Consider the following 72,089-nt stretch of genomic DNA (forward strand, 5'->3'; position numbering starts at 1 on the left):
TAAAGGGAATACTCTAGTCATTGTTAGCGAAGAGGATTATGTTTCTAAAACTTTACAATTTTTTAACGCTAATGGAATAACTGAGGTTAATAAAGACCCGACTTCAAGATTTCAAACAAAAATTAGAAAACTGATTGATGATAATGACTCTTTACTTTCACCTAAAGATAAAATAACACTTAAAGTTATGAACCCCACTTTACCTAAGTTGAGATCGCAAATCAAATTACACAAACAAAACTTACCAATTCGTCCAATTGTTAATAATACCAACTGTCCCTCTTATAACTTAAACAAAAAGCTCAATCAAATCTTAAAATCCTTCTATGTTTATGAAGAAAATTATAGTATTAAAAACAGTTTCGAATTAACTAAGTTAATTTATGATGTGGATATTCCAAAAAACGCAAGGTTTGCATCGTTAGACATCACAAATCTTTACACAAATATACCTATTCAAGAGACTATCTCTATTATTAATGATAACCTAACGCATCACAAAATCATGAGCCCCAAAGAAATAGTAGAATTCATTGAACTGTTAAGAATTACTCTAGATTTTAATTATTTTTCATTTAATAATAAAATATACATACAAGAAGATGGACTTGCAATGGGAAATTCCCTGGCTAGCACTATAGCAGATATCTTCGTCAACTATGTTGAAATCCAATTTTTCAAAAATAATCCAGAAATAACAAATAAAATTATATACTACAAAAGATATGTTGACGACACACTGCTATTATATAACGGCTCTAAGGAAGAAATTGATGCTTTCGCTAACAACTTAAATAATTTACATCCAAAACTTGTATTTACAGTAGAACATGAAAGTAAAAATAGTATTAATTTCCTTGACCTCACAATTACAAAACAGAATGGAAGACATAATATTTCTATTTATAGAAAACCCACATCAACCGACGTAATAATAAATGCTACATCATGCCATCCATTAAGATACAAAATGGCATTTTTTAAAACTATGATACATAGGATACTGAAATTACCTCTCCAACATGATGCTATCCAAAAGGAAATTGATACATTAAAACAGATAGCAGTTGCTAACAATTATAATTCCCATCAGGTTGATCTGTTATATAAAAAATTACAAGAAAAAAATGATGCCGTTATAAATTCCAAGAAGAGATTTACACAAATGACGTACATGGGACCTATCTCAGATAAAATAAATAAATTATTTAAGAACACAAGCGTGGCAATAGCATTTAAAACTAATAACCCCCTACAGATGAAACTGAAACACACAATTGGAGACTCAAATAGATACCAAAAGTCAGGTGTTTATAAAATAATATGTAATGACTGTGAGAAACAGTATATTGGCCAAACTGGCCGAAACTTTTTAACACGTTTCAGAGAACATACTATTGGTGCTGCACGTATCAAATCAATATTCGGTCAACATCTTGATGAATACAATCATTCTGAGGGTTGCATTTCTAGGAATTTGAAAATATTACATACTGTGCCAAAAGGACCACTGCTAAATACCTTAGAAGAAATTGAAATTTTTTCACTTCACAAAAGTAATCCATTATCTGTTTTAAACGAACAACTTCAGTTCAAAGACAAACATTTCTTTGAGCTTTTCGATGATCTGCTTTAGAATGTCTACTCTTCTGTATTTGTTTTAAAAAAAAAAAAAAAAAAAAAAAAAAAAAAAAGGTCTTTCTAATTATTAAGACTTTTAGCAAATAATTTTATCTTTACATTGTAATTGTATTTTACCAAACATTATTTTATGATTGACTACCTGTTTTAGAATTATTGCTTTTATGCTTTTAGACTGCTAATTCACATCGTTTTATTTTATTATTGACAATGGCTCATAATTTAATAATTTTATAATTTTAAATTCTTTCAATTTTATTTGCTTATATGACTGGTATGTAACTTGAAGAATACAATGCCTTATAAAAAAAATGGCACTGGTAATCTACATACTAACTTCATAGATAATATTTTATATATACAGTCAACTACTTCATAGCGTATTTGTGCAGCATGAGTTATATATATATCAGCTACAGATTATTGTAGCTTACTCTTTTCGTTTCAATAAAGACAAGTTGCTGCTCAATAATACATCGTCTGACGCCACAACTTCATTGGAAAGAAGCCTGCTGCCACATCTTTGCATTGGCGTTTGTCCTCACCATGGCAACCACTAGTTCAACTATCGACTCTACAACAACTTCAGTGGAAAAAGCTTGCTCCTTCATCTTTGTAACGGCGTCTAACTTCACCATAGCAACCAGTGGTTTCAAATGGTTCACTGACAGGCCACGAGAGGGCAACCCATGTACTGCCAAACTGAAGTTCATTTTCCTACATTTTTAAATATTTTTAACGCTTTTTAATTGACAATAGCTGTTAAATAAGCAAAGTTTAATGTATATTTATTTCTAATTCTTGACAATGTTCTTTTAACTAAGAAATTTTAAATTGTAATTCGACTTATAACTCATTGGTTAATAATGACATCATGCAGTCAGAAGTGGGTGGAGCCTCCATTATATAAAGTAAGACGTGCACTGGTTTCTCCAGTTGTGATTCTCCAACAGAAAGGGGTTTCCACTCAATGGTAATTCAACATTTTATAGCCGTATAACTCTATGTATTTTCATTAATGCATGTAGCCCTCTAATTAATGCTTTGTATACATCTTGTAGGTCTGAAGATGACCACAGCAGTGGTCGAAACCGGTCACCTTATAAAATAAATTGTGATCAAGACTGTTTTTAATAGTAATTATTTACAATTTTATTGATCACTGCTGTTCCCATAATGCATTCAAAAGTAATACAATTATTGCCTAGTCAGGTATTGGGAGATTACAAGAAGTTTAGAGGGTTACGCACTAAAATTATGAAACTTAATACCAAAATATCTTTTAACAAACAATGCCTGATGAATAATGTGATTCCTAATTATGTAAAAATTAGTTTTAATACCAGATCAAATATAGAAAAGTTTCTACGACAGAAGAGTAGCATTCTGTGGATCAGATCTGAAATTAGAGATGCATATAAAGAAAAAGATACATTAAATCTTGAAATGTACAATTTACATTTAAAAATTAGCAGTCAGTTGTCACCATTAATATTTTCACAGCTACTTAACTTTACAGATGAGAAAATTAATGCAGTGCGAGAAACTATTTTTAATAAGCATAATAAAAAAATTGCAGCCCTTGTTAGTCATCAAAATATGTGTTCACAAGATGTTTCACCAAATGTACATCACTTTCATTCAAGAGTAACCAATTTAACCAAAATTTCTTTTACTCCTGCCGAGACAACACTTTTAAACAAAGGCCTAAAATATAATTTAGCTCCACAATTGAGCAATGCAAATATTAAACGTGTGATTGCTGATGTAAAGATTGCTGCAAAACATGCACAATTTAGTAGGTCTGAAATATGTGACATTGCACGTAAAACTAAGAATGTTATTACTAATGAAAAAGATAAAAATAAATATAATAATGAATTAAAACTTGTAAAGCAAATCAACCAGAAGTTAATAACTAATAAAGCTATTGCAATCAAGGCAGATAAAGGGAATACTCTAGTCATTGTTAGCGAAGAGGATTATGTTTCTAAAACTTTACAATTTTTTAACGCTAATGGAATAACTGAGGTTAATAAAGACCCGACTTCAAGATTTCAAACAAAAATTAGAAAACTGATTGATGATAATGACTCTTTACTTTCACCTAAAGATAAAATAACACTTAAAGTTATGAACCCCACTTTACCTAAGTTGAGATCGCAAATCAAATTACACAAACAAAACTTACCAATTCGTCCAATTGTTAATAATACCAACTGTCCCTCTTATAACTTAAACAAAAAGCTCAATCAAATCTTAAAATCCTTCTATGTTTATGAAGAAAATTATAGTATTAAAAACAGTTTCGAATTAACTAAGTTAATTTATGATGTGGATATTCCAAAAAACGCAAGGTTTGCATCGTTAGACATCACAAATCTTTACACAAATATACCTATTCAAGAGACTATCTCTATTATTAATGATAACCTAACGCATCACAAAATCATGAGCCCCAAAGAAATAGTAGAATTCATTGAACTGTTAAGAATTACTCTAGATTTTAATTATTTTTCATTTAATAATAAAATATACATACAAGAAGATGGACTTGCAATGGGAAATTCCCTGGCTAGCACTATAGCAGATATCTTCGTCAACTATGTTGAAATCCAATTTTTCAAAAATAATCCAGAAATAACAAATAAAATTATATACTACAAAAGATATGTTGACGACACACTGCTATTATATAACGGCTCTAAGGAAGAAATTGATGCTTTCGCTAACAACTTAAATAATTTACATCCAAAACTTGTATTTACAGTAGAACATGAAAGTAAAAATAGTATTAATTTCCTTGACCTCACAATTACAAAACAGAATGGAAGACATAATATTTCTATTTATAGAAAACCCACATCAACCGACGTAATAATAAATGCTACATCATGCCATCCATTAAGATACAAAATGGCATTTTTTAAAACTATGATACATAGGATACTGAAATTACCTCTCCAACATGATGCTATCCAAAAGGAAATTGATACATTAAAACAGATAGCAGTTGCTAACAATTATAATTCCCATCAGGTTGATCTGTTATATAAAAAATTACAAGAAAAAAAAATGATGCCGTTATAAATTCCAAGAAGAGATTTACACAAATGACGTACATGGGACCTATCTCAGATAAAATAAATAAATTATTTAAGAACACAAGCGTGGCAATAGCATTTAAAACTAATAACCCCCTACAGATGAAACTGAAACACACAATTGGAGACTCAAATAGATACCAAAAGTCAGGTGTTTATAAAATAATATGTAATGACTGTGAGAAACAGTATATTGGCCAAACTGGCCGAAACTTTTTAACACGTTTCAGAGAACATACTATTGGTGCTGCACGTATCAAATCAATATTCGGTCAACATCTTGATGAATACAATCATTCTGAGGGTTGCATTTCTAGGAATTTGAAAATATTACATACTGTGCCAAAAGGACCACTGCTAAATACCTTAGAAGAAATTGAAATTTTTTCACTTCACAAAAGTAATCCATTATCTGTTTTAAACGAACAACTTCAGTTCAAAGACAAACATTTCTTTGAGCTTTTCGATGATCTGCTTTAGAATGTCTACTCTTCTGTATTTGTTTTAAAAAAAAAAAAAAAAAAAAAAAAAAAAAAAAAAAAAAAAAAGGTCTTTCTAATTATTAAGACTTTTAGCAAATAATTTTATCTTTACATTGTAATTGTATTTTACCAAACATTATTTTATGATTGACTACCTGTTTTAGAATTATTGCTTTTATGCTTTTAGACTGCTAATTCACATCGTTTTATTTTATTATTGACAATGGCTCATAATTTAATAATTTTATAATTTTAAATTCTTTCAATTTTATTTGCTTATATGACTGGTATGTAACTTGAAGAATACAATGCCTTATAAAAAAAATGGCACTGGTAATCTACATACTAACTTCATAGATAATATTTTATATATACAGTCAACTACTTCATAGCGTATTTGTGCAGCATGAGTTATATATATCAGCTACAGATTATTGTAGCTTACTCTTTTCGTTTCAATAAAGACAAGTTGCTGCTCAATAATACATCGTCTGACGCCACAACTTCATTGGAAAGAAGCCTGCTGCCACATCTTTGCATTGGCGTTTGTCCTCACCATGGCAACCACTAGTTCAACTATCGACTCTACAACAACTTCAGTGGAAAAAGCTTGCTCCTTCATCTTTGTAACGGCGTCTAACTTCACCATAGCAACCAGTGGTTTCAAATGGTTCACTGACAGGCCACGAGAGGGCAACCCATGTACTGCCAAACTGAAGTTCATTTTCCTACATTTTTAAATATTTTTAACGCTTTTTAATTGACAATAGCTGTTAAATAAGCAAAGTTTAATGTATATTTATTTCTAATTCTTGACAATGTTCTTTTAACTAAGAAATTTTAAATTGTAATTCGACTTATAACTCATTGGTTAATAATGACATCATGCAGTCAGAAGTGGGTGGAGCCTCCATTATATAAAGTAAGACGTGCACTGGTTTCTCCAGTTGTGATTCTCCAACAGAAAGGGGTTTCCACTCAATGGTAATTCAACATTTTATAGCCGTATAACTCTATGTATTTTCATTAATGCATGTAGCCCTCTAATTAATGCTTTGTATACATCTTGTAGGTCTGAAGATGACCACAGCAGTGGTCGAAACCGGTCACCTTATAAAATAAATTGTGATCAAGACTGTTTTTAATAGTAATTATTTACAATTTTATTGATCACTGCTGTTCCCATAATGCATTCAAAAGTAATATCTGTATTGAATGTTTCCGTCAGGTGGTCCCCAATTTTCACTCGGTTGAGCCACATGGTTAGCCCAACTGTCGGCATTATTTCGACTAACTTTAGGCTGTTGGAAGTTGGGATTGTTGTGTCCCTTGACGTCTCCGCGTCTCTTCCTGTTATTTTCTTGCTGATTATTGAGTTGTACGCCGCATTCTGTTATGGTTGCTTATGACCGGCTGCACCGTCTTTTTCTCTGCAAAAAATGTTCGAAAGTGCCTGTGTTTTATGAGGCTTTCTTGCGTTCTCGCTTCCCGCGCCCGGGTTCCCGGGTTCGATTCCCGGCGGGATCAGGGATTTTCTCTGCCTCGTGATGACTGGGTGCTGTGTGATGTCCTTAGGTTAGTTAGGTTTAAGTAGTTCTAAGTTCTAGAGGACTGATGACCATAGCTGTTAAGTCCCATAGTGCTCAGAGCCAATCTCAACGTAGCTCGGCTTTTGTTTGTCAGCTATCGCTGCTATCCTCCCTGGAGCAAGTTTGTAAACATTTCGTTCAGGGAAAGTTGTTGATTGATAACAACTTTTGTTTCCGTAACGCCTACGACCTTGAATCATATTTCGCTCGGTATGTTACAGACTAGAGTGACTACTTTCTAGCAGTGCAGTTCTGACGTATACTTGTCTTTGCAATTTCGGAAGTTCCTCTGCCAAGGTGTACTGAATCCGGCTTAGTTCGTTTCGCAATTCATTTGCGGGTTCGCCACTACGGTACCGAATCAATCTTCGTTTGTACCACATTTTGTAGCTCAATGGGCACTTGTTCCTTAATCTCTACATCCTTTTGCTCCAACCACTCAGTTATTTAGATTTCAGTCTTTTCCGATTGAGCCTTCAAGTGCTTTTCGACCTGCTCAGTTAATTCTAAAGGAAGCTAGTCTAATTTGTTTGTCACTTCTCTTACTTTAGCGTTCATCGCCTTTTGTGCATCCTGGCACTTCTTAAAATCATTAATAACCTTAGATACTGCTTCAAGTAAGCCACTATATACTTTCTTTGTATCAGTGATTTCGGTTTTAAGTGTTTCTAGCTGCTCGTCTAGGTTTGTTAACAGAGCTTCGTCACGCTTTCTTAGAATTTCATTTAAGTGCCGGTTGACGTCCTCATCTCGTACTTTCTCTTTGGCTTCTTGTCTCTCTTCACGTTCTTTCTCGTTGAGAGCTAACTGTTCTTCGCGTTCTCTTTCTTTGGTCTCAAAGTAGTTCATTAAACTGTTGGAGCATAGCTTTATCTCGTTCTTTCTCTTTGAGGTCTAACTGCTTTCGCGTTCTCTTTCTTTGTGAGGTAACTGTTCTTCGCGTTCTCTTTCTTTGGCCTCTGTAGAGGTCGATACTGCCGAATCGCTACCGTCAGCCAGCATATTCATATCGGATTCACTGGATATCAGTTGCTCTGATTCTGATCCGATAATAGTTTCTTGTGACAGGAGTTCGGCTAACTCACTACTTTCACCTAGCAGTGTATTATCAAGAGATTCGGAATCGGAGTATACTGATTCCTTTCTCGATTGTTGTCTAGTTAATGGGCGATGCATAGTATAAATAACTGCATTCTTTTCATGCTAGCTGTGGCTGGCGATTCGACAGTCAGTTGTGCCAGTTGTTATTTCGGCTGCGAGTGTTAGTCGCTACAAAACGCAGAAAATCTTGAACTAAAACTCCACACGAATACAGCCTCTTGCCGTAATATACACAACACATATACTAAACAATACCCAACTCACAATAATGAAATGTATCATGGCGTATCAAAGTGCTTTCCTGACCTATCAGCACAGTTACATTCAGCGATAGGTCCAGGTTGCATGTTATGTATCCTTGTCCAAGTATACAGGTTTTTTTCCACTGTGTGCAAACTCTACGGATTGATCGATGAGAGATACGGAACAAAAAATGTCTAGTGAAGTTATGGTTTCCATGCTTGAGATTATTTATTCAATCATACTTTATCATAGAGACTGCGGTCTAATACACGCTGTACCAATCAGCCGCAGTTGTACATCTACATCTACATCTACATGATTACTCTGCAATTCACATTTAAGTGCTTGGCAAAGGGTTCATCGCACCACAATCATACTATCTCTGTACCATTCCACTCCTGAACAGCGCGCGGGAAAAACGAACACCTAAACCTTTCTGTTCGAGCTCTGATTTCTCTTATTTTATTTTGATGATCATTCCTACCTATGTAGGTTGGGCTCAACAAAATATTTTCGCATTCAGAAGAGAAAGTTGGTGACTGAAATTTCGTAAATAGATCTAGCCGCGACGAAAAACGTCTTTGCTTTAATGACTTCCATCCCAACTCGAGTATGATATCTGCCACACTCTCTCCCCTATCACGTGATAATACAAAACGAGCTGCCCTCTTTTGCAACCTTTCGATGTCCTCCGTCAATCCCACCTGGTAAGGGTCCCACACCGCGCAGCAATATTCTAACAGAGGACGAACGAGTGTAGTGTAAGCTGTCTCTTTAGTGGACTTGTTGCATCTTCTAAGTGTCCTGCCAGTGAAACGCAACCTTTGGCACGCCTTCACCACAATATTATCTATGTGGTCTTTCCAACTGAAGTTGTTCATAATTTTAACACCCAGGTACTTAGTTGAATTGACAGCCATGAGAATTGTACTATTTATCGAGTAATCGAATTACAACGGATTTCTCTTGGAACTCTAGACGGTAAATTACAGCATCATCTGCGAACAACCTAAGAGAACTGCTCAGATTGTCACCCAGGTCATTTATATACACTCCTGGAAATTGAAATAAGAACACCGTGAATTCATTGTCCCAGGAAGGGGAAACTTTATTGACACATTCCTGGGGTCAGATACATCACATGATCACACTGACAGAACCACAGGCACATAGACACAGGCAACAGAGCATGCACAATGTCGGCACTAGTACAGTGTATATCCACCTTTCGCAGCAATGCAGGCTGCTATTCTCCCATGGAGACGATCGTAGAGATGCTGGATGTAGTCCTGTGGAACGGCTTGCCATGCCATTTCCACCTGGCGCCTCAGTTGGACCAGCGTTCGTGCTGGACGTGCAGACCGCGTGAGACGACGCTTCATCCAGTCCCAAACATGCTCAATGGGGGACAGATCCGGAGATCTTGCTGGCCAGGGTAGTTGACTTACACCTTCTAGAGCACGTTGGGTGGCACGGGATACATGCGGACGTGCATTGCCCTGTTGGAACAGCAAGTTCCCTTGCCGGTCTAGGAATGGTAGAACGATGGGTTCGATGACGGTTTGGATGTATCGTGCACTGTTCAGTGTCCCCTCGACGATCACCAGTGGTGTACGGCCAGTGTAGGAGATCGCTCCCCACACCATGATGCCAGGTGTTGGCCCTGTGTGCCTCGGTCGTATGCAGTCCTGATTGTGGCGCTCACCTGCACGGCGCCAAACACGCATACGACCATCATTGGCACCAAGGCAGAAGCGACTCTCATCGCTGAAGACGACACGTCTCCATTCGTCCCTTCATTCACGCCTGTCGCGACACCACTGGAGGCGGGCTGCACGATGTTGGGGCGTGAGCGGAAGACGGCCTAACGGTGTGCGGGACCGTAGCCCAGCTTCATGGAGACGGTTGCGAATGGTCCTCGCCGATACCCCAGGAGCAACAGCGTCCCTAATTTGCTGGGAAGTGGCGGTGCGGTCCCCTACGGCACTGCGTAGGATCCTACGGTCTTGGCGTGCATCCGTGCGTCGCTGCGGTCCGGTCCCAGGTCGACGGGCACCTGCACCTTCCGCCGACCACTGGCGACAACATCGATGTACTGTGGAGACCTCACGCCCCACGTGTTGAGCAATTCGGCGGTACGTCCACCCGGCCTCCCGCATGCCCACTATACGCCCTCTCTCAAAGTCCGTCAACTGCACATACGGTTCACGTCCACGCTGTCGCGGCATGCTACCAGTGTTAAAGACTGCGATGGAGCTCCGTATGCCACGGCAAACTGGCTGACACTGACGGCGGCGGTGCACAAATGCTGCGCAGCTAGCGCCATTCGACGGCCAACACCGCGGTTCCTGGTGTGTCCGCTGTGCCGTGCGTGTGATCATTGCTTGTACAGCCCTCTCGCAGTGTCCGGAGCAAGTATGGTGAGTCTGACACACCGGTGTCAATGTGTTCTTTTTTCCATTTCCAGGAGTGTAGATCAGGAACAGCAGAGGTCCCAGGACGCTTCCCTGGGGAACACCTGATATTACTTCAGTTTACTCGATGATTTGCCGTCTACTACTACGAACTGCGACCTTCCTGACAGGAAATCACGAATCCAGTCGCACAACTGAGACGATACCCCGTAGGCCCGCAGGTTGATTAGAAGTCGCTTGTGAGGAACGGCGAAAAAACCTTTCCGGAAATCTAGAAATACGGAATCAACTTGAGATCCCCCGTCGATAGCGGCCGTTACTTCGTGCGTTGCACAAGAACGATGTTTTCTGAAACCATGCTGATTACGTATCAATAGATCGTTCCCTTCGATGTGCTTCATAATGTCTGAATACAATATATGTCTAAAACCCTACTGCAAACCGACGTCATTGATGCAGGTCTGTAGTTCGACAGATTACTCCTACTACCCTTCTTAACCACTGGTGCGACCTGCGCAATTTTCCAATCTGTAGGTACAGATCTGTCGGTGAGCGTGCGGTTGTATGTGTTTGCTAAGTAGAGAGCTATTGTATCAGCGTAATCTGAAAGGAACCTAATCGGTATACAATCGACCTGAAGACTTGCCCGTATCAAGCGATTTGAGTTGCATCGCAACCCCTAAGGTATCTACTTCTAAGAAACTCATGCTAGCAGGTGTTCGTGTTTAAAATTCTGGAATATTCAATTCGTCTTCCCTGGTGAAGGAATTTCGGAAAACTGCGTTCAATAAATCCGCTTTAGAGGCAAAGTCGTCGGTAACAGTACCATCGGCACTGCGCAGCGAAGGTATTGACTGCGTCTTGCCGCTTGTGTACTTTACATACGACCAGAATTTCTTCGGATTTTCTACCAAATTTCGAGACAATGTTTCGTTGTGGAACCTATTAAAGGCATGTCGCATTGAAGTCCGTGCCAAATTTCGCGCGTCTGTAAATTTTAGCCAATCTTCGAGATTTCGCGTTCTTCTGAACTTCGCATGCTTTTTCCGTTGCCTCTCCAACAGCGTTCGGACCTGTTTTGTGTACCATGGGGGATTAGTTCCATCTCTTACCAATTTATGAGGTATGAATCTCTCAATTGCTGTTGCTACTATACCATTGAATTTAAGCCACATCTCGTCTACATTTGCGTAGTCAGTTCGGAAGGAATGGAGATTGTCTCTTAGGAAGGCTTCTATTGACACTTTATCCGCTTTTTTAAATAAAATTATTTTGCGTTTGTTTCTGATGGATTTGGAAGAAACGGTACTGAGCCTAGCTACAACGACCTTGTGATCACTAATCCCTGTATCAGTCATGATGCTCTCTATTAGCTCTGGATTGTTTGTGGCTAAGAGGTCAAGTGTGTTTTCGCAACCATTTACAATTCGCGTGGGTTCGTGGACTAACTGCTCGAAATAATTTTCGGAGAAAGCATTTAGGACAATCTCGGAAGATGTTTTCTGCCTACCACCGGTTTTGAACAAGTATTTTTGCCAACATATCGAGGGAAGGTTGAAGTTCCTACCAACTATAACCGTATGCTTTGTTACGAGACTCAAATTTTCTCTGAACTGTTCAGCAACTATATCATCGGAGTCTGGGGGTCGGTAGAAGGAGCCAATTATTAACTTAGTTCGGCTGTTAAGTATAACCCCCACCCATACCAATTCGCACGAAGTATCTACTTCGACTTCACTACAAGATAAACCACTACTGACACACACAAACACTCCACCACCAATTCTGCCTAATCTATCTTTCCTGAACACCGTCTGAGACTTCGTAAAAATGTCTGCAGAACTTATTTCAGGCTTTAGCCAGCTTTCTGTACCTATAACGATTTCAGCTTCTGTGCTTTCTATTAGCGCTTGAAGCTCAGGGACGTTCCCAGCACAACTACAACAATTTACATCTACAATTCCGACTGTTCCTTGATCCAAGCACGTCCTGTATTTGCCATGCACCCTTTGAGATTGCAGCCCACCCCGTACTTTCCCGAGGCCTTCTAACCTAAAAAAACCGCCCAGTCCACGCCACACAGCCTCCGCTACCCGTGTAGCCGCCAGCTGAGTGTAGTGAACTCCTGACCTATTTAGCGGAACCCGAAACCCCACCACCCTATGGCGCAAGTCAAGGAATCTGCAGCCAAGACGGTCACAAAACCGTCTGAGCCTCTGATTCAGACCCTCCACCCGGCTCTGCACCAAAGGTCCAAAGTCAGTTCCGTCAACGATGCTGCAGATGGTGAGCTCTGCTTTCATCTCGTAAGCAAGACCGGCAGCCTTCACCAAATCAGATAGCCACTGGAGTCCAGAGAGAATTTCCTCAGATCCAAAGCGACACAAGTCATTAGTGCCGACATATGCCACCACCTGCAGCTGGCTGCACCCTGTGCTCTTCATGGCATCTGGAAGGACCCTTTCCACATCAGGAATGACTCCACCCGGAAGGCACACGAAGTGCACACTGGATTTCTTCCCCTCCTTAGCCGCCATATCCCTAAGGGGCCCCATTATGCGCCTACCAATAAGCCCACCATCTGCGGTTGCCTGGACCTTGAAGGCTGAGAATCATCCTCTGAAACAGGGCAGGCAGCTGCATCTGGCTCAGCCAGAGACAGTACCTGAAACCTGTTTGTCAGACGCACCGGGGAGGCTTTCTGATCAGCCTCCAGGGACGTCCTTTGCTGCCTTCCACGCCTTGGAACGACCTCCCAATCAACCACAGGCGAGGGCTCAGCCCCACTGTGGGCAGCAACCGGGGCAACCACAGCGGCAGACCGATCTGGGGACAGACGGGACGAGGTTGACATCCCCGTGATACCCAAGTCCAGCTCCCCACAGTGGTGCCCACTGGAAACAGCCTCAAGCTGCGTGACCGAAGTCAGTGCCGCCTGCAGCTGTGAGCGAAGGGATGCCAACTCAGCCCTCATCCGAACACAGCAACCACAGTCCCTGTCCATTCTAATCGATGTTGAACAACAGTTACTGAAACACAGGTCTGTGCCTAGATAACGCAAGGAAAACACGCAAAGAATGTATGAACTAACCTGTACAAATGCCTAACGACTGCGCTACAATCTGCCTGGATTTACGATTACAGTAACTAAAACTCGAAATTACACCTCCTATACGAAACTCACACGCAATTTAAGTAAGAATCTACGAAGTAAACACAGAGAAGAAGCTATATACGTATCTTTCTGCGCTGTCGATGTGCACCAACTAGGAGCTCAGGCCACATATTGAAAATGGTTCTGTCTCACACTTTCATATCGGCCATGCTGCATCCGAACAGTGCCAAGGGCAGTATAAATACATTGCTCCCGTGTCTCCACATCTGGAATGGCCTCTGCTTACACGATAATTTTCAGATGGCCCCATAACCAGAAAGCGCACACGATCAGATCCCGTGAACGAACAGGCCATGCAAATGGACCACCTCGCCCGATCCATCGACCAGGAATGACAAGACTGAGGTGCGACCGAACGTTAACGGTGAAGTGGGCTGGAGCATCATCATGTAGCAGCCACATAACCCTTCGAATTGTCAATTACACTTCTTCTAGCAGGGTAGGCAAAGTCACCCACAAGAAACGCCGATAGTTCCGGCTTGTTAGGCAACATGGAAGGAAGAATGGTCCCAAAATACGGTCGCCAATTATCCCGTCTGCACTGATGCTGGTTATTCGCTGTCACCATACAATGGGGATTCTGCGTACTATCCCACAGATGACTTATGAAAGTTGAAAATACCACTCCTTGCAAAGGTGGCCTCATCTGTGAACAGGATGGATGACACAAATCCCGGAATCTTAGTTGCTTGGTAAAGAAACCGGTGACAAAACTGCTCCCGTCGTTGAAAGTCTGTTGCTAGTAAGCCCTGCAAACGCAGTAAGTAGTAAGAGTAGTAACAACTATCATGGAGAATGTTCCACACGGTCGTCTGGCTTACCCTGTACCGGCGGGCCAGCTGCCTGGTACTGACACGGCGGTTGCCTTCCACAGCGTTAATCAGATTTTTGCCCAAGTCTTGTGATCGAACATTTCGGATACGCCCGTCATGATTTGCTGCTTCCTGAAACGACGCCAGGGCGGAACACTGTTGCAAACACTGAATGCTGTGGTTGTTGTCGGCGGGGATATGTCTCCTGATACAACCTAGCTACCCACCGGCCGTTGCCATTTGTCTTTCCATACATAAACGCCATGTCGACAAGCTCTCGATTCGAATACAGAATATCGTGTACAAAGCTGTGTCACATCCACTACAAGGTGAGTCAGCAAGCGAAGTGAATCGGATACAACATTACCAATCAATATGGCAAGAGAGGGCATTAAGGCATGGCGTATCGGTATCAGTACCACCCTCTAGGAGGAAACTATGCATACTGTAACTATGGCTGCGTTGTACAGCGCGTATTAGGCCGCATTCTCTGTAACTAAATATGATTGGTCTAATTAACTTATGTCCGGAAATACATGGTTTCCATGCTAGAGAACATTTATTCATTTTTGTTCCTCATCCTCTCATCGATCAATCCATAGATTTGTACACAGTGGTTAAAATCACCCTGTATAATTCCTTATTGTTGTAATTTCCTCTTAGTGCAAGGAATACAGTACAATAATGATTTCTATTAAACTTTGTATTTTGCGTAGATTAGAGCCGTGCGCCGGCCGCGATTGCCGAGCGGTTCTAGGCGCTTCAGTCTGGAACCACGCGGCTGCTGCGGTCGTAGGTTCGAATCCAGCCTCGGGCATGGATGTGTGTGATGTCCTTAGGTTTAAGTAGTTCTAAGTCTAGGGGACTGATGACCTCCGATGTTAAGTCCCATAGTGCCTAAAGCCATTTCATTTCATTTCGAGCCGTGCGCTAGGGCGCCACTTATATCGTCCTCTCTTCTTTGCTATTAAAATATTTTGATTTTAATGTAATATGTGGTCGAGAATGTTGGGAAAAAGGTAAAGGATATTTAATACACTGTTGGTGTTGCGTATATTCTGCACACTCCTAAATGCAGCCACTGGACTCGCATTCGGGAGGACGACGGTTGAATCCCGTCTCCGGCCATCCTGATATAGGTTTTCCGTGATTTCCCTAAATCGTTTCAGGCAAATGGCGGGATGGTTCCTTTGAAAGGGCACGGCCGATTTCCTTCCCAATCCTTCCCTAACCCGAGCTTGCGCTCCGTCTCTAATGACCTCGTTGTCGACGGGACGTTAAACACTAACCACCACCACCACCTAAATGCAGCTTACATATTCGCCGACGATAATCGAGGTTGCTATGCAGGCACAAATATTAGTGAAAATGGGTACAGTTTGGCTTGTAGTGGTTTAATTGCGTTACTTAAACGCGCAGCTAGCTCAAAGATAATTAGAAGTAGTATGAAACGATTACTGTTATTGCCCGTTAAATTAACTGTTGCGAAGACAAAGGCGATATAACCACCCACGTAGCGTAAGAATTTGTACTCAAGATAAATAATTTCATTGATATCACACAGGCTTCATTCTAGATTAAGTGTTTCCTTGACAGAAATAAATTTAATTGCAAACTCAAAGATATCGTGAAGCAGACCTAAGTCTTGTTGCCTACTGCAGTTAAATCTATCGATGCAATTCAGAAAAAAATTCTGGTAAAATGAACTTTGCAAATATTAACGCTTCAAAATTATTACCAATATTCTAAGCATATATTATGTTAACTTGAGTGTGAATACTGATTTAATGTTTAATTAAATTCCACGTAATGGCCGCCTGTGCGCCATTACGACAAATGAAAGCCAGATGGGCAATCTTCTACACAACTCACTTTAAATAATTATTTTTCACCTAAATATTTCCACAGAGAGGGAGAGGATTTGAATAAGAACAGGAGAAATTAACTTTTTACTGTATATTGTAATAGGAAACACGTACATCAAATACTTAGTGCGTCATTACAGCTAAGCTTGAACAGCAGAGACAAAAGTCCTATTCGATCTTCGAACCAAGTCTTTTTTAACCTTAATGAGATAACATGTCCATGGTTACAAAGAATGTCTTTACATTGTGTAATTACTCTTCGATACTAAAATACATATTTATTAACATTTTTAACAAAAAAGTATCATATTAACGAGGTTTAGATTTTATAGTTATCTGTCGTGTTAGCAACGGTTTTTATCAACAGAATTATACTCTGTTTTGGACTTTCTTTACACCTCACATTTACACGTCTAGTATAAGTTTAATTGAATTTTAATAGGGCTTTCCAGGAGACGTCACACCGTAGAAATCGTATGGATGTAGTTGGCAAATGCCGTATCTTGCTACACAGATTCGCGCTCAGCGCAGGATAAAACATTAACAAAAGACTGAGAGCTGCACAGCTTGTTGAACCGATGTGTAGCACATTGGATACGAAACTGATTTGTCGTCAGTGGCTGTCTATACCATGAGATATGGTTTAAGGAATAGTCTTCCACCAAGTGCATCAATATCATGTTTTCTCGTGAAACCTAGGAAGAGAAAAAATTACAGCATTCATATTTATGTGGACGATGTTATTGAAGAAGTCATGTGCTATGAGATCGAAGTCTGTCGTGACGGTAGTGTTGTATAAAACGTTCTCGGACTTCTTGTCGCATCAGCTACGAATTCAGGGTAAAACTTTGAACTTTCGACGATTATCTCCATCGTCTTAGTCAGGAGGAACTGACTGTATAAAATGATTTTTTAAAATTGTTATTCAATTCCCCACAACTGGGCCAGATAAAGTCGGTCTCCAGTCAAAGGTTACATAAACTTTGTTAAAATGTGGTTAAAACATATGAGAGGTGACAATAAGAGACGATTAAGTAAAAATTACATAGGTGGACGATAGAGACGATGTTTACATCAAAACAAGTGACAATAACCGAGGATTTTTAAAATACACGTAGATACTGATGGTTTTTAAAACTGGTTTGACGATTTTATATTACATTTAAACTGCAATCATTCTTGAACCTGAAAGATGCCATGGTGTAATGGTGTCTCAACTGCTGCTGTGAAGGCCTTATGCAGCCCACAGACGGCTAGTGATTGGTCGAAAATTACGTAATGGTGTCGCTGATAGTGTTAACATATGCGCTGGTGGCGCCACCGCTCCCGTAGTAGCGCAAACATTGCGACGAATATCTCTGCCTCTGCTCTGCATCGAGAGATCGCTCTGCCGCACCACTAAGATTATATCCGCTGGCGAGGTTTAAGTTCACCTCAAACATTCTTATTTCTACGGCTTTTTTAGTTACGGAATCCCAGTATACAGGGGCCGGGGACAAAGCTTTTGTTTCGTCAAACAATATTTTGTGTTTGTAAGGCCGTGCTCAGCAGCTGAAGATTTCTCCAGTTCTCGATTTTTATTATGCCGTTGGTGTTCTGCGAAGCGTTCGGAAACGGTACGGATGGACTGACCGATGTAATTGCTTCCGCACTCACAAGGAATGTTAAGTCCCAGGGATCCTGAGGCCGATACTGTTCTTAACGGGGTGTAGCGTCTCCTTATATCCTTAGGACGTCGGAAAATAGGTGTTATACCTCGTCTTCGCAGGATTCTTCCTATTTAGCTGGTTGTAGCGCCGCAGAAAGAAAGGAATACAGTCGGTGGCTCATCACGCGGATGTTCAACGTTTTCAAGTTTTCTTTTCCTGGAGAACGCTTTCATATCACATGAACCATAGCCATTCTTTCGGTACACGTACTTCAGATGATGAATTTCAGAATCCAAGTGGGCCAACTCAGAAACAGTTTTATTCTGTGCACCAACGTGTTTAAAGCTGCTCTCTCCTGGACTGGGTGACGGAAACACCGGACGCCAAGATATAAATCAGTGTGCGCTGGCTTCCGATACACTGAATGGCTGAGACGTCGATCCGACTTCCGTTGTACAAAAACATTTAAAAATGGCAGCCTTCCTTCTTTTTTTGTCTCGGCAGTGAACTGGATTTTAGGATGCATGATGTTCATATGTTTAAGGAACATAGAGATGCAAATTAAAATAATTACCTCTGTCCATCACATGATTTCTTCGCGTTTCGAGGGCTTTCATGCTCAACTTCAATTGGATCAGTGCATTAACTTACAATTCATGCGAAGATGAATCTGTTAACTCCCTAAACGCGTCGTGGAAGAGAATAAACGTGACTGAGACAGATAATGTTGCACCGTAAACTGTCGCAGTTTTCAGATAAATGGTTGATCAGTGGATTATATGCGAATCGACCTGAAAGTGAGAGTGTTAGCTCTCGTAAAAGTGAGTGACATAGATATTTTTTTTTAAATTTGTATCATAAGGAGTCGCAGTTTACAAATGAAACTCCTCTGTCGAGTACATAAGGTTAAACAACCAGATGACATTGTTAGGTAAATTGACTATCAGCTAATCTTAAACATCTCTTTCAAATTACAATCTAGGTTATAACTTCGAACGAATCAAGTCTGTTAAAAGAAGGTCACGGAATCTGCTATCATGGTCAACCAGAAATGGTGTGCAGTTAAGAAAGCGATTAACGTGAAGATATGGAATAGCTTGAGGTATTTTTATTTCTCGAGGGCCTGTGGTGCTATAAATCTCTCATAAAGACATTAAATAATTTTAACCGAAAACATTGCTATAAAAGTTCTTGACTAAGGCCTCATTTCGACATCATAGTCATTTTCAAGATATCTGCAAAATATATAAGTTATTGGTACAACATTTTTGTACGTTCTCGTTAATTATGAATTACGTTGTAATTTTTACGTTACAATTTGGAAGTATTTACGTCCTTAGCACATCGTTGTCGCTGGTGCTGTCGAAATTTATTGTATGTTAATAAGCTGATGGAGTTTTATGAATCTACAGTTGGTGAGCGCTATTTTTGAGATGTTTGATTCGTTTTTAAAATTGACAGCTTTTGTTCAGTCTGGTAACGATGTACTATGGCTACACCCCTGGTTTATCGATCTATGGATTTGTGTGATATTATCACCTTCGTATTGTTTACTGGTGGTACATCACACAAATCCATATATTAATAAAACAGATATGTAACCATAGGACATCGCTACCAGGTTGTAAACAGAAACTGTCAGTTTTAAAAACGAATCAAACACCCCAAAAATAGAGCTCAGCAGCAGCAAATTATTAAAACTCTTTCAGCTTATTAACATACAATAAGTTTCGACAGCATCATCGATAACGATGTGCTAAGCACGTAAGTACTTCCAAACTGTAACGTAAAAATTATAACGTAATTTACAAATAATGAAAACGTACAAAAATTTTGTACCAACATTTTATATGTGAGCGAAATGAGCTCTTATATGTAAGAAGAGCTGGATAAAATACTGTTATTGCAGCGTTATTGGTTAAAATTATTTAAATATTTTTAGCATGGGTAGTATATCATACAACGCCTAAGCCAACAATATCATTGTCAGCCTCGTGTGCTGAAGGGTTGCCGTCAGACGTGCTGATTTTCATGAAATGATGATTAAATCAAGACCCTAAGCTGTAGACAGTCAAAGGGGGCAGTTGAAAATACGTGCACCGACTGGGACTCGAACCTGGGATCTCCTACTTACATGGCAGAGGCTCTATCCAGCTGAGCCACCGAGGGCACAGAGGATAGAGCGACTGCAGGGACTTATACCGTGAGACGCTCCCCGTGAGACCCACATTCTCAACCTAATGTCCACACACTACATTCGTAGTGCCCCTGCCCATTACACTCATTACTCGCGGCAGACAGTCTTACCGAATCCCGTAAGAGTTCGGGCAATGCGTGTGCATCCAGAACAGAGGAAGAAGGTCAATGGCCGGTTAGCCTTAATTATATGAAGATGGTACGTCCGAAAGTACAGATACCATCTTCATATAGTGTTGATTTTCTTCTTTCTACTTGTGCAGCCACGGCTTCGGTGAGCACAAAAAAATCTTTAGAAATTTTACACGGACAAATAATTGTTATCGTTCCTTTTAAGTAAATTCTGAAGGCAATGTCAGAAGCGGAAACAGTGCCTCCCCCGTGGAAAGCTCCCCAGCTTTGTCAGGTATCAGAGGAGAGAAGAGCTGCAGTATGTAGTGAGGCTGAAACAGAGGAAAAAGGCAACTGAGAAGTACTGCCTTGCTCTCTGTGTGTGCACACAACGGATCAAGCGCCGACCTCTAGCTACTCGCACGCTCTTAGTCACCGGCTGCTGACACAGAGGTTGCGCGTCCAGTTTCCGGTGGAAGGGGAGGAGTGGAACGCCTTGGGTGAGGTTCCCTCGATTCAGCCAGACCATCTGAGGAACTGTTTTCTTCTCTTAGCTGATGAACTCAATTAACGTTTCCGGCACCAGTCAGCCCGCACGATGCAATAAACTGTGGCCCGCCACAGCCTTCATAGTACACTACTAATATGGGCACTTTCCATCTCACACACTTTATAAAGAACGCGCAACAATAAAAGCAGTCATGAGTCCCTTGTGAAGCCATAGGCGCCGGCCGAAATGGCCGAGCGGTTCTAGGCGCTTCAGTCTGGAACCGCGGGACCGCTACGGTCGCAGGTTCGAATCCTTCCTCGGGCATGGATGTGTGTGATGTCCTTAGGTTAGTTCGGCTTAAGTAATTATAAGTCTAGGGGACTGATGACTTCAGCTGTTAAGTCCCATAGTGCTCAGAGCCATTTGAGCCATTTCGCTACAAGAACAAAAAAGTGGCGTCTTCTCGGCAAGGCAACTGAACTGCGTAATTATACTAATGACTCAGCCGTTGCACGCAACAATCGATACAGCCGCTTATACTAATTAATATCGTATGTAGTTCTTTATTTATATTCTGAACTTATATCTACGTTATTGCTATATATTCACGCCCATTCTGCAAATGTGCCTTTAAAAGGTCTTGCAACCAACCTCTCTGCGGCCTAGACACAGTGGAGCTGTACCTGAAGATATGGTCTGGAGTACGATTTTGTATGACAGAAGGAGCACCCTTTGGTTATCTCAGACAGCCTGGCTGCAAATTTCTACGCAAATCTCGTGATTTGACCTGTTGTGCTGCCATTCAGGAGCAGTATTCCAGGGGATATTTTCCAACAGGATAACGCTCGTCCACAAACCGCGGTTCTAAACCAAGATGCTCTACAGAGTGTCGGCATGTTGCCTTGGCCTACTCGATCACCAGATCTGTCTCCAGTCGAGTACATATGGACATCATCGGACGGCAGCTCCTGCGTCATCTACACTACTGGCCATTAAAATTGCTACACCACGAATATGACGTGCTACAGACGCGAAATTTAACCGACGGGAAGAAGATGCTGTGATATGCAAATGATTAGCTTTTCAGAGCATTCACACAAGGTTGGCGCCGGTGGCGACACCTACAACATGCTGACATGAGGAAAGTTTCCAACCGATTTCTCATACACAAACAGCAGTTCACTGGCGTTGCCTGGTGAAACGTTGTTGTGATGCCTCGTGTAAGGAGGAGAAATGCGTACCATCACGTTTCCGACTTTGATAAATGTCGGATTGTAGCCTATCGCGATTGCTGTTTATCGTATCGCGACAATGCTGCTCGCGTTGGTCGAGATCCAATGACTGCTAGCAGAATGTGGAATCGGGGGGTTCAAGAGGGTAATACGGAACGCCGTGCTGGATCCCAACGGCCTCGTATCACTAGCAGTCGAGATGACAGGCATCTCATTCGCATAGCTGTAACAGATCGTGCAGCCACGTCTCGATCCCTAAGTCAACAGATGGGGACGTTTGCAAGACAACTAATGGCTCTGACCACTATGGGACTTAACGTCTGACGTCATCAGTCCCCTAGAACTTAGAACTACTTCAACCTAACTAACCTAAGGACATCACTCACATCCATGCCCGAGGCAGGTCGAGCCTGCGATCGTAGCGGTCGCGCGGTTCCAGACCGAAGCGCCTAGAACCGCTCGGCCACACCGGCCGGCGCAAGACAATAACCATCTGCACGAACAGTTCGTCTATGTTTGCAGCAGCATGGACTATCAGCTCGGAAACCATGTCTGCGGTTACCCTTGACGCTGCGTCACAGACAGGAGCGCCTGCAATGGTGTACTCAACGACGAACCTGGGTGCACGAATGGCAAAACGTCATTTTTTCGGATGAATCCAGGTTCTGTTTACAGCATCATGCTGGTCGCATCCGTGTTTGGCGACAGCGCGGTGAACGCACGTTGGAAGCGTGTATTCGTCATCGCCATACTGGCGTATCACCCGGCGTGATGGTATGGAGTGCCATTGGTTACACGTCTCGGTCACCTCTTGTTCGCATTGACGGCACTTTGAACAGTGGACGTTACATTTCAGATGTGTTACGACCCGTGGCTCTACTCTTCATTCGATTCCTGCGAAACCCTACATTTCAGCAGGATAATGCGCGACCGCATGTTGCAGGTCCTGTACGGGCCTTCCTGGATGCAGCAAATATTCGAGTGCTGCCATTTCCAGCACATTCTCCAGATCTCTCAACAACTGAAAACGTCTGGTCAATGGTGGCCGAGCAACTGGCTCGTCACAATACGCCAGTCACTACTCTTGATGAACTGTGGTATCGTGTTGAAGCTGCATGGACAGCTGTACCTGTACACGCCATCCAAGCTCTGTTTGACTCAATGCCCAGGCGTATCAAAGCTGTTATTACGGTTAAAGGTGGTTGTTCTGGGTACTGATTGCTCAGGATCTATGCACCGAAATTGCTTGAAAATGTAACCACATGTCAGTTCTAGTATAATATATTTGTCCAATGAATACCAGTTTATCATCTGCATTTCTTCTTGGTGTAGCAATTTTAATGTCCAGTAGTGTTCAAAGAGTATTAACCGTCTATATATTGATCGAGCCAGTGCAACAGGCATGGAACTCCATCCCAGAAACTGACATCCGGCACCTTTAAAACACAGTGCACGCACGTTTGCACGCTTGTATTCAACATTCTGGCGGTTACACCAGTTGTAAATGTACCAGCAGTTCACATTTTGTAATGGCTCGCCTTGCGCTTACCCGTGATTTTGCAATGTTAATCACTTAAATATGTTACCTAGAAAAATGTATTCTCGAAATTTCATTACTCTACTTTCGGTGTTCTGATTTTTTTCTGTCGGTATTTTTTGTGTTATGTTCTCTACAGTAAATGTAAGAGCTCTTGTACGGTGTGATTTGTATTGTACATAATGATAAACAGTTAAAAATGTCTGGCTACATATAAGGATGGCCATTATGATCCTAATGTTGCCGCGACAAATGAATCAATGAAAGGAACAAAAATAAAATAAACAGTAGCCTGACCACGCAAGGCGTTGGGGTGGCGTTAAGTAGAAAGACGTAGATTTTGAGGATTTATTTTATATTTTTAGCGTACAATGTATTGGACGGTTTAAATTATTGTATCGGTGTAAAGTACACGTTATTAGCGACATTTCAGGTACTACCAAAACATAACTTCACTTCGACAAACACAAACAATAGTAAGTAACACTAAGATGCATCTGCGTTGCACGCAAGAGAGAAAATCATGACCAGTAGTAGCTCATGTGTGGAGCACACATTTTCCCGGTGTGCACTGTGTCCTCATACGCCCATTGACGTGATGTAACAGGATTTGTGACTCATCCGACAAAGCAGCCTGTTTCCATAGTTCAGGTTCTTGGATGACACACGTATGATTAATGCCTGGGTAATAAATGCTTCGTAATCTGCTAGCAGTTTCACACTATCATTGGCCTACTTTCGAAGGACATCACTGACAGCTGCACGTGAACATTCAAAAAGAACATAGTTTTTTTACGGGGGTGGGGTATTCGACACGTATGATGCTTTCCTCTCCCGTGCTAATCGCTGTTTCGTGTCATACGTTTAGTAGCACTTACACCCTACGCCGTCAACAACACTAAGAAAAGAAAATACGACGCACCGCAAGGTAATTATCCGAATGGGACGAAAATCGGTAGATGTGACGTACATTTACTGGCAAACAAAGCATTACAACTTCAGAAAAACTGGGTGATTTATTCAGCAGGAAGAGCTTTACAAATTGCGCAAGTCAATAAAGCGTTGGTCCACATCTGGCCCTTATGCAAGCTATTATTCGGCTTGGCATTGAATGGCAGAGTTGTGGGCTCCCTTCCTGAGAGATATTGTGGATTCTGTTCAAATGACGCATTAGGATTAGATTGTCCAAACCCTGAGACGGTTGGAGAGCCCTGCCCATTATGCTCGAAACGTTGTCAACTGAGCAGAGACCCGGTGAACTTGCTGGCCACGGAGGGATTCGACAAGCACGAAGACAAAGAATAGAAAATCTCGTTGTGTGTGGGTGGACGTTATCTTGCTGAAATGTACGCCCAGGACGGCTTGCCATGAAGGGTAACAAAATTGTGCGTAGAATGTCATCAACGTACCGCCCTGCTGTAAGGATTCTCTGGATGACAACCAAAGCAGTCCTGTTAGGAAATGAAATGACATCCCAAACCATCACGCCTGGTTGTAGGCCAGCATGGTGGGGAACAGTCTGGTTGGTATCCCACACTGTCCTGGGCGTCTCCAGACACGTCTTCGGCCTGGAATCTCATTGACTGGAGTAGAATAGTCTTCAGTGATGAATCCCACATCGAATTGTCCCTAACTTATATGCTAATTTTGTTATTAATTTCATTCCATTGTTTGCAAAACTTTTATCTTTCTTTTGTTTACTTTCAGCTTGTATTCTGTGCCCATCAGAAATTTCTTTCTTCCTCACTCTCACTGAGGATGGAAATGACAGTTACGAAATACATAACTGACTATCTTTCACCTTGAATTTTAATCCCACTTTTGAACCAGCGCTGTTTAATTGGCTTTCACTGTTGTTGTTCCTTTTTCGTTCTCGTACGTATCCTTTTCCTATCGAACATCCTTATCTTTCTGAGAATTTCAAACGTATTGCTTCATATTACATTGTCGAACGTTTTTTTGCAGACACTGGGCGTCGGATGAGAGGTGTGATGAGCAGTGTTTGTCTGGGCTGACTGCAGCTACACACTGCAAGAAAGAAACGGCAAGTACCTGCCGAAACAAAAGAACGACGATTCCTAGGAGAGACGCCTTCTATAATGTCAGTTCCCAAGTTCCTGAGCTAAACTTCCTGGTAGATTAAAACTGTGTGCCGGACGGAGACTCGAACTCGGGACCTTTGCCTTTTGCGTCCAAGTGGTAGAGCACTTCCCCGCGAAAGGCAAAGGTCCCGGGTTCGAGTCTCGGTCCGGCACACAGTTTTAATCTGCCAGGAAGTTCCATATCAGCACACACTCCGCGGCAGAGTAAAAATCTCATTCTGGAAACTTCCTGAGCTAAGTTTCGAGAAGACAAAGTATCATGAAAACTAAGAGTCGGAAATGGCAAGAAGTTCTAGAAATTTACGTGCTACGTTTAACTCAGGATACTTTTCGCTTGCTCGACTGCGAACTAGCACCCTTGGATGTGTTTGCGGCCTGACAAGCTGCAGAGGACATTCCAGACAGGAAAAAAATTAAGAAAAGAAAAGCTCTGTGTTCTGGTCCAGGTGGTCCGATCACGACCGACCGCCGTGCTATCCACGCCCATATGGCGTCATGGGAATACGGTATGGTATGGGGGGTGGGGGGGGGGGGGCTGGGGTCAGAGCATGGCTCTCCCGGCCGATGTCGGCTTTCCTGACCTCGGAGGAGCTTCTTCTCACTCGAGCAGCTCCTCAACTGGCATTACGAAACTGAGTGCTGCCCGCTCCAGTCTTCCCACCAAGGAGAAATTCCTGGCAGTACCGGAAATCGAAGCCGGGTCCGCCCTGTAGCAGCCAGACACGATGACCACTGAGCCACAGAGGCGGACCCAGCCTGGAATTGGCTAATAACACATCGAACGCGGTTCCCCAGTCCAAAGGTGTAAACAGAAAACCAGTCAAAGTTGATTAAGGCAAGAGATGAAGGAAAAACGCTGTACTAAACATTGATCTAAACTTATTATTACTATTAAGACATGTTATATTTTTACTGTTACTACTAGCAGACAAACCTGGAATTGTTCAGATAGTCATTTTGATAATTAACTATCAGAAACGAAAACAAGAACTGAACTACGTTTGTCATGTAATACCAAAAAGTTTCATTTCCATGTTTTCGTGACACATCTTAGTAAACATGAAACAGTCGCCAAAGAAATATGCACAACGTGCAAATATACAGAATGCGGTCCATAAGTAATGCGACCAATTTTTTTTCTGACACAACGGTACACCACAGCGTGTTGTGAACGGCTGGGCAAGTGGAGGGGGGGTGTTAGCTTCAAAACGCTCTCTGTCTCATTCGGTTGCGAGCTGCCGGAGAGTGAGGATGTGCGTTTCCGTCAACCCCGTTTTGAGTTTATGTAACACGGCACAGTGGAACATTCTGTAGAGTAACGGTACGCTATGTATAAGTACAGTGTCCAAATTAAGGAACGTAGCATACGAAATACAAATCTTTGTTAAGTTTACGCAACTCAGAACTTGACAATATACCATATGTCTAGTAAGCTGGGCACAGCTGCTTCGCTTGTGTACAATACGATTTTGTAAATGTCTCTATGGCAACGTCTGTTCATATTTCAATGGTCCGCTGTTGTTTTCGCCTACAGCCGTTTGCGCTTCGCAGTTGAAGCCTGTCAAAAGCGCTGCCGGGTGTGAGAGATTTGGTTAGTTGACTTGGCTCTAGGTGTGTGTAAGTAGTAAAGAACAAATGTACTAAAAATTCCTGCATGATGACGGCATTTTTTGACGCATATCAGCGGCTATGACTTCATATCTCTTCAACTAAGTGTCGTACGATGACATTTTTTGGAAATTTGTGGTAAGTTCCTATGGGACCAAACTGCTGAGGTCATCGGTCCCTGGGCTTACACACTGCTTAAACTAACTTAACGCTAAGGACAACACACGCACTCATGCCCGAGGGATGACTCGAACCTCCGACGAGGGAAGCCGCGAGAACCGTGGCAAGGAGCCCTAACCCACGCGGTTACCCAGCGCGGCAATGACAAATTTGTGTAGCTATGTTCACCGGCATGTGTGCATACTTTCTGCGAAATATGTTGCGAATAGAGTTAGTAGCACATAAATAATAAAGTCTTTTAACGCATCTCATTATTTACGACGTCATATCTCCTTAATTATGCTAGGTAGGTGGTTCCTAAGCCCACAACGATTGTTGCCTGACAGCAAGTGATGTATGTACTAAGCTCGGTTGAAATCGTTCCAGTGGTTTAGGAGGAGATGTGGAAAACACACTTACACACACAAACACAGACACATACACAAACACGCATATATACACGGATTATCAAAAACGTAGCTATCTGTGGCATGTTTAAGGTTGTAGTTGAGAGGGGGGGGGGGAGTTAGAGAGGGCAGAGATACAGTAATCTCCTCTAGTACTCGCATTCGTGCAAACGGTGCAAATTTCGAACACCTATTGTAATGGTAGACGTTGCAAAATTATTGTATTCGCTGTAACCGAGTCAAAGCAGGTCTTGTTTTTGTTCCTTTTCTCTTGTCCCTTCTTTTTTTGTTTACAGACATTATTTAGTAAAGAAAACAGTCCATTACTGGTAACGACGCAATTCGGAAGCTTATACTCAATCTTGTGTGGCGCACTAAAGTGGGTTTACCTTGTACTGCTCTTTGCAATAAACCAGCGGAGACCGCGAAACCGATAAATAAGATAATAAATCTTACCTCAGTGTAAACACAGTTGTTTCCCGCAACGAAAAAAATACTGCCTCCCAGACCCAAGACTCAAACCCTGAACCCCAAACGTTTAAGCCACGCAGAGCCACACCGATGGTGATGCTTGACTTGGGATGATCTGGTGCAACAGACCGATAGGCACAACCGGAGCGCGTAAGGCGAGGTACGTCATGTGGTGACGTCATATGTTCAACACACGTCATCCACTTTTGGGGTAACTCTCGACATTTGCGACCCTATGGGTCTCATTAATTAACTGTCTCAGCGTCACCTACCTCGCTTCGGGGGTTATTAAACTTTATGAGAATGGCTCTGTATACAAATGATCTAGTCGATAACGTCGGAAGTTCCATGACGCTTTTCGCAGATGATGCTGCTGTATACAGGAAAATCGGAACGCTAGAAAACTTTAGCGCTATGCAGGGAGACCTGCGGAGAATAGACGCCTTTTGCAGGGAGTGGCAACTGACCGTCAACATATACAAATGTTTCGTACTGCTAATACATAGACAGAAAGATCCTTTCCTGTATGATGACACGATTGCAGAAAAATCACTGGTGGCAGTTATTTCTGTAAAATATCTAGGAGAATGCGTACGAAGCGATTTGAAGAGGAACAGCAACATAAAATTAATACCGGGTCAGGAAGACGCCAGACAGTTTCTCTGGAAGAATCCTCAGGCAATGTGGTCCATCAACTAAGAAGGTGGCTTAGAAAACACTCGCGTTCGACTAATACTTGAATATTGGCCGTTAGTATAGGATCCGTACCATGCATAAGGGACGTTCAAAAAGAAACGAGACGGAGGCATAATTACAAAAACCAGTACCTGTATGTTAGAAGTACTGACCCTGGCTGTTGAGACACTGGTCCCACTGTGACACTAGTCGATGAATGGCTGTCTCATAAAATTCCCGGGGCTAAGGTGCAGAGATTGGCCTGCTTAGCCATAACGGGCGGAATTAGCAGCACACCAACTGCTGGAATGGAAGCCATGCTAGATATGCCTCCACTTCACCATTGGGTTAAAATGGAGGCTGCAGCTGGGGCATACATACTTAAAACTGGCCAAAACTGGGTCTCATTCGGATATCCAGAATCACACACTAACATAGTGAGTGAGGTAAATATAGGTATGGCTGGGGAAATGCCTGCCGACTATATAATAACTCCGAACTGCATCGACAAGCCTTACAACATAATAATTGTAAGTAGGGAGCAGTGGGAGAAAACAGTTCGACACCGTGCGGGGGACATCGTTTGGTTCACAGACTGGTCGAAAACAGATCAAGGCGCTGCGGCAGGGTTGTACAGGGTTCAGCCAAGACTGGAAAGCAGCATCTCTCTAGGGAAACTGGCCTCTGTATTCCAAGCCGAAATTACTGCAATCAGGGCATGTGTGGAGGAGAATATGAGTACGTGCTACAATGACCATAGCATCTACATCTATTCAGACAGCCAGGCAGCCCTGAAATCATTGGCAGCTCCTGCAACAAAATCCAAGATTGTTGCAGATTGCCACAGGGCTCTGGTGGAGCTAGGGGGAAGCAATAGGGTGTACCTAGTAACGTGTATCCACAAGACACGTGGCCTGTAATTGAAGAAGTGTCATGATGATCTCTCATGATTGGCAAGAGAGTCCGGAATAGTCCCCCATTCGGATCTCCGGGAGGGGACTGCCAAGGGGAGTAGGGGTCAGTGAAGTGAAGTGGAAGGAAGACAAGGATTTCTGGTCAGATGAGTATCGGGTAATGTCAACAGCAGCAGAAAATGGTATAACAGGTGTAGGATTCGTTATGAATAGGAAGGTAGGGCAGAGGGTGTGTTACTGTGAACAGTTCAGTGACCGGGTTGTTCTAAAAAATGGTTCAAATGGCTCTGAGCACTATGGGATTTAACAGCTGTGGTCATCAGTCCCCTATAACTTAGAACTACTTAAAGCTAACTAACCTAAGGACATCACACACATCCATGCCCGAGGCAGGATTCGAACCTGCGACCGTAGCAGTCGCGCGGTTCCGGACTGCGCGCCTAGAACCGCGAGACCACCGCGGCCGGCCCAGGTTGTTCTAATCAGAATCGACAGCAGACCAACACCGACAACGATAGTTCAGGTATACATGCCGACGTCGCAAGCTGAAGATGAACAGATAGAGAAAGTGTATGAGGATATTGAAAGGGTAATGCAGTATGTAAAGGGGGACGAAAATCTAATAGTCATGGGCGACTGGAATGCAGTTCTAGGGGAAGGAGCAGAAGAAAAGGTTACAGGAGAATATGGGCTTGGGACTAGGAATGAAAGAGGAGAAAGCTTAATTGAGTTCTGTAACAAGTTTCAGCTAGTAATAGCGAATACCCTGTTCAAGAATCACAAGAGGAGGAGGTGTACTTGGAAAAGGCCGGGAGATACGGGTAGATTTCAATTAGATTACATCATGGTCAGACAGAGATTACGAAATCAGATACTGGATTGTAAGGCGTACCCAGGAGCAGATATAGACTCAGATCACAATATAGTAGTAATGAAGAGTAGGCTGAAGTTCAAGACATTAGTCAGGAAGAATCAATACGCAAAGAAGTGGTATACGGAAATACTAAGGAATGACGAGATACATTTGAAGTTCTCTAACGCTATAGATACAGCAATAAGGAATAGCGCAGTAGGCAGTACAGTTGAAGAGGAGTGAACATCTCTAAAAAGGGCCATCACAGAAGTTGGGAAGGAAAACATAGGTACAAAGAAGGTAGCTGCGAAGAAACCATGGGTAGCAGAAGAAATACTTCAGTTGATTGATGAAAGGAGGAAGTACAAACATGTTCCGGGAAAATCGGGAATACAGAAATACAAGTCGCTGAGGAATGAAATAAATAGGAAGTGCAGGGAAGCTAAGACGAAATGGCTGCAGGAAAAATATGAAGACATCGCAAAAGATATGATTGTCGGAAGGACAGACTCAGCATACAGGAAAGTCAAAACAACCTTTGGTGACATTAAAAGCAACGGTGGTAACAAGAAGAGTGCAACGGGAATTCCACTGTTAAATGCAGAGGAGAGAGCAGATAGGTGGAAAAAATACATTGAAAGCCTCTATGAGGGTGAAGATTTGTCTGATGTGATAGAAGAAGAAACAGGAGTCGATTTAGAAGAGATAGGGGATCCAATATTAGAATCGGGATTTAAAAGAGCTTTTGAGGACTTACGGTCAAATAAGGCAGAAGGGATAGATAACATTCCATCAGAATTTCTAAAATCATTGGGGGAAGTGGCAACAAAACGACTATTCACGTTGGTGTGTAGAATATATGAGTCTGGCGATATACCATCTGGCTTTCGGAAAAGCATCATCCACACAATTCCGAAGACGGCAAGAGCTGACAAGTGCGAGAATTATCGCACAATCAGCTTAATAGCTCATGCATCGAAGCTGCTTACAAGAATAATATACAGAAGAATGGAAAAGAAAATTGAGAATGCGCTAGGTGACGATCAGTTTGGCTTTAGGAAAAGTAAAGGGACGAGGGAGGCAATTCTGACGTTACGGCTAATAATGGAAGCAAGGCCAAAGAAAAATCAAGATACTTTCATAGGATTTGTCGACCTGGAAAAAGCGTTCGACAATATAAAATGGTGCAAGCTGTTCGAGATTCTGAAAAAAGTAGGGGTAAGCTATAGGGAGAGACGAGTCATATACAATATGTACAACAACCAAGAGGGAATAATAAGAGTGGACGATCAAGAACGAAGTGCTCGTATTAAGAAGGGTGAAAGACAAGGCTGTAGCCTTTCGCCCCTATTCTTCAGTCTGTACATCGAGGAAGCAATGATGGAAATAAAAGAAAGGTTGAGGAGTGGAATTAAAATACAAGGTGAAAGGATATCAATGATACGATTCGCTGATGACATTGCTATCCTGAGTGAAAGTGAAGATGAATTAAATGATGTGCTGAACGGAATGAACAGTCTAATGAGTACACAGTATGGTTTGAGAGTAAATCGGAGAAAGACGAAGGTAATGAGAAGTAGTAGAAATGAGAACAGCGAGAAACTTAACATCAGGATTGATGGTCACGAAGTCAATGAAGTTAAGGAATTCTGCTACCTAGGCAGTAAAATAACCAATGACGGACCGAGCACGGAGGACATCAAAAGCAGACTCGCTATGGCAAAAAAGGCATTTCTGGCCAAGAGAAGTCTACTAATATCAAATACCGGCCTTAATTTGAGGAAGAAATTTCTGAGGATGTACGTCTGGAGTACAGCATTGTATGGTAGTGAAACATGGACTGTGGGAAAACCGGAACAGAAGAGAATCGAAGCATTTGAGATGTGGTGCTATAGACGAATGTTGAAAATTAGGTGGACTGATAAGCTAAGGAATGAGGAGGTTCTACGCAGAATCGGAGAGGAAAGGAATATGTGGAAAACACTGATAAGGAGAAGGGACAGGATGATAGGACATCTGCTAAGACATGAGGGAATGACTTCCATGGTACTAGAAGGAGCTGTAGAGGGCAAAAGCTGTAGAGGAAGACAGAGATTGGAATACGTCAAGCAAATAATTGAGGACGTAGGTTGCAAGTGCTACTCTGAGATGAAGAGGTTAGCACAGGAAAGGAATTCGTGGCGGGCCGCATCAAACCAGTCAGTAGACTGTGTTGGTCCCTGGCGACTCAGGGATCTGTAGCAATGTACAAGCCGATAGATTGGCTAGGATGGGGGCAACAACTCCATTTATTGAACCGGAACCTGTCTTGACAATCACCAAGGCTACGATCAAATTAGAACTACGGAACTGGCTTAGGAAACAGCATGTAGGATATTGGACCAAGATCCATAAACAAAAACATGGTAAGGTAATGATGCCCAAGCCATGTTTTAAAAGAAGCTCTGCAATCCTGGGATTGAACAGGAAAGAGATCAATCTCATGACTGGACTGAAGACCGGACATGGGAACTTCAAAAAACATCTACACACAATGGGTATAATGGAAGAGGACCCTAAATGTAGGATCTGTGATGAGGGTGAAGAAACTGTATCACACCTAATCTTCGAATGCATGGCATTGGAGAGTAAAGGATACAGAATCTTCGGAACAACTAGACCTCAAGAAATAGTGTCTAACAAAAAACTGGTAGAGGGGGTATTTATTTGGTCAATGTAATTAATTTAATATCAGTTTGATATAAAAAGTGTGCTCGTTTCCACTTTACCCTACTAATTGCCTTTTTATAATCTACAGGTTGGCTTTACTAGATACACAGGGAGCGATACCGCACAATAAACCTAGTTTCGGTGCGGGCAGTGGCGGGTTTGACATAAGCTGTTTTAGCTCTCCTGTTAAAATCAATCAATCAATCAAGGAGGTGGCTTAGAAAACACTCGCGTTCGACCAATACTTGGATACTGGCCGTAGTATAGGATCCGTACCATATATAAGGGACGTTCAAAAAGAAACGAGCCGGAGGCATAATTACAGAAACCAGTACCAGTATGTTAGGAGTATTGACCCTAGCTGTTGAGACACTGGTCCCACTGTCACACAAGGTGGTGAATGGCTGTCTCATAAAATTCCCGGGGCTGCGATGTTAACCAGTTCCGCACGTCCACCTGGACGTCGTTGTCCGAGGTGAGTCGTTTGCCACTCAGAGCCTTTTTAAAGGGACCAAAAATGGCGTAATCACAGGGAGAGAGGTCCGGACTGTATGGAGGGTGGCCGAGAATCTCCCATTTGAATATCTGCAGGAGTGCCGTCACTGTGTTGGCCGTATGAGACTTAGCATTGTCGTGGAGCAGAAGGACCCCACGGCTGAGATTGCCTGGTCGTTTTGATTTGATCGCTTGGCGAAGGGTGGTCAAGGTTTGAGAGTAACGCTGGGCATTCACTGTTGTCCCGTGCTGCGGGAAGTGAATCAGAAGGGGGCCATCTTGGTCAAAGAAGAACGTCAGCATGACCTTTCCTGCACTCGTGTGGACGGCGACGTCCAGCTGTAAGTGCAAAACTGCTTAACATCGCAGCCCCGGGAATTTTATGAGACAGCCATTCACTGCCTTGTGTCACAGTGGGACAAATGTCTCAACAGCCTGGGTCAATACTTCCAACATACAGGTACTGGTTTCTGTAATTATGCCTCCGGCTCGTTTCTTTTTGAACGCCCCTTATTGGATTGATAAAGGAAAGAGAGAAGATCGAAAGAAGAGCAGCACGTTTCGTTACGGGTTCATTTAGTAAGCGCGAAAGCGTCACAGAGATGCGCAGTTAGCTCGTGTCGAAAGCTACGAGAGAGGCATTCTGCATGACGATACGATCTGCCACTAAAATACCGAGAGCGTACGCTCCTTAAAGGGTCAACCAATATATTGCTTCCTCCTAAGTTCATCTCGTGGAAAGACTATGAAGATAAAATTAGAGAGATTCGAAACCGCATGCGAGATTACCGTCAATCATTCTTCCTGTGAACCACACGCGACTGGAACTGGAAAAGTGGGAAGTGACACTGGAACACAAAGTACACTGTCCGCAGCTCGTGGTCGTGCGGTAGCGTTCTCGCTTCCCACGCCCGGGTTCCCGGGTTCGATTCCCGGCGGGGTCAGGGATTTTCTCTGCCTCGTGATGACTGGGTGTTGTGTGATGTCCTTAGGTTAGTTAGGTTTAAGTAGTTCTAAGTTCTAGGGGACTGATGACCATGATGTTAAGTCCCATAGTGCTCAGAGCCACAAAGTACACTCCGCCACACACCCATACAGCGAAGTATAGACGTAGATGGAACAGACAATGATATATTCCACATACCCCTTCCCCGCCCCCCACTACCACCCTCCCCCTCTCCACCCACCCACTCCCAACCAATCGGAATCTGTCATCTGTGCCTGGCTGTCTCTACCTCTCCTAAAGCCAGATTGGTCATATGTAAAACATTTTCAATTTCCGTCTTTATATTTTTAGTACTAAGAACATCTGGTACGGGTTCGACTGAATCAGGCTGCCATAAGCAGTCTAATCGTTTCCAGACGTCCTTGCGTTACTCGGTGTAAGCGTTTTCTAAGAACGCTGACGCCAATGAGACACAAGCTAAGAGAATTCGAAAGGAAGTGTCGGTGTGAGCAGAGCGGCGCGGCCTCGGACAGAGAGAGAGAGGACAGCTCGCTCGCACGGCGTCGCCCCCCGCTTCGCCTCAGCCCGGGCCCCTCAGGCAGAACCGGCTCCGCCCACGCGCGCTCTGCTCGCGGCGGAAGCCTTTGAACGGCTCGGCAGAAGGTCTCGGCAAGGCAGAGTCGGCTACCTGCGCGCTGTACCTCCGCGGAAACCTTGCGAGGCGACCAGCACGTGCCGCCGGCATCGACCCGGCAGGCCGTTGTTATGGCAACCCGACTCAACGTCGCAAACGGCACTCTCACTGCACTTCTGGACTCCGAAGTACCAGAGGCGGCGGCCTAACATAATATCTTAACAGGTGCCCCTGTAAACCAAATTGTACTCCGTCTGCTTACCTTTTACATCAGCGGCGTAGTGGATGTCGCTGAAGGCTCTCTGTAAGGCTATTTGCGGTCGGTACTGTTGTGTGCAGGAAAGTTTTAGCTCCAGAAGACTGCAGTGAAATGCAGGAAGGCCTGCAGAGAATCGATGACTGGCGGAAGTATATATAAACGATCTGACGGACAGAGTGATGCAGCAGTCTGCGACTGTTAGCTGATGACGTTGTGGTGTACGGAAAAGAATCGTCTTTGAGTGGTTATAGGACACAAGATGTCTTAGGCAGATTTCGTACTTGGTGTGATGAATGGCAGTTTGTTCTAAATGTAGAAAATGTAAGCTAATGCAATGGCTACCAAAAAACAATTCCCTGTTGTTCGAGTACATTATTAGAGGTGTGCTGCTTCCCACGGTCACGTCGATTGAATATTTAGGTGTAACGTTGCAAATCTTTATGAAATGGAACGGGCACAAAAGGTCGATCGCATAGAGGGCTTTATTGACTTCGGTTTATTAGCAGAATTCTGGAGAATACGTATCGCACTTATAAAGGAGACTACGTACAGAATACCCATTCTTGAGTACTGCTCGAGTGTTTGGGGTTCCCACCAGGTTAGATTAAAGGGAGGTATCGAATTAGTTCAGATGTGTGTTGCTAGAATTGTTACCGACAGCTTCTGTCGACACTTGAATATTATGGAGATGCTGTGTGAACTCAAACGGGAATTTAGACAGGGAAGCGACTTTCTTTTAACGAACTGTTGCGAAATGATAATAATTCAGACAACTGGCATTTGAGACAGTCTGCAGAACGATTCTCGTGCCATGACCGTAAATCTCGCGTGGGGAATGCGAGGACAAAAAAGAGAAACCGGGGCTCGTACGGAAGCGTACCAGTACAGACAGTTTTCTCCCTCGTTCGATCCGCGAGTGGAACAAGAAAGTGGTGGTAAAAGGTATCCTCTGCCATGCATCTTATGTATGGAGATATGGATGTAAGCAAATAGGAAGTTGAAAATAAATGATCGTAAACCAATTAACCTGTAGTGTATAAACAGGCATTTAGTAGGGTAAAGTGGGAACGAGCACACTTTCGATATCAAATTCATATCAAATTAATTACATTGACCAATTAATTACCCCCCGATGACGTCATGGGTTTTCCCCAGCCAGCTTCTGGCCGCCGATACGAAGGCACTTGTTTTCGTCACCTTACCCTCTGGCTCTGCAAAATGCACGCCCCTACACCCTCCACATCCCTCTCCCTCCCCGCTGATACGAGAGGACTTTTTTAATTTCGGCACTTTTGAAGCGGGTTTCTGGCGCGCTTTCTTTGTCACCTCCTTAACCCATTGTTCTGTCCCATTTCAACACTTGTGGTTACAAATTAATTGACAGATTAATTAAATTGATCAAAAACATAGGCAGAAAACAGTATAACTGAGGTACCTCCCCTCCCCTTAACCTGTTGTGCCACTTTTGGTATTCTGTCATTTTAGGTGAGGCCTGAGTTAGTCGAATACCCCCTCCCCCCCTCCACACAGTCAAATTCATTGACGAACTAAATAAATCGATATCCTTTCGTGTGGCACAGTTTTCCTTGGTGGATACTGGCCCCTTCTGAAAATATTGATTGATTGAACAATTTGTTGGGAAATTGATTGTAGTATGTGGAATATTTAAAGAACTGCAACACTTTTTTATTCTGATCGCATAAGGTATACTGTCACAAAACACTCACCACATGTAACTACACTGTCATGTATCGCACTTAACATATCTGGCAATTGCTGAGCTGCACCACATGCTGGTGTCCGAGTCAGCCAAGAGACAACACTACATGCCCTCGGGCCCGTGACTGCCGTCGGCTGCTGCACCGCCCCCTGAAGATCGCCAGCCATGTCGGAGTATAAGCACACCCCAAGTGGCTACTTCCTGTCGCGTGCCACTGCTTTGGAAAATTCCTACCTACCTGTCCAAATCAGCAGACCATAGTATCTCAGAATACTGCTCTCATTTTTTTTTTTTTTTTTTTTGTGACCATACAGCAGCTAAATCACCCCCACAACCGTGGTCCCTTTGTTCATGGTGGTGTCCTTTGCCGCCTCAAGCGGCTACTTTTGGTTGCAGCATCTGCACAATCTACTCCCAAACACACATCTTCCATATCAGGTCAGTGGAAGCAGCTGCTCTATGTGCTCACCCTGGTCTGCATATACTGACTGAGTTAATTCACAATACCACCGGCAGAGGACGCCGGGAGAAGCAAGTCCCCCCCCCCCTCCCACCAATTCCCTCCTCTCCTCCCCCTGACCCCACTGGTTACTACATTGCATTACATTTATCGCTTTCCACGGATCCCTTGGAGCGGAGTCTTTGGGATGTGGAAAGAGTCAAAGTTTTTTTTTTTTTTTTTACTCAGATACATGGATATTGTACAATTCTAACGCAGACAGAGCTATAATCATTGTGAAGATATTCATCGATGGAGTAGAAGGAGTTGGCCAACAGGAAGTTCTTTAATTCACTCTGAAGCCGATCTTTATCACTTACAAGACCTTTGATATGCTCTGGTAAGTTACTGAATATATGAGTACCCATGTATTTTGTACTAATGTTTAGCTTTTATTAGTCCTTATACATCTTGCTTCTGGTTCTGGTATTATAATCATGGTTCAAATGGCTCTGAGCACTATGGGACTCAACTGCTGAGGTCATTAGTCCCCTAGAACTTAGAACTAGTTAAACCTAACTAACCTAAGGACATCACAAACATCCATGCCCGAGGCAGGATTCGAACCTGCGACCGTAGCGGTCTTGCGGTTCCAGACTGCAGCGCTTTTAACCGCACGGCCACTTCGGCCGGTCTATAATCATGTTTTGCATTATTTTGTGTAAAAAGAGAAATTTTGGAAATGACAAAGGACGTCAATGAGTATATATACTGAGAAGTAGTAGTTAGAATACCAAGTTTCTTACAGAGGTCTCTGCATGATGATCTAGGACTGACACCGGATATAATTCTAATGACTCGTTTCTGAATTTTGAAAATGTTCTTTTTGTGAGAGGAGTTTCCCAAAAAGATGATTCCATAACTCATTAGGGAATGGAAGTAGGCTGAATAAACTACCTTCTTCATTTTTAAATCACCTATTTCTGCTATCATGCATACTGCAAATGTAGCTGAACTAAGGTGTTTCATTAAGTCTAGGGTGTGAGTTTTCCAATTTTGTTTGTGGTCAATTTGTAGCCCCAAAAATTTGACACTGTCTACAGCTTTAATTTCATTGTTTGAATACGTTATACGTATAGGGTCAGGTATTCTTTGTGAGGTACTAAACTGTATGCACTAGGTCTTGTCAAAATTCAGTGACAATCTATTTGCTGTGAACCATCCATTGATACTTACAAATATTTCATTAGCTGATTGCTCAGTGAGATCACGGATATTGTTTGTTATACCAATACTTGTATCATCTGCAAACAAGACAAAATTTGCATTTTGCGACCCTGCATATGGAAGGTCATTAATATACAATAGGAACAAAAAGGGACCTAAAATAGAGCCCTGGGGCATCCCTTGTCTGATGGTTTCATATTTTGAATGGCCATTGTTATGTGGTAAGTCTGATACAGACACACGCTGTTTTCTATTAAAAAGATAGGATGAGAACCATGAGCCTGCTACTCCTGTTATCCCATAATATTTTAACTTTTGTATAAGGATGTCACGCTTAACACAATCAAAAGCCTTAGCCAGATCACAGAATGCAGACAGAGTTATGAGCTCTAATCCTTGTGATTTATTGATTCTAATATATCATCTGTAGAAGTGAATACAGCTTAATTAGTTGACAATCGTTTCCGAAATCCAATCTGATTGTGAATGAGAATATTTTTCTGTACTAGGTGTTTATAAAGTCTATCGTACATAACCCTTTCAAACACTTTTGAAAATATTGCCAATAATGAAATGGGACGGAAATTTTCCACTGGTGATTTGTCTCCTTTTTTGTGTAATGGTTTGACAATAGCATATTTAAGCCTATCTGGAAAAATACCACTGTGGAGGGATTCATTACTTAAGTAACTCAGTATGTCACAAAGTTCTGAGGAGCGACATTTAATTATGGTAGTGCTGATTTCATCATAACCACTGGAACATTTGTTTTTAAGAGAGCTAATAATATTAGAAATCTCTTTCCATGAGTCGGACAAAGCATCCGATGGTGGCCTACTTCTAGTATGCACATAAACGACTAGTATTCATTGCCCTTAATGTCCGGGAGCCCTGAGTCAACAAATTGCGAATTTAGCCTCACAAGCTTTTCTGGCTCAAAGGAAAATCTGGGAATATGGATACTGTGCTGGCCGTTGCGGTCGAGCGGTTCTAGGCGCTTCAGTCCAGAACCGCGCTGCTGCTACGGTCGCAGGTTCGCATCCCGCCTCGGGCATGGATGTGTGTGATGTCCTTAGTTTAGTTAGGTTTAAGTAGTTCTAAGTTCTAGGGGACTGATGACCTCAAATGTTAAGTCCCATAGTGCTCAGAGCCATTTGAACCATTTGATACTGCGCTGTTCCTATGCCAGCACAGTCTCTGGGAAGGATGTGGCCAGTTAATATCCAGAAACAGGTTATCTCTTTCTTTTTACTGATGCCTAATCATCTTCAGAAACTAAATATTGCTTAAGCTGATAAAGATCGCTTTCACTGCGAAAATGTTTTGCACACATAATCAAGCACGGGAAAATACTGTGTGGAAAGGATTTTAAACGTCATAGTGCCCCAAGCAGGCTATACAAACCCTAACCATATATCACGAAGAGAGAGTCAAGCTAGCGGTAGATGAAAGGAGTTTCCTTCAGGTGGGCGGACAGCTAGACACAAATGGAGCTTGCCGCAGTTGTTAACTTCATTACTAACGGGTGACAACCTGCTTCTCCGCTCATGTTCCTTATGGATCATTATTTCAGTCGAAGTCTCGAGAGTCGTGTGGCTAGAAAAAAGGACTCTGAATTGCGTGTGTTAACGAGGGCACTGCTAGAACTCTCGTCCATATCCGTGTGACAGTAGCACAGTCAGAGAATACGAAGGCAAAGGTGTCGAGCTTGAACTCCTTTCAGTAACCGTTCGGCATATAAACGACAACCCACTTCGATGATCTCAAACAAAGTACCATACTTAAAAGTTTGAAGAAGGGTATTACAATAACTTCAGTATTAGTAAGATCAAATAAATAAATGTTTGCATAGATCAACAATTTTTATGACATTTTCCCCCTCTTTGTGCCATTACCTTACCAATACACGTGACCGCAGTTACTATCGTCAGCCGGTGTTTGGTAGGTCATCTGAAGGGTAAACTGAGAGCAGCGGCCGGCCGGTGTGGCCGTGCGGTTTCAAGCGCGTCAGTTTGGAACCGCGTGACCGCTACGGTCGCAGGTTCGAATCCTGCCTCGGACATGGATGTGTGTGATGTCCTTGGGTTAGTTAGGTTTAAGTAGTTCTAAGTCCTAGGGGACTGATGACCTCAGTAGTTAAGTCCCATAGTGCTCAGAGCCATTTTTTTTTTTTTTTTTTTTTTTTGAGAGCAGCGCAGAGACATAGAGGAGGTTACACAACACAGCTGTTTCAGCTTTTGAGGGACACAGCTTCTGTCCTACAGGTAATGGAGCTTACTAGAGTTCAGTAATTGGGAGTGCACGTGGCAAACAGTGGTGCTTTTATTATTAGTTCCTAGTTAGCACTTGATAGGAACAGTTAGTTGTTAGCCTCATGTGAGCACAGTTTAAGAGCCTTTAGCGGGACCTAGTTCTGAAAACACAGAGCAATACTTGGAAATGAGCGTAGTGGCATCGTCGGTCGCCAAGTGCAAATCTTACTTCAGTCGACGCCTTGGACGCCGGTGATGAGGATGAAATGATGACGAGGACAACACAACACCCAGTCCCACAGTGGACAAAATCTCCAGTGTTGCCGGGAATCGAACGCGGATACACTTACTTGGGAGGCGAGCACTTTACCACTCAGCTAAGCAGGCGGACAGAGCAATACTTGTTGTGGCATGAATAGGGGAATCCTCCAAGTGCAGAAGCAAGTGTGGCGACCTTCGACGTAATTTCACAATATCTTCTGCTAAGTTTGGGTTGTAATACAAGAGATAAATTGTATTGTTCAAAATGTTCAAATGTGTGTGAAATCTTATGGGACTTAACTACTAAGGTCATCAGTCCCTAAGCTTACACACTAATTAACCTAAATTATCCTAAGGACAAACACACAAACACATGCCCGAGGGAGGACTCGAACCTCCGCTGGGACCAGCCGCACAGTCCATGACTGCAGCGCCTAAGACCGCTCGGCTAATCCATCGCGGCAAATTGTATTGTGTTTTCAGGATCACAGTATTTAGAGAGTTAAATTTACCAAATCTGAGATCAATGCGCTCAATAGCTTTCCTGTACAGGAGAGGCGGGCAAAATGACCATAGTGGGCAAAGTGCCTATTGGGGTCCAAGGAGCAACAAGGTGCTGGCAGCACGAGGGAAATGCTTTAATGTATTCTCCCTGAAGGGCTCACTAACCCCATGAAGTCTAACCTGTTTGCTGTGTCGGTACTCGTAGCTATAATAATTTTTGTGGTATTTAGTTATCCTGACGTAAGTGGTCAGTTTGTATGTTTTTTATGTAGATGTTTTTTGAATGAAACTGTATTAAAAATGTTGTATCTTAATTCCGTAATCCTACTTTAGTTATTAAAATTTCGCTCATGCTATCAGAGGGTATACAGCTTTTGTATAAAGGTGTCATTGTGAGCAAACTGGCCATTTTGGTGGTGGCCTCGGGTCACTTTGTGTAGTGGGAAAACAAAGCAGCAGAAGCCGAAAGAAGTGATCCGCGGCGTTGTTTGCAGCGAGTCATTGTATGACCTAGAAGCAGCAAAGAAAGAAAGAGAAGAAAAAGAAAATGAAAAGAAAGAAAATAAGAGGCAGCCGAAGAGAAGAAAGGCAGCAAAAAGAAGAGTGCAAAGAGAAGGAAACACAATGCCCTAAAGAATTTTCTTGACAACGACGCAGACTGAGTGCATGTACTGCGAAGAAAACTATTCAAATTCTAGGTCAGAAGAGCAGTGAATTACGTGCCAATTGTGCTCCAACAGGAGATGGGGAACACAGTTTCACTTTTATTTGTGAAAAGTGTAATTCGAATCACGTTTCACAAATGGCTCTGAGCACTATGGGACTTAACATCTGAGGTCATCAGTCCCCTACACTTAGAACTACTTAAACCTAACTAACCTAAGGGCATCACATACATCCATACCCGAGGTAGGATTCGAACCTGCGACCGTAGCAGCAGCACGGTTGCAGATTGAAGCGCGTACAACCGCTCGGGCACAGCGGCCGGCCCACGTTTCACAACAAAATATATTTAGTGCATCGTTAAAAAAAATTTTATCCCTTATCTTTGAGCTTAAAACTAAGTGGCAAGTTTGTCCATTCATTTCGGGCAAAGCAGCGATTTTACCACTTTGTGGAAACTGAATTGTGTGAAGTACTTAATCTGATCTGATATAGTTCAGTATTGTAGTTTACAATGAATCGTTTCTAAGGATTTCCGTCCATTATTACTCAGCTCCAAAAACAGGAATAGCTTAGCCTGGGCAGTTTGCACGGCTTTCCCGTAATTGAGAGTCACAGCATAAAATTTTCGCAACATGTTGCGATAGAAAGTTGAAAATTTGCTCTAACGTGTACTCCTAAAGACTGTAGGGGTTTCTAATGGTAAATTTACTTTTACACACAAGTATATAAACTTATTGCAATTTTTTAATTAATTGAAACTGTCATGTTATTGATCGTTTCCTAAGAAGTCACGATGATTTGAAACAGTGCATTGGGTAAATATACTTTATTCAGGTGTATTAACGAGATTAAACAGTGTTACTAAAAGAACTGTAGATGTAAGAAGTTTCCATATAAGCAGAGCAAATCAGACAAGTATGACCCATCACCTACTTAAAAAGAAAAGGTGCCTTCTGTGTTTCGTGAGTTGAAGGTGTGGGATTTGTACTGTACATAGAAACCTAACGTATCTATCAAAATAAAAATATTGCGGCTTGCTATAGTGTCAAATGAGAAAGCAATTTACGATTTTCCTTAGGAATCGCCTCAGACAAACCGACGACTGGGTGGCTTAGTCTCCCACTATTATGCGGACACACTATCTTGGCAGTTTTAGGTGGGGAGTGTTTTGGATTATGGTTGCGTAAGATACAGGTAGAGGTCGGACACGAACTACCACTGCGAACCGCAGCAAACAACTGCGCTGTATCCACTACCAAATGCTTTGTGTACTCCACTTTATTTTGTGGTGTGTATTGCTTGTTTTGTTTTCTTATTTTGAAATGAATGAGGAGACTAATCCTAGTGCATAAAGGATTCGCATGCGACTCTCACAACAACAAGAATCAGCGATCCCAATGACCGTTACGTCAGTTCTGTTTTCGTGGAAGTTATTCAGTCAGTATATTGAGCAACCAGTAAAGGAAACAAAAGAAAAGTTCGGAGTAGGCATTAAAATCCATGGAGAAGAAACAAAAACTTTGAGATTCGCCGATGACATTGTAATTCTGTCAGAGACAGCAAAGGACTTGGAAGAGCAGTTGAACGGAATGGACAGTGTCTTGAAAGGAGGATATAAGATGAACATCAACAAAAGCAAAACGAGGATAATGGAATGTAGTCGAATTAAGACGGATGATGCTGAGGGAATTAGATGAGGAAATGAGACACTTAAAGTAGTAACGGAGTTTTGCTATTTGGAGAGCAAAATACACTCCTGGAAATGGAAAAAAGAACACATTGACACCGGTGTGTCAGACCCACCATACTAGCTCAGGACACTGCGAGAGGGCTGTACAGCGTGGACGTGAACCGTATGTGCAGTTGACGGACTTTGAGCGAGGGCGTATAGTGGGCATGCGGGAGGCCGGGTGGACGTACCGCCGAATTGCTCAACACGTGGGGCGTGAGGTCTCCACAGTACATCGATGTTGTCGCCAGTGGTCGGCGGAAGGTGCACGTGCCCGTCGACCTGGGACCGGACCGCAGCGACGCACGGATGCACGCCAAGACCGTAGGACCCTACGCAGTGCCGTAGGGGACCGCACCGCCACTTCCCAGCAAATTAGGGACACTGTTGCTCCTGGGGTATCGGCGAGGACCATTCGCAACCGTCTCCATGAAGCTGGGCTACGGTCCCGCACACCGTTAGGCCGTCTTCTGCTCACGCCCCAACATCGTGCAGCCCGCCTCCAGTGGTGTCGCGACAGGCGTGAATGGAGGGACGAATGGAGACGTGTCGTCTTCAGCGATGAGAGTCGCTTCTGCCTTGGTGCCAATGATGGTCGTATGCGTGTTTGGCGCCGTGCAGGTGAGCGCCACAATCAGGACTGCATACGTCCGAGGCACACAGGGCCAACACCCGGCATCATGGTGTGGGGAGCGATCTCCTACACTGGCCGTACACCACTGGTGATCGTCGAGGGGACACTGAATAGTGCACGGTACATCCAAACCGTCATCGAACCCATCGTTCTACCATTCCTAGACCGGCAAGGGAACTTGCTGTTCCAACAGGACAATGCACGTCCGCATGTATCCCGTGCCACCCAACGTGCTCTAGAAGGTGTAAGTCAACTACCCTGGCCAGCAAGATCTCCGGATCTGTCCCCCATTGAGCATGTTTGGGACTGGATGAAGCGTCGTCTCACGCGGTCTGCACGTCCAGCACGAACGCTGGTCCAACTGAGGCGCCAGGTGGAAATGGCATGGCAAGCCGTTCCACAGGACTACATCCAGCATCTCTACGATCGTCTCCATGGGAGAATAGCAGCCTGCATTGCTGCGAAAGGTGGATATACATTGTACTAGTGCCGATATTGTGCATGCTCTGTTGTCTGTGTCTATGTGCCTGTGGTTCTGTCAGTGTGATCATGTGATGTATCTGACCCCAGGAATGTGTCAATAAAGTTTCCCCTTCCTGGGACAACGAATTCACGGTGTTCTTATTTCAATTTCCAGGAGTGTAACTGATGATAGTCGAAGTAGAGAGGATATAAAATGTAGACTGGCAATGGCAAGGAAAGCGTTTCTGAAGAAGAGAAATTTGTTAACATCGAGTTTGGATTTAAATGTCAGGAAGTCGTTTCTGAAAGTATTTGTATGGAGTGTAGCCATGTATGGAAGTGAAACATGGACGATAAATAGTTTAGACAAAAAGAGAATAGAAGCTTTCGAAATGTGGTGCTACAGAAGAATGCTGAAGATTAGATGGGTAAATCACATAACTAACGAGGAGGTACTGAATAGAATTGAGGAGAAGAGGAGTTTGTGGCACAACTTGACTAGAAGAAGGGATCGGTTAATAGGACATGTTCTGAGGCATCAAGGGATCACCAATTTAGTATTGGAGGGTAAAAATCGTAGAGAGAGACCAAGAGATGAATACACTAAGCAGATTCAGAAGGATGTAAGCTGCAGTAGGTACTGGGAGATGAAGAAGCTTGCACAGGATAGAGTAGCGTGGAGAGCTGCATCAAACCATTCTCAGGACTGAAGACCACAAAAACAACATAGATTGTGGCCGTCGGATGGCAGCCTTCGATAGGGAGGCGGGGCCTATTCACCCGTACCGCTCCTCTCCCGTCGGGCAATCATAGTTCTTGTTTCTTTACGGTCGCGGCTGACTGCCACGATATGTTTCAAATTGCTCTGAGCACTATGGGACTTAACTTCTGAGATCATCAGTCCACTAGAACTTACAACTACTTACACTTAACTAACCTAAGGACATCACACACATCCATGCCCGAGGCAGGATTCGAACCTGCACCGTAGCGGTCGCGCGGTTCCAGACTGTAGCGCCTAGAACCGCTCGGCCACCCCGGCCGGCCACCACGATATGCTGTCCGCTTAATACTATACTCCATTCATCATAAGAATAAACCTGAAGTAAAGAAACACAAGCGCGATGATTGGTCGGAAGCCCTAGCACGCCTACACTGGTGTTGTTACACTCTAGGAAGTAGGTCCTATTTATGTATTAGATGTATTATTACTAAGATACGTTAAATGAAACTGTAAGATATTCAGATGCATTAACAGCCATCAGCGTTACCTACGTAGTTTTTATTTCAAAAATCGTGTACAGTCACAGCCTCTGCAGTGTTGTGCTCTGATTGTCGCGCTGTTAATGCGCGGTATGAAAATGGCTGCGGCTGCTTTCTGTTCCCTAGAGAAACACGCGCGCGGAACACGGTTAAAAAGTGCCGAGAAATAGGCTGTTCTGAATGTTTTTCGTACATTTACAGAGATAATCGGCTTTGAAGTTTTCCCAGCGTAATATATACTAAACTTGATACTTATATCTTCAAGAAACCTGTAGCGCAGTCGGTAGTGTATGGTAAACAAAGAAACTATTGTAATTCAAATCTCCCCAGTGCCATCTTTCTTTCTCGTTCAATTTGAAATACCCACATCTCGTAATTATAAAAATTACCATTTTTTATGAATAATGCACATCTTCTTGTTTTTAATTATATATTGCACGCGAAATTCCTGTTTTCATTTCGAATATAAATTTTCAATTATAGATACTGTATGGAAGACTGTTAATAAAGGTTTATTTAAATTAAGAAAACATATCAATTTAATTTTGAAGGTAAAAATGAAAAACGGAATACTCTTTGTAGTGTTGGCAGAAGAGCCAACACTGTTTTTCTAGAGGAGGCCGAAATGCACGCGTTTAATTACACGCTGACTGGCGTGAGGTCTGGAACAGGACAATATCTTGAGAATTGTAAATAAAGTACGTAGATGATGTAATACTTAACTTTAATCCACAATTGTAAAACATCTCTCGTTACGGTACATGCTTCATAATATTAATTATCAATTGAATACGGCGCCTTGCTAGGTCGTAGCAAATGTAGCTGAAGGCTATGCTAACTATCGTCTCGGCAAATGAGAGCGTAGTTGTCAGTGATCCATCTCTGGCTAAGTCGGCTGTACAACTGGGGCGAGTGCCAGGACGTCTCTCTAGACCTGCTGTGTGGTGGCGCTCGGTCTGCTATCACTGACAGTGGCGACACGCGGGTCCGCCGTATACTAACGGACCGCGGCCGATTTAAAGGCTACCACCTAGCAAGTGTGGTGTCTGGCGGTGACACCACACTCTTTATTTGGACTGTGTCCATTGTTTAATACCACAGATGTAGATATGTGCCGTAGAAACACGAAAAACAATTATTTTAACAGCATCGAGCACACCATACAAATGCTAAAAACGTAAATGTCGTGGGGCTAGGGCCTCCCGTCGGGTAGACCTTTCGCCGGATGCAAGTCTTTCGATTAGACGCCACTTCGGCGACTTGCGTGTCGATGGGGATGAAATGATGGCGATTACGACAACACAACACCCAGTCTCTGAGCGGAGAAAATCTCCGACCCAGCCGGGAATCGAACCCGGGCCCTTAGAATTGGCATTCTGTCGCGCTGACTACTTTTTTAAAAAAAATCTCGTTTTGTCCGTTAATGATAGTTCTATTTGTTCAATTTTATCTTATTTTTCATAAGGACCTGAGAGAAGGTACGGGGGATAAGAGGGCAGGGGTCGTCTTCCCAGGCCTGGCCTCAGTGTCCCGTTCCCGCCCTCCCAGAACAAGGAAGGAAAGGGGTTCGATAGGATCAAGAGAATTTTATTGGATCAAATTCACTTATATATATATATATATATATATATATATATATATATATATATATATATATGTATAGCCTAACCATATTTCCCATGTGTTTATTTAGTTATAGTCCGGCCCCGGTAGCTGCTTGGACGCCGGCATGGTAGCTCAGCGTGTTCGGTCAGAGGGCTGCGTGCTCTCTGTAATAAAATAAACTGAGTCAAGGAACCAACCATGTCTTTTGACGTCCGCCCCGACCAAACGCAACGAACTATATCGAACAAAATGAGAAAAAAAAAGTGGTCAGCGTGACGGAATGTCAATCCTAAGTTCCCGGGTTCGATTCCCGGCTGGGTCGGAGCTTTTCTCCGCTCAGGGACTGGGTGTTGTGTTGTCCTAATCATCATCATTTCATCCCCATCGACGCGCAAGTCGCCGAAGTGGCGTCAACTTGAAAGACCTGCAGCAGGTGAACGGTCTGCCTGACGGGAGGCCCTAGCCACACGGCATTTCATTTAGTTATATATATATATTATTTTTGTTTTTGTTATATTAATATTTTTAACGCGATCCTACAACCGCCACCAGAAGCTTCTGAGTTGTCTTCGCGTAATGAATGTAAGGGGGACTCCCTCTAAACCGTTTATTATGAACCAAAGACGCTACCCCTAGACCTCGGGGGCCCCAGCCACTCAGCTACCGGGGGCGGACGTACGAATGCCGGATATTTACATTTGCCACTATACCATTACAATATGAACCTACCTAACGCAAGCAGCTTCTTCACATGTCATTGCCGAACGCTGGCGGGATGTAGAACGGCGCGTCATAAAAGAAGGGGAGAAAATGCGGCGCCTGGGTGGCTTCGTGGATACTGTTGTTGATCGACTCGTTATCGACGTAGTAGATGGCAGTTCCTGAACTGAATTGTGTTTCTCAGATTCGGATAAGGAAAGAGCTAAGAGATTACCAGACGACTGACTGTAATTAATACCTTCAGTGGCTTCAGTATTCAACAGTACGGTGAAATCCTTGCAGAATGCTTTTGCATCACACGTAGCTCGCTCAGAAAAATTACCCTGTATTTAAGCTAGGAATTTTCGTCACTCTTGTTTGTAATTAAAATAATATGTCATATGAGGACGAAAGCATGTCATGCTTTCCATCTGGTCACCTAAGAAACACGTGGTACTGCTGGAGTTTTTCCGAATTTTATTTCATCCTCTTTAAAAATTAAATGACATTCGAAGCTATATTATTTCTTTGCCCGTCTCTTGTTACGTCTGAACTGCAACTGCTCACATCATTGCACGTTAGTTGGACAGCTGGTTGGCCAGTGCTGTCCAAGTGTAATGCGCCGGTAAAGCTGTTGTCCCGCACATTATCGCTCAGTCTATGCGCGTGTAAAACAGCATAAAACGTATCCATATAATCGAACTAGACTATTAGTCACAGCTTGGCTTCCACTAAATGTGAAACGAAATTCAATGAGGCTCAAGCAAACGCGGAAGAATACATGGTGTAATGTTTACATCAGGTTTATTCTTATGATGAATGGAGAGTACGTAAGTAGGCTTGATAAGCGCAGTTATTGCCACTAAGTTAGTAAATAGTTCATCAGTTGAGTTTAATGCGAACAGTGATCGCGGAATCTGAAGAAAAATTATTTTTGCTGCATGATTTGGGTTATACTATGCGCCGTTAAAAATTGCCTGGGCTTAGATGAGTGACTCAATGAGTGCACCCAAGTGCGGTTGTGCACTGCACATTTTTATGTATATGCGTCGCGAGTGTTTGGTTTGGACGGAGCAGTGGCGTGTTTTACGACGCAACTTGACTTCACCATTCATTTAGAGTTATTCTACTTGCAATGAGACAGTCCCGCGTGGCAGAACTGAACAGTTTTAGCCCTAATGGAAAGTCTCGGGCTTACAGCCTTGTGGTAGTGTTAAAACATCACGACGTTTCGACTCTGTCATACTGATCATCTTCGCCAGAAGAGTATGGCACTCTTAGCAACGTAGCGGAGTTTTAACACTTCCACACGACCGGAAACTCGAGAGCTTTTCATCAGTAATATACGCTTGGTGAGTCTTCAAATTTACCTTTGTTTATCAGCAGTGCTATTAAGCCACATTTCTTGGGCGAGAAACACTACACACATAATAAACTTCACTCAGAATTCGTGGCTGAGTGGCAAGCCCTTTTCTGGTCCGCTCATGAAATTGCTACAGTAACAGACTAACGTCAGTGAGAACGTAGATATGCCATAATTCTTATCAAGCAAAATAATACTGTATAAATATAATCTCCTCGGCCGGCCCGAGTGGCCGTGCGGTTCTAGGCGCTACAGTCTGGAACCGAGCGACCGCTACGGCCGCAGGTTCGAATCCTGCCTCGGGCATGGAAGTGTGTGATGTCCTTAGGTTAGTTAGGTTTAATTAGCTCTACGTTATAGGTGACTGATGACCTTAGAAGTTAAGTCGCATATTGCTCAGAGCCATTTGAACCATTTTGAACCATAATCTCCTCAGACATCGTGCCACAAAAAAATGAAAAGAATATCACTATAATAGTGAATAACTGAATATTGCCTGTTTAAAATTCTCGTATATGACTTTAGCTTATGTCGTGGAATATCGTCTATTCTAGCAACAAAACCTAGTGATCTGCTTCAGGTATATTTTCTCTTAAAATGACATTACCACTATTTAAAATACGTAGGTAATGAGTTTAATATTTCGGGTGTTGCACTATCATTTTGTACATTCTTATATTGATGCCAATAATCCTCCAGCGTAACTTCTCCTATTTTGTTAATGACATACTACGTGAAACTGGATAACAATAGTTCAGATTGCACTTCATTTTTGGAAATAATTTGCATATATTTGCTGCTGCTGCTGTAGTTATAACGTCGCGCGGGATTAGCCGAGCGGTCTTAGGCGCTGCAGTCATAGACTGTGCTGCTGGTCCCGGCGGAGGTTCGAATCCTCCCTCGGGCATGGGTGTGTGTGTTTGTCCTTAGGATAATTTAGGTTAAGTAGTGTGTAAGCCTAGGGACTGATGACCTTAGCAGTTAAGTCCCATAAGATTTCACACACATTTGAACATTTTTTTTAGCTATAACGGGCATTATAACAGCCACTTTTTCTCTAGACTTTTGCGTATTTCCGGTTTTTCACATCATATAAATCTATGTTGTACGTCTCTTCTAGATTCCATTTAGAGCACATAGAGACAGAGCAAAATCCTATTTTGCAAAGTTGGATATTGGCAGTAATTTGCCGCTCAGTGCCACAGTTAACGCACGTTTGAGCTAATTGGTGGACTGTGCCCAATTCTGTATTTGTTTCCAATTTAAATATTTGTGATTGCTTTCGATTTTACAGACGTGCTCTCTTTGTAATTAGTTCAAATGGTTCAAATGGCTCTGAGCACTATGGGACTTAACATCTGTGGTCATCAGTCCCCTAGAACTTAGAACTACTTAAACCTAACTAACCTAAGGACATCACACACATCCATGCCCTAGGCAGGATTCGAACCTGCGACCGTAGCGGTCATGCGGTTCCAGACTGAAGCGCCTAGAACCGCACGGCCACACCGGCCGGCAATAATTAGTTGTATATATTCTTCTAGTCGTGATATTTCTATCTAACGGTTTCATATTGCAGATGCTCTCTCCAACAAATTTCCGGATGTCTTGAAATTGGCTCCTTTGTATCCAACGTTAATTGGAGCTTCTCTATTTTGTGGTTGTGTATCGTTTATTATGTATTTAGTAAAACGTGAATTTCTCATGCTGCAATGTATAATAACATATTGTGAAGAATAATGACCCTACATTTTGCTCTGATTTCTGCTTTTTATTTGTAACGACCTGTGCTGAATTTTAAATATCTCGCTTCTCTGCACGAACCATCTTACAGCCGTTTCCATTCTTCATAGGGGTTCGGACTGGGAAAATATGTCTCAAATAAAATATTTGTGTCTCAAATAAGACACTTTTTGTCAGTGCCACATTACTTACCCACTGCTTTCTCTGTAACATATCCAATTCTCTTCGCGCACAGTTATGCATTTTTCCCCTCTTGTTACTCCTAGATTGTTTTTCCAATTTATGACGGTGGCTTTATGCAGATTATTGGCGAATTCAGTCCCTAACATTTTCATTTTATTGCAGGACTGGATTGGTAATGGATTCGTCGTGGAATTTTATCACGGTGGTCTCCTAATGTACAGCGGGCACCAAGGGTTCAGCTACGCAAGAAAAATAGACCCATTAAAAAGGGCAGTATTTTCGTAATGATCTTCATATTTTTATTGACCTGCTTTGCGTTCCATTGATTAATATCTAGTGTATTGTGTTACAGAATGAATTATCTATTCTTTTTAATGTTCTGTTTACGTGTTAGTGGTTGACATGATCAAATGTCTCGTAAAAATATAATGAGATAATGGCCACTCTAAGTCTCCCTGCGTTTAAGACTGTTATTCTGCCCCCTAACGTTCGTTGTGTTCTATACAGATCTACCCGTGTCCACACAAGTTTGGGACCGGCCAAGAATTTTATTCGCGGTTGTTGCCACTCTGACTGCTACCATACAGCTAAATATTTTGAAGTATGAAAGTATAACTTTCGATATTTTTACTTTCTGTTTCTTTTGGGATGATTACTCCAGTATTTTGCACGATTCTTGCATTTGTGGTGGAACTGATGCCATACGCTACATCTCGTTGTACATAACCACCAGAATGTTCCAATATGTTACACGGAATTCTGTTGGTTGCCCGTCAGGACTAGGACACTTTGGAGGCTTTTCTTGATCGTGTCTAGAGTAAGTTGTTACTGATTCCATCAGTATGGCGTTTTCTTCTTCACTTACTTTTGTACGGATGTACGTCAAGAATTTCTCATCTGCCCGTTCATTCGTCTATTGTTCTGTTTATAAGTCGAATAAGTGAGTTACTGTGGCTTACAGTATCGAGTTCTCCCGTCCTCAGCTTTTAGTTTGGTTCCTAACGTCTTCTTTGCATTCATCATTTCTTTGACTCTGTGGAAGGTGGGTGTGGTTTCATCTTTAGATATTAAAACCACTTTCGCTCTCACTTGAAAACCTCGTATTTTTGCTTTCACACCCTTCGCTTCGTTAACGTATTGTAGTACATTTTGTTTGCTGTAAAGTGATCTCAGTGAGTTGAATAAGAATTCCTTGGTTCTATTTTACCATTCGCTTACTAACGTTGACGTCGAGATCAATATTTTATGTATTTTTGCTTCGCGCATTGTAACCGCCATTCGGTTCGATTACCATACCTGTAAATTCCTTTTTACTTGTATTCAGACTGTGAAATATTTCAGTTGCTACTTCCATACGTTTTAGAACTGCTCTATTCAGTTTCCAGCATCCCCATCCTCTGTAAGTTCGGTTGAGTTTTAGGTAGATTTCAATCTGACAAGTGTTATGGTCCGAGATGAATAAGGACCATTCCTCTATTACAGTCAGCTGATTATTTAATTTCGTGGCTGTCTATATATCGTGTCTATTCTGCTAGCTGACTTGTCTGTTCTAAAAGTACGTCCCGGTCTGACATCGTTAATTACATTCCATGAATCCTCTAGACCTAGGTTGCATGCGAGATAATTCAATTTCCTCACTTTTATAGAAATTTGGGATTTCGTCTTTAGGTGACAGTAAGCAGTTAAAATCACCCGCTGGTATAAGGTTTCCATTGCTTTCCCGTAATACATCGATTAAACCGGTACTGTAAACTGTCTTTCGATTTCTCTTTTTTGATTCCCCGATGGGACATAAATATTAACGATTTGAATTCCATCTATCTCACAAGCTATTCCGCAACACTTTCCTAGCATTTATATCTTTTGTACTTCGATCTCATCATCTGTCAAAATAGCAGCACCAGTGTTGGAATCATTAGAATAGTTTTCTATTATTTCGCATCCGAATATCTCGTTTAGTCTTTCAGGGGACATGCTCATTAGAAAAGAAATGTCGATCAATGCTGTGGGTACGTACATATTCCTTCAAACGTCTGAGTTTGAGTTCGCTTTGGAAACTGTGTCATTCAACATGACCAAGCAGAATGTCTGGTTGACGATACAAAAAAATGGCTCTGAGCACTATGGAACTTAACATCTATGGTCATCAGTCCCCTAGAACTTAGAACTACTTAAACCTAACTAACCTAAGGACATCACACAACACCCAGCCATCACGAGGCAGAGAAAATCCCTGACCCCGCCGGGAATCGAACCCGGGAACCCGGGCGTGGGAAGCGGGTCGACGATACAGGACCGTGTTCCGACATAGGACTTTTCTGTAAATGGGTATGTCCTTCTCTGATTTTGTGTAATGTTGGTTCTTTTTATTTCCTACAATTATCATATTAAACTGCGTTGTTTTATTGATTTCGTGACCTATCGTCGATACAGTCATCGTCCTATTTTCGATCTTTATTCGAAATCTGTCCTTCTTGTTTACTGTATTTGCAAAGTTTGCCAGTTTTCCTTTGTTCTATGTTCAACGAGTTACCTTTCATCTTCGTTGCAGGATCTTCTGCTCCCCTCCTTGCGTGCAGTCTATTTCCTTCTTCCACAATGCTCTCTTTGTATTGTTCATTGTCTTTTAGTAACTAGCGCGTGTTTGACGAACCTGTGTTTGTTTCATTTACCATCGATTCGTTTGTCAATCTTTGTGGTGTTTCTGTCACTGACTGTGTGTTTTATTTTTATTTATTTACATATTTTTAAGGACTTGTGCTGCTACTCAAAGCATTTCCCTTATCTTCCCCTGCGTCTCGACCCACAAGTGTTTCTGGCTTGCTATCTTTATTTTCGATATACCTACTATCGTTTGCTCTTCGTTCACTATTTTTTCTGGTAATTCCAGCGTGACATCTTTGTCCTCATATTTACTGGTGAGAGGGGGAATTCTCGGTCCATGTAGAAATTGATAGGATTGGGTATGGGAATCTCTTTATGATGTAAGTACATTAACTGCAGTATTGCGTTTTACCTGCTGGGACAGTCTGCTATTGCATGAGCGACCATGGCCCGTTGCACACAAGTGTAAAGCTGTCCATCGTACATCACCAAGGATATATACCCGGATATGGTTAGGTATGAAAGTATCTGCTTAGTGATTTCCATTTTCACAACACAAATTCCATTGTATATGTTGCTGTTTCTGTTTTGGAAATATTCACATACCATTTTTCACGTTTGATTTCACTTACCCTGCTGAGTGGTTTTAGAGATGTCGTGGCTTATTCGTCATTAACTTCGGAAGGTATATTCAAAATGCTGACATTTCTACTACCCATGCTTGTGTTTGCTATGATTACTTCACTGATAGAACCATCACTATTGGTGAACTTTATTTTAATATTGCAACATTCGATCATTTTGTCACAGTGCTGCTTTCACGAAAACACGATTCTGAAACAAATCTGGCTGTATTCCATATATTTCATCCTCTATTTTTTAACCTTTTCACAAAGCTATTCGTAAATTTCAAATGGTAATCGCCCTATGAAGGACCCGTCAAAAGGCAAATTTACTGTATTGTCTCTGTTTTTTTTTTTCTCAATGCTTCCTTGGAGCGACTTACCTCTTTCTGTCTGCAACTGGTGGTGGGAAAAGACCCTTGTTGTTTAGACCAGCGTTTCGCAACCGCTGTGCCACGACACATCGGTGTGTCGCGAAAACATGTGTCTCGCGAGATTTTTAATGTTTTCTAATGTACCGCAGATAAAATATCTAAACCATAAAAAAATGATCACCAATTCGTTTCTTGGGGTAGCCCAATTTGCAAGAAATCGCCCATTTTTATACGTGATTATAGGCATATTAACAAAAAAAAAGTACTGTTCGTGCTTATGTGTCTCTCTTTTTTTTTCTCTAGGAAGAAAGTCACTTATAGGGGTGTGGCGGAAGTTTGAAACGTACTTCGGTGTGCCCCAAAGAAAAAAAAAAAGTTGAGAAACACGAGTTTAGACGATATGTACCCGACTGCAGTTTTCTATGTCCGGCTGCCGGTGCAGTTACTGCTCGATCTCCACTCCTGCCTCGTCACAAAGGTAAACAAAAAAAAAATGGAAATGTCGTGTGGCTAGGGCCTCCCGTCGGGTAGACCGCTCGCCTGGTGCAGGTCTTTCGATTTGACGCCACTTCGGCTACCTGCGCGTCGATGGGGATGAAATGATGATGATTAGGACAACACAACACCCAGTCCCTGAGCGGAGAAAATTTCCGACCCAGCCGGGAATCGAACCCGGGCCCTTAGGATTGACAGTCTGTCACGCTGACCACTCAGCTACCGGCGCGGACAAAGGTAAACAAACAGTACTGCTTCTCTGGCGTTCCGCGCTAGACGAGCGCCAGGAGCTGATTGAGTACCGTCTCCTGCCGCGTTGGAAGACAATATATCGTTTACAGCTTACTTTACCTATCAATGAATACAACCACCCACACATACAAAGCATACCTATACATAGAGTGTTTACCTTACCCTGAGGCAGTTAAATATCTCGAAAACGACGTATCGTACGAAAAGAATGTTCTAGGCGAAAAGTTAATATTAGAAAGGGGACATCTGTGTGTGCTACAACTGGCTCCCTCCTAACCACCATTCCTGCGTGGGTAAGGGAAACTGTGTGTTTTCAAATGGGAACTCCGCCACTTTATTGCATATTTTTATTCTGCGCCAAGAAATACGTACGGTGTACTCAAATCATTGTTTCCCACTCGTGGTAGATGGCGCTGTCATCACCAACTATCAAATGTGCCTGTTTTTGCAAATTAAGAATCGACGCATTTGATTCTACATTTCATTTACGATATAAATGTAAACCTTTGTTTTCTAACGGTTGATACGGTTGTTCAGACGTTACCTGAGTGTTGCAAATGTGAATATACTTTACTAATAATATGGCTAGATATTGAAATTTCTGGCAACTGCACTACTTGTATGGTGACGTAGATTTCTGTTTCACGCAGGGTTGATTGTGGTGAGTCCCCACACCACCGGAATGCTTGATTTCGGTGGCTGCCCTTGAACCCACCATCAGCATGACTGATTTCGGTGTGTGTTTCCATCCAACCGCCGGAATGCAAAGAAGAACCATTGTAATGACATAAAACGTCCATGAGGTAATAGCGACAGGCGCACCTGAAATTTAGCACTCCTATGGCAAGAACAAGGGACTCACCGCTATCAAGCATCCTAATGAGAACAGAAAACTATTACATCCACGTCGTTGTTCCTAGATCACGCTAAATATTGTTTCTAACCAACCTGCGACCCTAGCGCGTAGTTTTTGGCATAGAATTAGAATACGCAATAAAAATGGGGTGTTCCCATTTCATAATAAGAAGTTAACCCCGCCTATGCGGGAGGGGTGGTTAGCAGGTGGCCAGTTGTAGCATAGACAGATGTCCTTGACTTCTCAAAAACACCCTGTATATTGTTGTCTGTGGGGAGGAAGAAACATAAAATAAAAATTTACTCTTTCCACGTTTCAAACAAAGTTCATTTGATGTGAAGACACTTGGGCTATCATCCCCATCATCTTGATAAAGGGAAAAAATTCTGTTTAAATTTATGAAACTGCTCTTCAGAATTGGAACGCTGTATGTTCAGGGCACAATGACAGATGTGAAGACATGTGAGTTACATCCACCATCTTGAATTTCTTCAGAGATGAGCGTGGGGACAGTGGTGGCTGCATCAAGATCTCTACGAGCTTCAGATGTGAACGGCAAGATCCACGATCTCGAACTTCGAAAGGGGAGGTATATAGGGCAACTGTTTTAGCATGCTCGTCCCATTATAATGACGTCACAGCTATTGTAGAAATGCCCATTTCCTAACAACTGAGATTGAGACTTCGAAAGCAGATATTTGGCTGTAAGATGTTCTCGGGAGCAGATATGGACTCAAATTGTGGTGTCACCGCCAGACACCACACTTGCTAGGTGGTAGCCTTTAAATCGGCCGCGGTCCGTTAGTATACGTCGGACCCGCGTGTCGCCACTGTCAGTGATTGCAGACCGAGCGCCATCACACGGCAGGTCTAGTGAGACTTACTAGCACTCGCCCCAGTTGTACAGCCGACTTTGCTAGCGAAGCTACACTGACAAATACGCTCTCATTTGCCGAGACGATAGTTAGCATAGCCTTCAGCTACGTCATTTGCTACGACCTAGCAAGGCGCCATAGCATTTGATCTTTATCTTGTGCAGCATGTACAGTCAAGAGAGATGTACACCAATTATGGATTAAAGTTAAGTATTACAGCAACTGCGTCCGTTTTTCTAAGTTCTCATTTCCTTGTAATGTTCCAGACCTCACGCCAGTCCGCGTGAGCTAAAAGCGTGCATTTCGGCCTCCTCTAGCAACACGGTGTTGGCTCTTCTGCCAACACTTCACAAATCATAGTTTAATAATAACGAAGAGTAAGCTCAAGTGTAAGCGAATAGTCAGAAAGGAACAGTGTGTAAGGGAATGGGATACTGAAGCATCAAGAATGACGATGTGCTATTGAAGTTTTCTGAAGCTTTAGATACAGCTTCAGTACGCACTTCAGTATAAGAGGAATGGACATTTCTGAAAAGAGCCATCACATTACATAGACAAATGTAGGTACAAGGAAGGTACCACGAAGGAACCTGGAAGAAGAAGCGACAGAAGAAATACTTCTGTTGATCGACAAAAGAAAGGTACACAAAAATAGTTAGGAAGAGAAAAAAATATAGTAGTATGTCACATGACACCCTTACGGCAGAACGATACGTCGACGATTTTCCACGCCTCGTTTTGCAGTCCTTCATGGCAAGCCATTCTGGGATCACATTTCAGAAAGATAATGCCCGCCTGCACATGACAAGTTTCTACTACTTGTCTTCGCCCTTTCCAAACCCTACCTTGGCCAGCAAGGATTTCTCCTCCATTTTAGAACTTTGGGAGCATTATAGACAGGACCTCCAAGCAAGCTCTGCATTTTGACGATCTAACACGCGAGCTGGACAGAATCCCATTCGGATAATTCCTTCATGGTGCGTCGTTGTTCAATATAGCAATTCGTGCCTGTGTCGTCTTGACGGTAGTCATGAATAGCTGATGGTCAAATGTTCGCCTTTGGTATTGCCTCCCAGGAAGGGCTCAGATTCGTAGTGTTGATTTGCAAGACGTGAATGTTTTGTGCGTAGTAAATTTATAGGACCCGCTTGGCAGACCGCAGTTCAATGTGAGCACTACCTTTGGTTTATCAATTATTTGGGCAAGGATCCCGATTTTTTTTTCAGTAGTAATTCTGTCATAATTTGGTTATTACAACAAAGCCTGTCCCAACTAAAACGCTTGAAACCTTCTTATCATGTGCATATTGTATATGGAGGAAGTGCGTCGCACGAAAATTTTACAGTTACGTGGAAGCAGCTAGGTGTTGCAGAGCTCCAGCCCACGAGATCTCGGGAAGACACACAGCACTGGCGAAAGTGCGTTTTCGCGCCGCTTTGTATTGACACTATGTGGGCACCAGCTGAAGTGTGGGTAGGCGTCTTCCTTACTCGGCCCTATTGCAGTGGTTAAACTACTCAATAAACCACCAATTTCAGTGGAAATAAATTCGTTATTTCTTGAGCTATGAGGCAGCTATGCACCTCAAGTATGTCACTACGTAGCTATTTGGGGATCATGTGAGACAGATCAATAACGACAGCTGACGTCAACCTGCTACGTGGCACACATAATGACTAGCATACGCATAAGTTGATATACAAGTATCTGTCGAAGTTATGAGTCATGGTATTAATTGATGATTATTTTTATGTTATTGTCTTATATATTTCTCGTCATTCAAAAATGGTTCAAATGGTTCTGAGCACTATGCGACTTAACTTCTGAGGTCATCAGTCGCCTAGAACTTAGAACTAATTAAACCTAACTAACCTAAGGACATCACACACATCCATGCCCGAGGCAGGATTCGAACCTGCGACCGTAGCGGTCACGCGGTTCCAGACTGAAGCGCCTTTAACCGCACGGCCACACCGGCCGGCTTCTCATCATTAGCGATGCATTGGTTCAAATGGCTCTGAGCACTATGGGACTTAACAGCTGAGGTCATCAGTCCCCTAGAACTCAGAACTACTTAAACCTAACTAACCTAAGCGCATCACGCACATCCATGTCCGAGGCAGGATTCGAACCTGCGACCGTAGCGGTCGCGCGGTTCCAGACTGAACCGCCTACAACCGCTCGGCCACACCGGCCAGCAACGATGCATTACACGGATTTAAACTTATCTATAGATTTATTTCTATGTTCGTTTGTCTTGTGTTGAAACGGTCGCTGGAGTATAAAATATATCCGGTATTGAATACAATTTTCTCGGTTTTCAAGCTGCGTCAATTCGAATAAAATTCTGGAGCTTTCTATGGCCATCTCCGCTATCGTCGTCAGGGTTAAAACGACTGACTGCCTGGGCGCGATTTTCCACTTACGTAGCCACGATTGCGGCCTCTGGCACCAATCAGAGAGGGCCGAAACGACGCATGCGCGGAAGCTGGTAGGGCAGTTCGTAGCAGCTCCGGCCCGACGCGGGACCGAGACTACGAGAAAGGCAGGCTGCGGCGCGTACGTCACGAAGGTAGGCCGAGCTCGCTCGCTCCCTCGCTCAACTCAGCAGATAACTGCCTTTTTGCACCTGTTAACGGGTAACTGGGTGTGTACGTGAAAACGAGAATTGCATCTTCTACTGGAATCCATTATTATGGAATGTTACAGTTATTAGTCGTACAATGACAGGAAGTACATAGGCCTACTAATATTTTGTTACGGCTGTTCTGGGGTACAATAAAATTAAAATCATGTCACAATGCTTATCAGTTGCATACAGCACCACCTCTTGTATGAAATGAGGACTGTTACGCAGAAGAGAATAAATGCTACAAACAAGCCGTAATACCATTTATGTCGAGAATTGATCTTAAATTTTGTTGTACGACTAGTAATCAGTAAGACTTCATAATACTAGATTCCAGTAGAAGATGCAATTCCCGTTAGTACGTACACACCCAGTTGCGAGTTAACAGGTTTAGAAACGCATTTGTCTGCGGAGTTACGCGAACGAACGAGCTCAAGCCTACTTTCGTGACGTACGTGCCGCGGCCTGTCTTTCTCGTGGCCCTCGCGCGGTACCAAGTGACGTCACGTGGTGCAAGGGGTCGGCGCCCCATTTGAAACTGCCACTCCCGCCCCGCTAAAAGCGTCCAGCACTCTTCGTTGATTTCTTTCGACACCCAAAGTCCACCCCCACACCCTATTAAGTGTGCACCTCTGATCTCTTTTAAAACTGTTGCTGTTCATTCTAATCTCAGCCGCCTCTTTTATAAGGGAATCCCAGTATGTTGACGCGTGAACCAAGACTCCTGTGTTTTCAAACTGCATTTTGTGTCCGTTTTCCAAGCAATGCGCTGTTATGGTTGACTTATCGAGCTCCCTTTGTTTAATATGTCGCTTGTGCTCGATACAGCTCTCTCCAGCAGTGCGAATTGTCTGACCCATATAGATGCCGCCGCGTTTGCAAGGGACACTATCGCACCAGGAGCAGGAAGAGCTATGTAGTCTTTAAAAGGGCGCAGTATATCTTGTATCTTGGGAGAGGGCCGCAACCTGCTCTCAGTCCATGTCTCTGCAGCACACATCCAAACTTGCTCCTCGTTGCCCCATAGTATGGCAGGACTTCAGCCGATTCACAAGGCGTCCTTCTACGGTGGCACTTGAAAGCATTTCCAATGTTTCTCTAGCTATAATACGTACCTCAAGGGCTGCAGTTCAGACTGTAGGTGGTCGCTTAACTTTTGCTATGTGTGTTAACGTGTTCAGGACCGATTTCATCTGTAGAGGGTGGTGAAAACTATCGGTGTTCAAGTATCGGTCAGTGTGCGTCGGTTTCTGCACACAGTGACCAAACCGGCCTCCTGCCTTCCGGCCGGCCGAAGTGGCCGCGCGGTTCTAGGCGCTGCAGTCTGGAACCGCGAGACCGCTACGGTCGCGGGTTCGAATCCTGCCTCGGGCATGGATGTGTGTAATGTCCTTAGGTTAGTTAGGTTTAACTAGTTCTAAGTTCTAGGGGACTAATGACCTCAGCAGTTGAGTCCCATAGTGCTCAGAGCCATTTGAACCTGCCTTCCGCTCAAAGGAAACATCCAAGAACGTTAGCTTGCCATCCTTCTCCATCTCGAAGATAAACTTAATGTTGGGATGGACACTGTTCTTGTGATCGCCGAACTGCTGCAGTGTATTTTCACCGTGAGACCATACCGAGAAGGTGTCATCGACGCACCTTAGGAAGCAAGACGGGCGCAACGCACCGAGTTCAGAGCCTTCTCCCAGAAGTAGTCCGTGAAGAAATTCGCGAGTGTCGGAGACAGTGGTCAGCCCATCGCTTTGCCCTCCGTCATTTCATAATATTCGTCGCGGTACAAGCAGTTCGTTGTCGTTAGAACATGATGGAACAACTTGACCATACTAGGTGGAAACTGTTTTATTCGAATTGACGCGGCTTGAAAATTCAGAAGATTTTATTCAGAGATGACGCCGCGAATGACTCTTAGGACACTTTGAAACCTTACAAATGTACTGTTTCTGATGGACACACGTCGAGATCATCCGCTCTCAAAAATCCGCCATCTCACTTCCCCACATCCACCACTGCTGGCGGCTCACCTCCAACTGCGCAACGCTACGCGCTGTTAACAGCCAACTGCCCAACACTACAATAGCGAACAACAATGCAAACCAGCCACAGACTGCACACAGCACAGCCAGCGGTTTTCATACAGAGCGCTACGTGGCGTTACCAATAAGAAAACCTAAACAGCCTACTCACAGCTTATATCCGGCATTCTTGCCGTCTTGAGAAACTTCATTGCCATGGGGTTGTTGACGATGTCCGTTTGTCCGAATTGGTTCAAAATAAAATAAATTATGCAGGGTGTCCCAGAAACACTGCGCAAAATTCGAGGGTCTGCAGAGGGTATCGTGAGGAACAAGAAGAGGATAGGAATCGATGTTGGGAAAGGTCGTCCAACGACGCTACAGAGTGTCGAAGTCAAGGTACTCGCACCTGCAACTAGGCCATCCCCTCGACAACAAAGGTGACGTCGTACGCTGACGGACGGTAAGCGGAAAGTCTCGCAACGTTGTTCGTAATTCAGTGGTCGCGACAGAATGCCACGATCGCCATTGGAGAAGATGGAGCTAGCTGCTGCGTGGAAAGGCCTCGTCTTCGATGAATGCGATGCTCTCTTACCTTCGGTTTCAGACACGGGTTTCACGGGGTCAGACATGGGTTTCCTTCTGCAGTTTATTTTTCTCCAGTACACCGAAAAACTTTGGAGATTTTAGAAAGTTCCAGGAGAAAAGTAAAGTGCGGATGGAAACCCACGTCCGAAACCATTGTGCACTGACGCAACAGAGTATCGCATTCGTAGGAGTCAAGGCCTTTCTACTCAGCAGCTAGCTCCATCTTCTCCGCTGGCGATCGTGGCATTCTGTCGCGATCACTGAATAACAAACAGCACTGCGAGACATAAAAAAAAAAATTGTTCAAATGGCTCCGAGCGCTACGGGACTTACCATCTGAGGTCAACAGTCCCCTAGAAGTTAGAACTACTTGAACCTAACTAAACTGAGGACATCACACACATCCATGCCCGAGGTAGGATTCGAACCTTGTAAGAGGTATGCGCTGCCTGCGATATGTAAGCTATAAGAGAATCTGAGACCAAAGAGCAGTGTTGTATGCAGTAGGAACTGTGTAGTTGGAGTAAGTTGTTGCTAGCGAGCAGTCTGGTGTATCGTGTTGGCTGGGCCGGTCGTGGTGCAGCGATGGCGGAGCCTGAGCGTTATAGTATAAGGTAAAAGCAGCCTCGCGCATATCTAGTAATGTTATGTGAACTCCCACGTAAATCTTTTAAAAATGTCCTAAAAATAATCTTTGTGATATAAAGTAATTTTTAACAAGCATTCATTTCAATTTAAAGAATTTACTAATTTCTTCAATCCATGATCATTCCTATTGTTGCAAAAGAAAAATCAGTTGCTTCCTTTCATAAATGACAAATCTGTAGGCCAGCATTGCACAGAGCTGTGCCGAAAAAAACTATTGTAAGAGCAGATAGTTGGCGACTTTATTGAGGTAAGAGTTTTTGCTTTTTATTCAGAATGATCTTACAGGGCCATGACGCAGCACTGCTGTCGTCCAAAAGTTACCAGGTTACTGAATTTACTTTTATTTTTTTTTTATTATGAGGTTTAGGAAATTTTCAGTTTCGAGCTTACATTAAATGAGAAAAGAATTTTGTGGGTACACTAAATGGGAAACAAATTTTGTGTGGAGGTTAAATGTGAATGAATTTCTATAGGGAGGTTATAAATGGGAACCAAATTTGTTCTGAGGTTACACTGTGAAAGAATTTTGTTTTGAAGTTACACTAAATTAGAATCATTAACCAAATAATATTCATTTATTTTAATTTTTTGTGGGGAGGTTACACTAGATTAGATTCACATTCATTATTCATATTATTATTTAACAAATTTTTGTGGGGAGGTTACACTTGGTGACAACCGGCCAGGATCGTATTCTTTGTGATTTTCTGAGAAGTAGTCATATATCTGCTCTTATTTACTTAAATGTAGTTTGCATCTGGCGCAACGCATTTACTAATTTGTCACTCTTTCTTTCACAGATCATCGGCAATTTATTGCTCTTTGTTTTAATTGTGTTTCTTCCATTTTTGCTTTGTCTTTGTTTCATTTTTGTGCTTAATTTTGATTTGTGAAAAGTGCCGCGAAAAACTGTTAACAGTACATCGCGATGTGCAATGAGTGAAATAGCCGACTCGAATAATTTGACCGATAACACCTGCGACACTCAGTGTAATAATGATAATCCTCCATTTACCGATTATCAGCGCGTACCGATCACTAGTAATAATTTAGATCCTAATGGTGAACAAACACATTCAGTTATGTCCATAGTAAATGTAACAATTGATGACGCGGCACGTTCCGATACAATGAACGCTGCCCAGTTTGACACACCCGGTTTGCAAAATTTGAATTGTGAGCAGATAAATTTTTCTCACGAAGGTGAACAATGTAGTCAAAATACGTCAGATTTATTTGATTACGAGGTAGTGACTAACAATGCACATTCAATTGGCGAACCTGTTCAAGAATCAGAGAATGACCAAATGGTTATACAAAACGCGACAAATGCACATACACCATTACACAGCATAGAAAATAGAGTCGCTAATTTTGGCTTGGATCAAATTATGGCAGTATTGCTACAATCGAAGAAAGAACAAGAAAACAATTTCAAACAGTTGAATGAAAAACACAACCTAAATGAACAGAACAAACAACTCAGTGAACAGATTACAGCCGTTGCCGCGCAATGTCATGATACTAAAGAACAATTACGTGAGGAAATTAAGGCTTGTGCTAGGAGCAGTAGTGAAGAAATTAGATCTATGGCTCAAGAATTAAGGAACACGCAAGCAGCTACAGCTAAATTACTTAGGGATGAAATTAGTGCAGTCGCTAAACAATGCTCTGAAAACGCAACACAGTTACGCGACGAGTTTAAATTAATGTCAGCAGAACTTTCACGTACACTGGATGCGAAAGTAGACGCGAAATTTGACCAACAGAACAGCCAAATTGACGAACGTTTTAATCAGCACCTACAAAACAGTGAAACGCGTTACCGTAAATTTATACAGGAACAGAATAAAATAAAGCGACAAGTCATGGAAACAATTACTGCACAGAGACAGGAAGATAAGCGTAAATTGTTTACGAAAGCAAAAACATTCGTAGACAACAATATTGCTACAGTATCAGACGAAATTAATACTATCAAACAGTTGAACATCGAATTACATGATGAAATCTCTTATCTTAAAACAAAACCAGACACACACACAGTAGACTTTCAGACAGTGACCGACAGACTTGAACAATTAGAACTAATACAGGATCCTGATGCCATCAAAGCAGACGTTAAAAAATTGAACGAAACCACGCGTAAAATACAAAAACAAATTAACGCTTGTGATAATAAGAACGATGATTAGGTAAAAGTACTGACTGAAAAATATGATGAATTGGCCAGTCGTATTGATGTTATCGAAAGTAATAATGACACCAAATCAGACGATACTTCACCAATTTCGTTTAATCAAACACCCGAATTCCAAAATTTACAGCAGATAATCAGTGAGATAGGTTCATCCAATAATACATTAAGTAGAAAATTGTCAACTTTGCAGCAAGAAGTGACAGAGATGAAAAATGTTTCAGCCTTTAATACATCACAGCATACGCCACATTCCGAACATTTATCACACTCACACAGCCAGTATAATTTAGGTAATTTATAGAGAGTATGTGAGTTAGATTCCGAACAGTCACAGACAAACAGATTCTCATGCAATCCTGAACCTGCTCAGACACTCAGAGACGATAATTTTTATTACAAACACTTTCTATCCGTGAGAAAATTTAAAGTATTTAAAAATGACAGAACACAGATTCACGCTTTGGCCGGGATACGACAATTTGCTTTCGTATTTTCATCAGTTTGGCCTGTAATGCAGAAACTAGAACTGGACTGGATACGACAATTTGTTTTTGAATTTTCACCGCCATTGCCTGTAACGCAGAAACTAAAATTTATTTGCAGCACGTAATGGACCTCAGGGGATTCATTATGCGTCGATGAATATGTGCCGTAGCGTGCACAGGGCCCCGAGCCGTAGTAGTGCTATTTCATCTTTAGTTTTCTGAACTGCAGCCTTCTCTTTTACTATCCTTTATATCTATTAAAACAGCTCTTCAACTATCAAACTATCTAGAATTAGGAATGAGTAAAAAAAACCTGATATGACACATTTTACCGAAAGTGACAGTTTTCTTTAGACACTCCCGAAATGACAACTACCGCCGTCATTTTAATAACAAACAAAATTTTAATCATCAGTATGTACAAAATTTTCAGCAGTCGCAAACACATTTTGGTAACAATACAGGTTTTTCTCCGCAACAGCATCAAAGCCAGCCGGTTAGCATACCTAACCAACAATGTAATGTGCAAGGTCAACCAAGCTTTAATGTTTCGCCGCCTACACGTATAGCGTCAGCTCCACCAAATAGTAACATACAGCAACAAGGAAATCAGTACGTACAGAAAACACACCATTTCAACTCATATCGCAATGCACCGTATAGAAATGACTATCATGACAGACGTAAAAGTAATGAGCACAATTTTCAGCGTACGTTTAATAACAGTCGGTCTTACCAGCAGCAAAATCATCCGCAACATCAGATTATCATGAATGAACCAGACAGTCGGTATCATCTCGAACCTAATGCGTCAGGACGAAATAACAGAACAGTACAAATAGTCGAAATGCCACAGCATCCTCCTGCAAATAATAGCACGTCAGATAGAATTTGACTAGATACAGTACAGGTTGCATCTTCCAGCAACGCAAGTAATACTTTTGACACACAGACTCTCGTTCACGAAAATGTTATTACTTTTGACGACATCCTAGACACTCTTTTGCATGAAAAACCAGTTATTCAAAAAAACCATTTCCCACCCTGTCATTGAAGTGAAGATTGGATCATCCAAATTTTCAGCAGTAATCGATTCTGGATCACCTATGTCAGTTATAAATGAGGAAACTTTCAACGAATGTAACAAAGAGAATACCTATCCTACGTTACCATTAGGCAAAATTAAAGTAAAAGGAGCAGTATCTGGTAAAGGAGTAGATGTAAACTTACAGACACATTTATCATTTTGTATTGCAGGTCATACATTTCACTCAAATTTTTGGATTGTTCCCTTATTGACAACAGACGTTATTTTAGGTACGAATTTTCTGGTACAACACGACGTAATTATTGACTTTCAAAATTCCTATTTAATGTTAAAGGATGAAAATGTACAACTGGCTTTAGAATTTCAGCACTCTTTATCTGCAAAAGAACAAACAATTAATCGTACAGAGGTCATTTCCGCATCACGTAACATAGACTGTCATTCCACATTGTTCACAGATACGTACGTACACAACTATAATACTCCAGTCGAAGCCGACTATGACGATCTATATATCCAGGTACCATGCTTCTTCGAACCCTTGTGAACGACTAATGAAAGAAATTGGTAAACTATTTAGAATATATTGCCATAAAAAACATATTGATTGGGATACACACTTACTGTCATTCCAGGATGTAATTAACTCCATACCAAATGAATCCACTATGCTATCTCCGACTGTTATACTGAAAAATGTTGAACCACCTAACAAAATTAAAGAATTAGTATTCTTTCCTACCTCTCGTCGACTACGACACCATGAAATAATTGACATTGCACAAACGTGCCGCAGAGCGCCGGAGAAGACAGCAAAAACAGGTGTGTACACGCCGTGACTTTCACATTGGACAGAAGATATTAGTACGTACACAATATCTATCCAACAGAGGAAGGAATAGATGTAGTAAATTTGAGCTTCTATACGCAGGTCCATATCGAATTCGCAGCATTCCTCACCCCAATGTAGTACACGTCGAAACTCTGAGAACCAGAAAAAGTAAAGGCAATCACCATGTCTCCAATATTAAACCCTTTATTGAATGAACATTTATCACACTGTAATGCCAATTCCTGATATTTATATGACCAATGATGCAATTATATTTATGTGACTACTTACTGGTGATTATCATATTTTTTCTTGGCAAGTGCCCGGCAAGGTAAGGTTAGCAGGTCGCTTTTCTTGTCGTTACACATCAGATCGTGCACATTTTTCCAGATAAACTTACACATTTTATGACCACTTAAGGAATTATATTTATGCGACTACTTACTGATGATTATCATATTTTTCTTGGCAAGTGCCTGGCAAGGTAAGGTTAACAGGTCGCTTTTCTTGTTGTTACACATAAGAACGTGCTCATTTTTCCAGATAAACTTACATATTTTATGACCAATTATGCAATTCTATCTAGTGACATATTAATTTTATCAAATTCTTTCTCCATTAAAGTCTTCAACTCTCGCCTTTATCAACTACACAACATACAAGCTGAACACAAAGAAAGTCATTCCTTGTCATTATATATCAGACCGCACACATTTTCCATTTTTCATGTATGTGTGATTGTTATCCTGTTTTGTTTGTATGCACTACGAAATCTTTAAGATATAACAAACACCAGTTGACTTTGACATTTTGCCTTAAGATATCTCAACATCGTGACTATTTTACATTTTTTTGCTACTACATTTTGATACTCTGTGTACATTTTTGCACCTGAACACTGTCTATGTTTTTGACATAATACGTTTTCTGTCATGCTATGCTGTAGGCTTAATTATATCACTAGAAACCAGTTTTTATTTAATGGGTATATGATTTAAATGCATGCCATTAATCGTTATTCAACATTTTCAGAAAGTAATAACGTGTAAAAGAAATAAATTAAACAAACCACAGTGGATTACTATGAAATGGGAATTTCACCTTCGAATGAACGAAAGAAGATGCAATACCTCGTCACGAAGAGTAAATGGATCAGAATTAAGAAACACTAACAATAATATACTATACACATCGTATGATAGCAGTCTTAACTAATTTTTCTTTCAGAATATGAGGCGATTGATGCAGGCTGTCAGACAGAACTACACATCTTAGTTTTAGTGATGAAATATGCAGAAATAAGAAACTCTATACTATGAACAGTTGTATGAAGTAAATGGTAATATGAATAATGAATAATGAAGTGTCTTTTTTGCAGATGATAATGAATGATGATGAATAGTTATATGAAGAATATGCTAATAGGAATAATGAAGTTTTTCTTTGCAGGTGATGATAGTAATGAAGTTATGGTGATATGAATAATGAAGTTTTTCTTTGCAGGTGATGATAGTGATAAATTTTATTGGACACTTAACGCACCACTTTTAAGTTTTTCTTTGCAGAGGAGACTAATGATGAAGTTTATATATTTACTATTAGTTAAGAAATGCTATGTAGTTACTTAAGTAATTGTTGCAGTTCGTTTTGACAGTATGTCTTATGTCACATGGTATAATGACTGAATGTTTTGAAAAGGACAGCTAGAGTACATACATATTGAGTACACGTTTCATTACCTGTTAATTCGAAGTTCACTACTTTTCAGCATAATATGAGTTTCTTCTTTCAGCTCAATAATCCATTTTGTATTTTTTCCAGATGAAGCTTTTCATGCTATTAATATGCTATAAACACTTTGTTATGAAACCTGTTCCAGTAATTGCATTTTTTCACCCAGTTGTGTCTATCATTGATGAATGTGATCACATATACTCTACTTGTTTCATAACCTTGCTACAGCTGACTCATGACGAATGACATTACTAATCGTTATTTGCAGCAATAAGTCAAAAGCAAATATTTTCATGCCCCAGCAATCAATTATCGATCCCAATGCAATGCATTGCTAGCACAAAAAAAGTATTACCAGTCCCAAATAATGCTACCAGTTTAAGAGAGTTCTGAGTAATACTGAATGATGTTTTCTAGCTACAGACCTTGAGTAATAGTACAGTGTGTTACATTTTTAATATGTCTTATGTCACTGGAATGATGAGTTCTGAATAGTACTGATAATGTTTTATAAAAATATAAGAATACTTTGTAACTGGCCAATGAGTGCCAATAATTATTTTAAATATGTTGTTTGCCACTTGAATGATGAAAAATGTTTTGTAATACTCAATACTTGCTATATGTTTAGTAACTGGCCAATGAATGCCACTGTTTCTTATATTTTAAAGCTGTATTATGTCACTTACATGCCATTATATATGAATACCAGTAGCTTGATGCTACACTAATTAACTCTTGTTTTGAATGATGACTTCTGATGGTTTGCAACTGGCCAATGAGTGCCAATGATTACTATAACTAGATGAATTATGTTAATTCTATGCCATTAATTAACTTTAGTTTTGAATGATGACTTCTGATGGTTTGTAACTGGCCAATGTGTGCCAATGATTACTATAACTAAATAAATTATGTTAATGCTATGCCATTAATTAACTCCTGTTTTGAATGATGACTTCTGATGGTTTGTAAGTGGCCAATGAGTGCCAATGATTACTATAACTAAATGAATTATGTTAATGCTATGCCATTAATTAACTCCTGTTTTGAATGATGACTTCTGATGGTTTGTAAGTGGCCAATGAGTGCCAATGATTACTATAACTAAATGAATTATGTTAATGCTATGCCATTAATTAACTCCAGTTTTGAATGATGACTTCTGATGGTTTGTAAGTGGCCAATGAGTGCCAATGATTACTATA

The sequence above is a fragment of the Schistocerca serialis genome, chromosome 5, assembly GCF_023864345.2.
Source record: "Schistocerca serialis cubense isolate TAMUIC-IGC-003099 chromosome 5, iqSchSeri2.2, whole genome shotgun sequence".
Taxonomy (NCBI): domain Eukaryota; kingdom Metazoa; phylum Arthropoda; class Insecta; order Orthoptera; family Acrididae; genus Schistocerca; species Schistocerca serialis.